The sequence below is a fragment of the Salvia splendens genome, chromosome 13, assembly GCF_004379255.2.
Source record: "Salvia splendens isolate huo1 chromosome 13, SspV2, whole genome shotgun sequence".
Classification (NCBI taxonomy): domain Eukaryota; kingdom Viridiplantae; phylum Streptophyta; class Magnoliopsida; order Lamiales; family Lamiaceae; genus Salvia; species Salvia splendens.
The window spans coordinates 3,130,683-3,201,811 of record NC_056044.1 but is presented as its reverse complement, the minus strand read 5'-3'; the positions used below and the strand labels follow the sequence as shown (position 1 = coordinate 3,201,811).

Here is a 71,129-nt window from a genome sequence, read left to right as displayed (position 1 = left end):
ACATCAGGAAGGTGATAGAAAAGTATCAAGTGAAGGATGCAAGGTTAGTCTCCACTCCATTGGCAGGCCATTTCAAACTCAGTAAAGAACAGATGCCAAAGACAGCTGAAGATAGAGAAGAGATGAGCAGGATACCCTATGCAAATATAGTGGGAAGTGTGATGTACTTGATGATATGTACAAGGCCGGATGTGGCTCATGCCATAAGCGTTGCAAGCAGATATATGGCTGATCCAGGTAGGGATCACTGGGCAGCACTAAAGTGGATTCTGAAATACCTGAAAGGGTCTGTCATGGTTGGCTTGAAGTTTGGTGGTGGAGTTTGGTCTGAGGAGAGGGAAGTCCTAGAAGGATTCTGTGACTCGGATTATGCGGCTAACTTAGACAACAGAAAGTCTCAGAGTGGTTACATCTTCACACTATATGGCACAGCAATCAGCTGGAAATCAAATTTGCAGTCTGTGGTTGCACTGTCCACAACCGAAGCTGAGTATATTTCTCTGACTGAGGCTGCAAAGGAAGGAAAATGGTTGCAAGGAATCTTGGAAGATTTAGGAATGAAGCTGGGAGCAGTGAAGATTAACTGTGACAGCAACTCGGCTATATGTTTAGCAAAACATCAAATGTTCCATGAGAGGTCGAAGCATATAGATGTGAGGAGACACTTCATCAGAGATGAGATTCAAAGTGGAAAGATCAATGTGGTGAAAGTTCCTACCGAAGAAAATGCATCAGACATGTTGACAAAGTCTCTGCCAACTTCGAAATTCAAACATTGTTTGAAGTTGGTTGAGATTGTGGAGTGTTGAAGCTTGTAACAAGGATTGAGAAGGGAATCCAGATATTGATGGAGTTTTGCAAGGACAAGGTGGAGATTTGTGAAAGTGTGTCCATGCAAACTACTGGAGCTCGGCTTCTGAGCTCGGAAATGAAGCTCGGCTTTGAGTCCGGTTGTGATCGAGTGGTGGAGCCTCGGCAGCTCCGAGAAGAGATCAAGAAATAAAGCTCGGCTTTGAGCTAGCCGAGAAAGGCAGTTCGGTTGATAACCGAGAAAGGCAGTTCGGTTGATAGCCGAGAAATGCAGTTCGGTTGCTAACCAAGAATGGCAGTTCGGTTTTAGCCGAGCAGCGGTTATAACTAACTTTGGGAAATAGAGTTAGTTGGATTTTATTTCTTGATTGCATCTTGTATAAATAGCTCGATAGAGCTCAGTAGTGAGAGACGCAGAACACAGATTACACACACAATTAGAAGAGAATTCTTGCACTAGCTAGCGTTTGCTTAGAGTGATAGATTGTGAGTGTGAAGTTCTTGTATTGAGAGTTCCATCAATAAGATTCCGGTCATCTTCTCCGTGGACGTAGGTGGATTATCACCGAACCACGTTATATCGTTTGCGTGCTTTATTTCCTCGTTCGTGCGTGTGTGAGATCGGCGGTATCACGACCCAACACCTTTATATGATTAGTCTGAAGAACTCAACCAAATACCGTTTAGAGTTAGAATTAGATTCACGTGTCAAATTAAAAATCCGTTAGCTATCCAATGATTATTGATTATGGATTAATGATTAATGTTTGACTATTATATAACGGAATAAACTATTACGAGAATTGGATTGGTAGCGCCGAGCGCGGTAAAATCGCAGCAAGTACAAAACATTAAAAAAAAATTTAGTAATCCGTTATAACACAAACCCTACAATATCTGGATTTGCTTAATTATTTTTATCTGTCTTTACTCATATTTACTTCTCCTTTTCCTATTAGGTTAGCAGATAATATTAATTAAAGCACTATAAGTACTTAATACAGCCTTCACAAAATCACAACTATCATTAGTTTCAATACTTGCGTAAAAAAAATCCTCTCTTCTCCCATCGAAATAATTTAACTTACATGGATTGGAACCGAGATTCCATCTCCGCCATCATGAGCTGCGCCGGAAGCAACATGGAGGCGGAGCCGGAGTGGAGCTGGGCCGAGGAAAAGACCTTCGAGAACGCACTGGTGACGTTCTCGGAGCATTCACCGGACCGGTGGGAAAATATCGCGAGACTGTTGCCTGAAAAATCGCTGGACGATATATTAATTCATTACGAGATATTGGTGGCGGACGTCGCGGCTATAGAAGCCGGCAATGTCGAAGTTCCGGACTATCCTGAGTCTCCGGAAGCTGGTCCGAGCCGGTCGAACCGCAGCCTATGCGAGCGGAAGAAAGGCGAGTCTTGGTCAGTCGAAGAACACAGGTATGTTAAGATATCCACTTTCCATATTTAGACCTCGTTGCCTTGATTAAATATTTAATTATTTATTTATCTATTTTATTATAGTTAATAAATTAACCTAAAATCTCGTGTCATTCTGATTATTTGGTTGTCAGGTGTTTTCTGCAAGGGGTTGAGATGTTCGGGAAGAGCGACTGGAGGAACATTTGTAGGCATTTTGTGAAGGGGCGGTCGCCGGCTCAAGTGTCGAGCCATGCTCAGAAGTTCGTAAACCGTCAAACGGCGAAGAAGAAGAAGAAGAAGGATGGAATGAGAGCTAGCATTCACGATCTCACCACTGTAGCCGAGTGTGATGCTATACTACAAGGAAGATTGAAGTTGAACGATGCTGCTAATTTTGTTAACGATGCCTATGCTAGATCTTCATCAAGCTTGAATATCATTTCCGATTTTTATCCTTTCTCTCAAGGAAGATCGAGCGATTTTTCTCCTGCTGCTGCTACTGTAATGGCTGTACCTGATGTTTATGCCAGACCTTCACCAAGCTTCATCAATTTCGATGATTCTCCTTTCTTTCAAGGAAGATCGAACGATTTTGCTGCGACTGCTGCTACTATTGCTGATGCTTATGCTAGACCTTCACCAAGCTTCATCAATTTCGATGATTCTAATTTCTCTCAAGGAAGATTTAACGATTTTTCTACTGCTGCTACTGTTGCTGCTGATGCTTCTGCTACACCTTCACCAAGCTCCATCAGTGCTTCTCCTTTCTCTCAAGGAAGGTCGAACGATGCTGCTATTGCTACTGCTAATGTTGTTAATGATGCCGATGTTTATCCTTTCTTCTCTCAAGGAAGATCGAACGCTTTTTCTACTGCTGCTGCTACTGCAATGGCTGTACCTGATGTTTATGCTAGACCTTCACCAAACTTTGTCCCTTTCGATGATTCTCCTTTCTTTCAAGGAATATCGAACGATTTTTCGACTGCTGCTACTACTGCAATGGCTGTACCTGATGTTTATGCTAGACCTTCACCAAACTTTGTCCCTTTCGATGATTCTCCTTTCTTTCAAGGAATATCGAACGATTTTTCGACTGCTGCTACTACTGCAATGGCTGTACCTGATGTTTATGCTAGACCTTCACCAAACTTTGTCCCTTTCGATGATTCTCCTTTCTTTCAAGGAATATCGAACGATTTTTCGACTGCTGCTACTACTGCAATGGCTGTACCTGATGTTTATGCTAGACCCTCACCAAACTTTGTCCCTTTCGATGATTCTCCTTTCTTTCAAGGAAGATGGAACGATGATGCTACTTCTATTGCTGATGCTTATGCTAGACCTTCACCGAGCATGAACGCTTTCGATGATTCTGCTTTCTCTCGAGGAAGATCGAACGATGCTGCTTATAATGCCACTGCTGTTGCTGATGCTTATGCTAGAGCTTCAGTACCAAGCTTGATCATTTTCGATGATGCTGATTCCTCTCAAGGAAGAGGACAAGGATCTTCACCATTCGATTTTAAATGATTCTGTATTTCTATGCTATTTAGGGTTTAGCTAGATTCTTGCTCCAATACTTTCTTATTTTTCTTGTGTGTCTTTATTTTATGTAGTCTTATTATGTAGGAGTAACTATTGTTTGTCTATATATTGTTTTATGTATCGCTTATTCTTCATAAATTATTATTCAATATTCAATTTTACATATCTAATTTTCAGACTCACGTAGTCTATTATTTGTCCAGGGATTTTACATTCGATATTACATATCCATTAATCAAAGCTTGTTGCTAGAGTTCACAGTCGGCACTACATGTCCACCGTAATGTCATTTTTAGGATAAAATAAATATTTTTTGCCAAATCATATTCTCATGGTCATATTCAAGACCAAAGTAGACTTTCATCTATTAAATTCTATTTGCATAGGAAAAACTAACACAATTCAATTTTTAATACACCAAATGAAAGAACTTGTGAAAGGAAAAAAATCTCAAATTAAAATAGTTACAAAACAAAAAAGAAACATAAAAAATATACCCAAAGAGGAAGAATTAGTTATTGCGGTTATGACTGTATGATTGGCTATTCGAGTAAGCGTTAAAACTCTGCGGTTTTTAGCTCAGAATTCATGGTGAAATCCGTCATCGGAGATATCGCCTCACTCGCTCCGCCGTCCCGTCTCAGGTATCCAATTTCGTTGACTTTATGCCAACCAAATCATGATTATACCTCTTAGTTATTACTGAATTGAAGCTCGATTCAAAATCGTTTATAGTTTCATAACGCATTCGCGATTAGAACCAATTCTCCAGATTGGGCTTGTGATCGGGAAACTAAATTCGAAGCTGGACAGTGGATTCGTGTATGGTTTGGTGCCCACGCCGCGTAATGATGCTGGAGAGCAGCCATGTTCGGTTGTTGACGGCGCTGGAGATGTCAGCAAAAGTAAGAAGAAGGTTTCGTCCAAAGCCAAGTCTCAGTCTGAGTCCTCGTCTCTCTTCATTGATCACGACTGGGTTTTCGAGCACGCGCGCCAGGTTCAATTTGTGATTTGAAATCTTAGATTTACCCTTCTGCTGCTCATATTTGTCTGCCTTGTGAAATTGTTTATCTCGTTATGTGTCGATGAAGTTAGTATTGGACTATTGGTGGATTATAAGTTAGAATTTGGCTGTGCATCATAATTGATTTACTGGATTTGGACTAGTTCTGTGTGAAATCAGTGAAGTGTATATATATTAGAATTGTTAGAAGTACATGTTCAACTGGTTCTTTAATCTGCCTCACTGCCCCACCTGAAATCAATGAAGTGTATATATATTAGTATTCTTTTTTTGGTGCACAATTGATGTGTGTCTCTTTCTTAGTGACTTATGAACTATTTTGGCTATGCTGTATTAACTGCTATCTCATAATCCACTCTTTTTACATGGACTGTGTGGATTCTTTCATGCTTCAGTGTTGCTTTACTTTGACACCTATTTGCTTCCTCATGCAGTTTTGTTTCCATTTAGGTCTCAAGAATGCTATTGGGTGGCATGAAGGTGGTAGGAATCCACATATGGGTCAGTGAAAGCCTATTCAAGAACTCAACGATCACACTGTGCCAGGTTCTCATCTTCTTATTTGATACTAGCATAGTGAGTCTGCAATTCTATTAACTGTTCTCTATGGGTTCTTATCACTTTTAATTTTCTGATTGGGATATAACTATGTTTCATAGTGATGGTTTGCACCTTGTTTAGGTCAAACGATTTTCAAAATTTTAACTGGTAGCCTTTTCATTTATTTTGATGGGGCAGTGAAGGAGCACACACCAATACACCATGATATATGTGAAAAATATAGAGCACGTTGTCTAGCAGGACGTGGGTGAAGTATTAAATACTACTCTGGATGCACTTTGGGGAAAGTAAAGTTTGCATTAGACAGCATGGGGTCATTAAGTTATTCATCTTCTAGCTATGCAAAAACTGTGTACATCTGCAATTCATTAATGAAATTTCTACAGACTGTAATAGGAGTTGAACAAGCAGCCTCTACAATGATGGATGATGTAAATGAAAGACTGCTACTCCATATTGTTACAGCCCTTTGAGGTACCCCCATGACCAGTCTCTTCTCTCTGATGTAAAGCCCTGGACTCCCAATACATATTAAATACCTGACACTTTAACATTTCAGGTGGACATGCCGAAATTGCTCTCTGTCAGCAAATATTACCTCGGGCAGTCTTTGGCCTTGTGATTTCAAAACAGGAAAAATATTAGGTTCCCTCCAAGCATTCAGATGCATGTACAAATTTGATTTAAGGTGATCTTTTGTTTGCTTCACCTTTTTATCTAAACCTGTTGTGTTTGGCTTGTGAATTACTTTCCTGTTACACTCCATTCAAAGTCACTGAGCCCTTTCTCCTATTAAAATTTAATGGATGATGAAGTCGGGGGGCTTTTTTAGTCTGATCTTATCTGGCTAATTGTGTGGTTTTGTGTATGTGGACATAAGGAAATTGACAACATCCCATCACTGCTTCGTATCTTCTATTGAGCTTTTCCACCCAATGCTTGTTATATGGGGAATAGAATTGTGATTCAATATTTAAAACAAAACTCATATATAGACTTTTAGGGGGTGTTTACCTTTCATGATTGATAAGGTAGATGATTGTCTAATTTATCACCAGTACTAGGATTTCTCCAATCCTACCTTTTCAATGGGAAGAGAATCAAGAAAAATTAGCTCAAATGATAGGAGTAATCACCGGCCTTGAATGCCCCAAAACTCCATTCCTTCAATGTAAACAAGGGTCTAACTAATACTATTTCTATCTATCTAGGCTAATCGTCAAAAGTAAATGCCCCCTTACTAAATTGACTGAAGTATTTCCTGTACCAGCTTTAGTTACATGAGATTACAGCTTCTGTGAGTATTTCTCCAGTACTTGTACCATGACATGAAAATAGTGATCTGAAGTCTGAACCATAAGGTTCCCTAATGTGTCTCTATGATCAAGCCATATGAGTTTGAGCTAAAGATGCTTCCTCGAAATATTAAACAGTACCCTGACTTTAGAGCATTTAGATAAATTGTCATCAAGTGTAAAAATATTTTTGAGGAATTATACGGAATTAATAGAAAAGGAAAGCGATATAGTATAAAAATAGATACTAATAATTAAACTTTGACTGTTGCTGTAATATGAACTCTAGTTGCAGGCTATTAACAATCTTCCAAGATCCTCTATTTTAATGTTACTTTGGAAACTGGTTTCCCTCTGCTGTCTCTCCTATTTTTCTTTTTTTTTTTTAAATTTGGTCCAGTTTTCTGCTTCCTTGCCATATAACATGTTCTCTGAAAGATTGAAGTAAGTTTACCTATTGGCTGATGTGGTTAACTGCTGCACTGTCACCATGCTTAATATTTTTGTTTATGTGTTAGTAGTATTTATTTACATGTCTTTAGCTTGTTCCTCTTAGGTTGCCGATACCTCGTGATGATGGATCAGACATTAAAATATTTTCTGATGCCCTTCGTAATGAAATAATAGTTTGTGCCAAGGAACTTAAAGGTGTGAAGACTTTGATTGATGGAAAATTGGTAAGACCACTGAAACTTGTCAATTTACATAGTGATGATAACAGATAGTTGCAATGCTGTGATGCAACACCAGCTATAATATCACAGATTTAATATGAAGTCCTTAGGAAATTGAACTTGGTAATTTCACATCCAGTGTCTTTGTTGGACCATACCTAGAGGTTAGAGACAAGTGCGATCTGTTAAGTTCAAGTGCCATCTCTTAGCAGTTTTATTGAGAATGGGATTAGGTTAATCCTCGGCACTCTCTCTCTCTCTCTCTACAGGGCTTGATCGAACAACTTGTTTTTTATGGGCTGTGCAGTTGTAGTTTATTATCCTTTGGGTTGTTCAATATTTTATTTGCCACTTAATGTGTCTGTTTATGCTGTTATTTTATTGTCTGGAAATAAGAATTCAAGAAACAGATGTCAAATTCTTTCTTCCTGCCCTTTTTATTACCTAGGTGGCAGGTGATGATCTAAGTTTAACAGATGGTTTTCATGAAGTTGAATTTCTTCTCCCTTTCATGCAAGATAAATACTTAGAAGGTGTGATTTAGCTCTCTACCTATGTGTTGAACTTTGCATTTGTCTTCATGATGATTCTCCTTGTTAATAAATCTTCTTTTCCCGTGAAGCTTGTAACCAAAAAGAGGTTCTTGGTGTTCTTCTACTTAGAGGCTCGGTGTGTTCTCTGTCATAATTGAATTCAAAGGAGCCTGTTTCACAAGCTTTGGTTGATAAAAAGGTGACTTTCATCTCTTTGTACACATTAAATTTTTTGTTCAAGTATTATTTATGTGCAACCCCACCAACATTAATAATGGATTATTAATGTCATTTTCTTGAAGTTTCCATAATTTTTCCACCATACTTATCTGACTCCATAAGTTTCATTGGAGGATATCAAATATCAATGTTACTGCACTGATAAATTTTAGGATGATGCCATTGACTTAAAAGTGTATTTGGAGTTTGGAACCAAAAAAAGTAAAAGTTGGGGTAATTTCTTTTGTTAAGTTTTAGAACACTAACTATACAAAGGTCTGTAGCTCATTAGCAAAAAGTGTTTATTCCTATCTGCTTTTTGTTACCTTATTCTTTTGATGTCTCATCATTCTTTATCATATTCAATCATTTTATGATTAGGAAGACATCATCAGGAGCTTGCTGAGTAGACTTGATATAATGTGTGATGAGGCTGAAAGAGACGTTGAATCAGTGACTGGTGGTGATCAAGGAACAAACAGCCTCTCATCTGAGGAATACATAGCAAACTTTGACCTTCAAGCTCAAAGGTATTGTGGTTTCTACCTCATTAAAGATGTTTTCTCTTGTTTTTTTGCTCCCATGGATGAAGCCTTTATTTGCACTGAACAAGTTTTCCGTCATTTATTTCTAACTAGAAGCTTGTTTTCATGCTTCACACCAATGCAAAAAGATTAAAAGAAACTTCCAGATTGCTTTTGTATTGGATGGCTGGTTTTGTGCTAAATAATTATATAAGCCAAAATAATCAGTGTCATGCTTCAGGGCATGATACTGAAATGCAGAGCCAACTTTCCCTTTTTATTTGGCTGATGCCAATAAGTACTTGTTAAAGTCATCATTCTTCGTTAAATGTTGATTTCGTGACATAAAATCAACGAAACTATAGGGTGCCAGAAACCTTATAAAATTAATTGAATGATACCTGCCGTGTATCTGGGTTGGCAAGCAACATTTGGACCCTGCAACTGACGGGAACTTTTGGATGTCTGTCTGGCAGAAAACAGTGCAACCTTTCGTTTCCTCGAAGAGTGTTTGTTCCATGGCTGGATGGCGCATACATATGTGATTATATTCAGTCAAAGGAGACATTGGAGGTATGCTACTCATCTCATGCATAGAAAATAAGATATGCTGCTGACTTACATGAGCAGATGACTGTGAGCCGTGAGGAGATATGTGAGTGATTCAACAATTGAAGAAAGAGAACAGAAAAAATACGAAGCTAAAAAAGTATCAAATCAATAATGTGGGCATGTTCCCATCTGCAGTAATTTCTACTGTCAAGAGAGTTCTAGGAAGTACATGACTTGTAGAATATTGTTTCAGCTTTTAAAGTAAGAACTGTGATGTGTTTTTGTTGTCCGTCCCTCGCCTTAATCCCTGGGAGAAAAATATTGTAAGTTTTGAAGAAACTAATTTTAGTTTCAATACCATCTATCTCTCAGATTCTCAAAGACCAGAGTGTCGAGTTGATGTCAGTGGAATGCACAACAGACTCTTCTGAAATTCTGGAGCCTGAATCAGAAGCCCCTGCTGTAACAGCTTCAACTGGCAAAACCTTTTGGAACGTCACAACTGACCATTCATCACCAGTCGGCCCGCATACATCAGTCTCAAAGACGAGGAAAACTGGCAACGGAAGACCAGCCAAGACAGCCGATTTCGTTGTATTGTTTGCTATCTTTTTCCTGCTAGTCGCTATTGTAGTATTTAGTATTACAGGGAAGATGTAGTTTTCAGTCACAGGTCAAAACTCTTGGCAATGAATTGAGAAAGGAGACTAGTATCATATGTTTTGTATTACTTCCTTTATAACTACTGTCAGATGAAATATTTTGGGGAATTTCAGAGAAAATGTTTTTTCGTAGCTCAATAATTTTCTCAGAATTAACAATTTGCTTCCAGTTTTTAGTTTGAACTTAATCTGAGTTTTGATCTTCTTGGTTGTTTACCAATTGCCATCCAATTAAAATTTTCTATTGACTGGTTTTAAAAATTTTAGTTTGGCTAAAATGTAGGATGTATACATGTTCTCAATAAATATTTATCGGTATTAATTCGTATACATAATGATTGGGAAAGGGTTGATTTTATCCCATTATTTAAAAATGATTTACATATTGACTTAGTCAATATTCTCTACAAATTTAGTCAATTAATAAACTCATTACATAATCACATTGGATTTTAAATCCATATAAAATTGGATGAAATCGATTTACATGTTTATCAAACTACTTTTACTCCATCCATCCCACAAAGATCGTCTCATTTTTCCATTTTCATTTATCCCACAACATTTGTCCCATTCACTTTTTATCATTGAGTGAATTGCACCAAATAACCCTAGCTTTTACGCTTATTACACTAGTGACCATTAACAAAAAAAAAAGCATTAGAGGGGCCTAACAAAACATACAATCACAAACAAGATTTTTTCGGACAATAATTAGAATTTATTAATCAAATATAATGATTTTATGTTTAGAAATTTATAATATTACGAAAATTTGTAAGAGAAAACCTTTTATTTAAGGCTCGATTTTAATTAATGCCATTTATATGGAGTGAGTTTCCATTTATCGAATCAAGTCACTAATTGTTTATTATTTCTAAAAATTAGTTATATAGAATTAAATTTCATCAAACTCGATGCCACTCAAACTTCACCCACCACTCCTTTCTCAACTCCTTTCTCATCATCAGGTTCTCTCTTCTCCAAATTCCTAAATTAACTTTTCATCTACTTTTGCTTGAAGCTCAATTAGAAGAAAAAAAGCTGCTAAGGAAAAAATGGTAAGTCGCTGAGGGGAGGTCCGGGAGGAAAAGATGGCACGCTGCCGGAGGCTGGGGATGAAGCAGATGAGAATAAATATTAATTCACAAAAACTCATCATACAAAATCTGCACCAAATATAATCACGTATAACTTGACAAAACTCTACAGGTATGCAGAGTAGGTGTGCAGGTTTGACAGTCATCAAACTAAATTGCCCTTCAAGCCATTTGGACATTTTCGTCCAAAAAAATTGCTAAAAAACCTCGTTTGTGATTATATATTTTGTTAGGCCCATCTGGTGCTATTTTTTTGTCAGGGGTCACTGGTGTAACAAGTGCAAAAGTTAGAGTTATTTGGTGCAGTTCACTCTTTACCATTTTTGGTCAGTGGCGGATCTATAAATTTTAGATTGGGGGTACGATTAATAATTATATAAATTATTTTTTTTCTATTATATATTCAATCGATTTTTTTTATTATATAAATTATTTTTTTTCTATTATCTCAATTATTTATTTTCAAGTGAGTCAAATTATTATTTAGTATAAAAAAGAATTTTTTATGATTTATTATTCGGAAATTTTCACTATATAAAATAGAGATTATTATTATTATTATTATTATTATTATATAATAATAGAGAATTTATTTTAATAGCTCAGAAAGACTTTTTAAAAATTTTAAAACAGAATGTATCATATTTACTAGTAGTATAAATAATAAAATATGATCATAAGTAAAAAACATAAATAATTATGATTACAACCTATAATATATCCATACGTAGTAAAACTGAAACAAATGAAAAGACAAATAATATATTAGAAACATAAAATAATGGATTACTTAATGATTTTAGCCAAATATACAAACCAAAATATATGTAGAATGGCCAAAATCGCGCTTAAGGGGAATCAAACCCAGGTCTGGCGCTGGGAATGGGAGCACGTTACCACTAGGCTATCCACAATTTTGGGGATACAATTGTACCCCTTGTACTTAATTGGATCCGCCACTGTTTTTGGTAGTGGACCTCATAATCCACTAACTCATTCATACTCATATTTTATTATAAAACTAATATATAAAAGTATGACTCACATTTCACTAACTTTTTCAACTCACTTTTCATTACAGTTCTTAAAATCCGTATTCGATCAAAGTGAGACAATTTTTGTGGGACGGAAGGAGTAGTACTGAATTGCAATCAAGAAAAGGACACACAAAATAAATTTATCGAGAACTGATTAAAAAATTTAATGCTCTTACTACTAAAAAGAAACAACACGTATAGCAAATCATGAAATCATAATTAACAATTAAGCTTTTAAGTTAGTAATACTAGTAGTACACAACTGCACTTAATGAAATGAATGCATATAAAATAAATACACGCAGCAAGAGGAAAAAATGAGAGGGATTTAATCAACATCAAACGCCGCCGTTTTATGCACTATTTATGTTAAGATTAGAGGAAATTTTCCCAATAACGCCCCAAAATAGGGTCAAACATATTTTACTGATTCAATAAGAATATTACTACGTAGTATATATGTTTTTTTTACAATTATTAATCTGTGTTTTTTTACAATTATTAATCCATATAATGTGTATCATAATAATTAATTTCAATGAATATGTGTGTACGAATTGTTTTTAGATAAATAGATAGCGTAATCATCATACAAATTAAATCAAATAAACTGAATTGAAATTAAATACGTTAATAAAAGAAAAAGAATATAAAATCCATAAAATCCAGCCAAAAAAAACAAGCGTACGGGAATTTTATATTTAGAATTCAATATTTGTATAAGGAAAGTATATTTGAAATAAAAATTTCCTTATGGAAAGTGGTTTAATTTTGGTAAGTACATAACTCCTCTCTCTATATATGGAGCACATTGAGATCCTTAATCAAATTACGATATGGAATTGGAAAAAGTGATGTTCTCCTCCGGCAGAAAACCACCGCTGCATCCCGGTCCACGGTGGTGGGACCGGCGTTGGATCGCCAAACAACTTCGCTCTAATAAGTCTCACAATATAATTAAGTCCACATTTTTAGTGTTTTTAAAGTTGGTCAAGTTTGATTACAAGTTGAAGATGGTAGACTTGTCCTATGACTTATCTCGTTCGATTAGTATTAGAAAAGCTTCGTCCCGACACAACTCGTACGCCCGGGAAGAGACTCAAGAGACGGCCATGCCTTTGTTTTGATCACGGCCCCTTGCCGGTTGATATTGCTGCTAAGAAGAAACTCAAGCGATCACCACCCGTTTTTGGGATTCATTGTGATGACCCGATGGAGATTGATATTGCTGATCATACGCCATCGGCCTCGAACGAGAAACTCGAGAGACCGTTTGTTGATCATGATGTTGATGCTTTACCGTTCAAGAAACTCAAGATCAGTTAGAATGAATGTCAACATCTTACTCACAATCTGTATTGCTATATTTTTGTTGTAATCATGCACAATGTGTATTAATTTGCCCTTAAATAAGTACATAAATTGTTACCGGACTACTTCTTGTGTTTGATAATTTATTTTCAAACCAAAAACAACTTAGAAGTATATATTTGATAGATTGTCTTCGATTCAAAATTGTTTTTGTTTATGAGCAATATGATTTGTTTAAAAAATCATTGTGACCATTAATTGGCACAATTTATTAAAGCTTATAAAACTGTACTCCATATAAAGAATTTGAGATCATATCTTTGATACGTAATGTAAGATGGTTTGTTAAATTCATCTGAATTTCTCAACCCGACTTATATGAACAAATAAATAATGTAGATATATATTATTATAATTAAATTTTACAAGAATAAAAATCTAAAATTAGTAATTAAATTAGGTTAAAGTTATGCGATGAAATAGAATCGAAACAGATTTGAATTAATAATATACTCCATATATTTGAGTTTACTAATTGTTTTCAGTAAAATAGATAGTGTAATTATCAAACAAATTAAATCAAAATCAAATCAAATCAAATCAAATCGAATACCTTACTAGTTATAAAATCGAACTCCAGGATTCTTTTCCTCTCCAAATTTTATTCAAATCAATATTGGCTTATCGCTTATGAAAGCGTCTCTCTATAACACCAAAAATTAAAATTTATATAAGGGAAATATATTGATAATTGTAGAAATCAATATTGCCTTATTGAAAGTGGTTTAACTTTGGAAAGCCCTACAACTCCTCTCTCTATAAATACATAGCCAAGCCAAGCCAAGCCATGCCATGCCATGCCATCATCTCTTGAGAATGGAATCGGAAATCAAATTCTCTGCGAGAAAACCACCGCTGCATCCCGGTCCACGGTGGTCAGACGATCGGCAATGGATCGCCGATCAACTCCACCACGAGGCTCAACAAATAAAATCCATATCTAAGGCGTTTGTAACGGTTGTCAAGATTGAGCACAAGCTGCCGCAAGAGTGGTCCTACGACCATGAGTGCGTTCTCGATATGGCTCGATTCGTGCTCACCAAGTTTCGTTCTACGCCATCCGTTAAACGAGACCGATATGATTCTTCTTTACTACCAAAGGAGACTAAATCTCCTTACTATTTCACCTATGCCGTTTCTAAAATCTTCGCACTAATGGTTCAGTCTGCCTGCAAAGTCAAGAATGCGTGGTGGACTTATGATTTTAGCAATGATCTCGTTCGATTGGTGAAAACCAAGCTTCAGGAGACAACACCCCCCAAGAAGAAACGCAAGAGACTGCGGCCTGTTTTTGGCCCGAAGCGGATTAATGCTGCACCCGCCAAGAAGAAACGCAAGAGACCGAACGTTTGCGTTGATCATGGCCCGATGCCGGGTGATGATGATGATGATGCTGTAGTGTTGAAGAAACTAAAGATTAGTTGATGTTGATCATAGAATGCCAGGTCCTTAATTGTATTTTTGTTGTCACAATCCTTAAATAGATAGATAATATGTACCTGACTGAGTACATCTTGTGTTTGCCAATTATCAAACTATGAGACAAAATCGACTGTTTAGCTTATAATGATTTGCATGTGCAAAATAGTGATTCTCTGCTGAAGTTTGTCTAAACCATAAAAAGAAATAGTGGTGGTAGAGTTTAAATAACTTGAGCTACTTAAATTTGAATCCCTACTGAAAAGAATCCCCAATAACTTAACCATGTTCAGGAAGATTCACAACCAAATTTCTTGTCAATCCAAAGCAGCCATCAGTTTTTCTCAACGGCGTCTTCGCTAGGAGCATCCGTCCCGTCTGGAATTTTTCCTGGGAAATTAGTTTTCGAGGAACTTGACGCGGCCATACTGCAACATGGAAAATAAGAGTGAGAATATTAAACCATAGGGAAGAAGAAATCCATATTGCAGGTATATTAATCTTCTGTACTTACTAATACCTTCTATCCACAAACACCATTGATCGAAGTTCACAATTGTTGAATCTGCACAAGTAAATCAGTTTTGTCTTCTTTGATCAGTTTCATATATCAAACTTCAGCTTTTGATGCATATTGAAACAACATAACAAGAGGTTGGCAAAAGACAATGCAACAGAACTTACTGCGTTAGCTTTATTTGATATTAATATGAGATTTTATGATTGGACACCCCAAAATTGAATATTGGACCATACTATCATACATGGATATTCAATGCCAGTCACCAGAAGATGTGCATTGATTAAGAAACAAAATAACGAAAAAAGAAAGACTTACGGTCTGCAGATCTCTTCCTTCACAGGAGGCTGGCAGTCATCTCCATATGCAGAAAGGGTATGGATTAAGAATCCACTGTGAGTAACAATAGCTATCTCAGACTCCTCCCGCGTCCACAACCTGCATCACGTTCGAGAATTAGTCATATATCGTTTCTCATTCTTTTAGAAACTTAATAAACTAGTCCTGGAAAGTTGATTGAGAATCAAAAAGTTTACCAGTTCAAGAATTTCTGGCCTCTCTCAGCCACTTCTTCATTAGCTTCTCGAACATCTACAGTCCAGAGAGTGTCGTCATCAGTTTCTATCTGAAGATAATCAGAAGGTAAATAATAAGTGACAATATGATATGTACGAAAACATGGGATAATTAACTCTTTTCTGGCTCATTTGACGAAGAAGGAAGAAGACAAGGACAATTTACTTGCCAGTGAAAAATCAATAGCAGGAAAGAGAGGCTTATACTCAGTTATGTTCTTTCTCTTGTCACACCAGTGAACTCCCTGCAGCAGTTCAATACAAACAGAAAGATTAATGTGGTGTGTTCATCATGAACCATAGAATGGCTCCGTTTCCTTCACTTGCATTTAAAAAAAATTCCTAAGATACAGACTTCTTAACGACCAGTAATAAATAAATACCAGTATGACGAACCACAATTGTAAGTGAGGAAGACAATGGCTGACCTAAATAGTGCACTAGATTAATAAAGAGTAAGAAATCTTCTAGCACCCATCAATATAAGATGAAATGTGGGGAGAACTATCTATTTTTTCTCAGAAAATCTCTATGTGCAGCTAAAGACTTACATTATACTTCAAATATACTACTGGTGCTTCAGAAAGACAAATGAAAATATGTAATTTTTCATCCTTTTTCATATAAAAAGGCCTTTTTCCATTAATCTGAGAGGATAGTGATGCAGAATTTTGTCACAAGATAGAAAATCACTCCAAATACTTTCAAAACAGAACACTTCTATTGCTTCTCATAGTGTCGCATGATATGCAATAAGATAAGAAACACTTAAAAACCAAATAACACTTTTACTGGCAGGAGTTGCAGTTATGAACGTCACACTAGATAGCAAGAAAGATACTCCATAAAATAAAACGAGAGCATCATTAAATATCTCCGAGACTTCAAACAATTAAGTGAGTCATTGCATACCATACGCTCTCGACAAAGTTCCATTGCCACACATGGTGGGGCATTGAGACTTGAAATTGCTGGACGATCACTTTCCCCAGCATTTTCTGTCATCAGAGGAGCTGCTTTGATGCCATCATCAAAACCTCCTCCACCAAAAACCCCAACAGCAGTTTGCATAGTCCTGCAGTCAACTTGCAATGTCATTGATAATTCAGATGCTGTAAATAAAGATCGACACTTACTACTCTACTGGTTCTTCACTAATATCCACTCAAAGGTCTTATTTATTTTATATAGAAGAAAAATATTTTTTATAATGCTACACTGACGAAGTACACGATCACAATAAATGACATGTAATAGTATACTTCTGGAACAAACCACTTTCTCCACTGATACAAATTTTTTGATCAGTAAAGTTATTAGTGAAGACCTGATCAAAAGAAACTAGTTAAAATGCCTTCCAGAATACGAAAGCTACTCACTAGAGTTATACTACAATTCTAGACACATATATTCAACAACGAAGTCTTTGATGAAAGTTTCATATTAGTATAAATTATAAGAGACCGGAGAAGAAACAGAACTTCAGCACACTCACCTTAATAAAGGGGAAACAACTACTAATTCAATCTTCTTTGAAATACCTTTGGAATGAACATGCTTCTGCAGATTGTCTACCTGTACAACGGGTATGAAAAAGTCATTTTGGTTGCTTTTCTTTTGATAAGAAAAGAAAACATATCAAAAAATATTGCCAAGACCTTTCCACTTACAGTTACAAGCATATCCATTCTAATTTTCCTACTAAACAAGCATGGAAGTTACATTGAAGAAAGTAGGAACCATTCCAAATTCAGATAACACACAATTAGCATGATATGCCATCTATTATGACCTGTTTCCAGCCAAGAGGGGTAAGTGCTGCATCAAAAAACTCTGGGGACATGTATGCACTGTGGTCCTTTTCTCCAGACACATTGTGGAAACCTTGGGCATGTCTCACCTACATGTAAGAATATGGAGTGAATCCAAATTATGACTCTGTAGTCTCTAAAGTTCAGAATTTATCTTAATGAAAACAGCAAGAGAAATGAATCACCGACCAAATGGATAGTCTTGCAACGGTGCAAAGGATACATGCCTTGGCCCCTTACAGCATCCATATCTACAATGATTAAGAAATTATACATACTACTTACATAATGACAAAAATATGCTTGATGAAACTTAAAAGAAAGGAGTATCACTTTTCACAATAAATCTGTCCTCTGGTTTCCTGAAAAGATTAATATTGAAATGGTATGGCTTGAGCCTCCTTGACTAATTCAAGTAACAACTATTCTTCTCCTCTTACTTGGACACTATTCTTAAACAACCTTACAGTGCATTGCTTAAGAGTCAATAACATTAATGACAACAGAATTAAAGCAACCTTCTCATATGAGCAAATTTTCATCCATCAGATTAGGACTATAAATTCAAAACAATTTCAGATGAATGAATAACCATATTTCAAGAGCAATGACTTCATCAAAGTCATGTTTGGCAGACCATCTATAAAGACTTTATGTAGCTTTAACTGAAGATATGGCATAATCCTTACAAACTAGGAGTCGCCACAGCATAACAGAATCGACAAAGTTGAAAGACGCTATCTTAGCAAGTTACATCCAGTTGTAACTATCAAGAGGAAACTGAGATTCTCAGATAATAGAAGAGAGTTCTGTTCACCGAATAGAGATTTGGAATATGAAAATATCATTGAGAATACATCTACATCTACTTTGCATATATTCCTTCCGGATACTTTTCCTGACGTTCCATTCCATCTACGAGTCTCTCGATACTTTTAGAGACAGAAAATCACATAAAGTTAACCACAAATCTCAAGTTTTTCATCGTCAGCTCAAACAATGCAAGCCACTACCATGCTTCTTCCTGCTAACTTCACATACAAACGCGGAATATTTCCGATCAAAGCATTCGTATATATCAGATTAGCTATGCCGATCTATACAAAAGTTCAATCACGCTTCAAATCCGCAAACGAACCTCAAAATTCTACTCGCACAAAGTAAAACCGCATCACTACTTAGAAATTAAAACTGGATCACATAAAATCAAAATTGAAAACGGAAAGCATAGACATACACATACAAATGGTGTGCGAATGAGAGAGAGATACCGGAGAGAGAAGATGAAGTGATAATTGAAAACAGTGGAGTGTGATTAGGAGCAACGGCGCCTTGTTTTTTGTTTGTATTTATTTATTTTTATTATTTTTCTCAAAGCATGCGTTAGTTACTGCTCTTGTTTATTTGACGTAGGTTGGTTACTTCCTCTCTCGTGTATGGATATGAACATGAGACTTTTATATAGGCAAGTGTTAGGGCTAAATTCGTCATTGTGCTCTCATTTTTTGAACTTTATTCCATCACCATAACCAAAATAGAAGAACATCATTTAAATCTAGAAATGTAATTGTGAAACATTTACTAACAAGTAAAATGTACACCATAACCAAAATAGAAGAACATCATTTAAAGGTAGAAATGTACTAGTGAAACATTTACTAACAAATGAAATGGACATTACTTTCGTTGCAGCAAAACTTGGCGGCCACACATTCCGGCCCGACCTCATGTAAAGGGTTAAATCAGGGTACGTAGTAGCCCGTTAAGGGGAGGTCTTAATCCACTGACTATCAGAAGCCCATCTCTCAAGGCATCACACTTGTACCTGAGAGATAGAAGCAACTACACGACGGCAGTGGAATTTGAACCCAGACTCATTGCAACAAGATCTGCCCCTCCGTTGCCAATTACACTACGTTCATGCGGGCATGGACATTACTTTCGTAGTTACGGACCATGTGACTTAGGGAATTGATTAAAAATCGGGAGGGTTAGGTCATTGATCGATCTGATAATAAGTTAATAACTCAATTTAATAAAGTCTAATATGGATTAGTCTTGTTAAGGAAATTCCCTACACAACTATGAATTCGACCTATTACCTTCAAATCCAAATACGATACAAACTCGTTGACAACGCGATATAATATGGACGAAACGACACGATACAACGAAAATATTGAGTTATGTGTCATTTATCTCTTTATGAGGGCATTAGCAATGGGGCGCCCTATGCACCGCCACATCATCATTTTATTCTCCTACCCTTCCACCTGCAGTGGGGCGCCCTATAGGCCGCCCTAAATGTCGTCCTAAGTATTTTCTTTATTTGAATTAGTAAAACACTACAAAAATTGGAAAAAAAATTCATTTCAATCACACAACATAATCATTTTAATAATTCGAAGAAGTAAATTCTTGTTTCACCGAATTCTACTTTGTAATCATAAATTATCACACCATATTCAATCATAAGTGATGGTGGCATTCTGATGTGAATCATTGAGATGATATAGATAATGGATACTGTGTTTTAAATAGAAAATATTGAGTTATGTGTCATTTGCCAAGGGCGACAAATTCTTAAACGACGAAATATTCCGTCATAAGAATTTTGTGATGTAAATATGATTATGCTTGTTTTTCAATTTGTAAAGCCTGAATATGTTCTCTCTTTCTATGTGGATTGAGAACTGTATGTTCTTATTAAAAATTGAAAAAACCAAGATTACTGAAAAAATAAATATGTTAAACCATGTTCCTCTTTGTAAGAAATGGGTTAAAGAACAATGCCAAATTAATCCCAAAGATGCCGCGAATATTCGGTAAATGAATTTAGATTTAAAGGTCACGCCATGGAGGACTCGAACCTAAGACCTTTACCGCTTGGCCAACTCACACACACTAATATAATTCTATACATAAATAAGACGTTTTACAACTGCCTTGGCCCATGTAAGTTGAGCATACCAAAAAAATTATTTATTTTTTATTTTCCATGGGACAGATACTAAAATGGTTGAGCAGCATTGCAGCAATACAATTAAATAAAGAAAAAAATGAGTAGAATTCAGAATATTTCAAGTTTACAGAAAAAGTTCAAATATATTGCATCAAATAATTGGGCTTAAGTGTCCATGAATTGGTGGATTGATGTATAAATATTGAGTTTTCCATGGGCTTCAGGTAATGGGCCAACAAAAGGTAATTTTATAGAATCTATTGACTTGAGCTTTTATTTTACTCAGTACTCTATAGCCTTGTGTTTTCTAAAACAATTAAAATATTTATAAATTTATTTTATCTTATTAGCCAAAAGCTCCAAATAATATCTAATATAATTAATCAATCATGTTTCTTTCCTAATCTCTGTAATTCTCAATGTTCTTAGTTTGTTCTATCCCAGCATTAGAAAAAACATTTGATATATTCCGTGTTATGAATTGGGCATTTCTTTATAACGTTGCCAAAGCCGAAATTGACAAAAATAATGACATAATGGAATTGATTTATTTGATATTTAATTTGGAGCTATGTGTTAAAATAGTAAACCTGTTAATATTTTGAATATGAGGCATAACATTCATCCATTAGTCGAGCTTGTAATAAATGGTACACAAAAAAATAAGCTCTCATATAATATTGTGACTTAGCTTGTCGAATTGTTAGGTAGATAACAAAAGATATATTCACACATATTGAATCTGCTAGGGATTCATTTCTTCTTCTTCTTCGGTGGCCTTAGTGCTTTGCCTTATGTTATCATTTTACTCAGTTCAGTTTCTGCTTGGTACGAAGCCTCCACGCTCTGATAACAAAGTCTTTAAGCGCTGTGCCCTTTAACTGGACCACCCTTCCTCTTTCGCAACTTCGGGGTCCTCGCCGCCCTTTCTTTGGCATCCCTTAAGAGGGGGAAACTTTTACTCCGAAGATCCTCATCCTCGATACAGTTACCACAAATATCACAAAATTTCTCACCATTATATTCATAAACTTTTTCCCAATGACCTCTCATCTCTTCTGGTTTAGTCAAGCCCTTTGCCTTATCCCAATTATCACAATCACTATGGTTACAATAGAGAGTCTGAATCTTGGCTTTCTTATAGTCGTCTTCACGAGAAGAATACAATCTAGAGCTTAAATAAAAAAAATCATACAACTCCAATAAGAAGTTTGACACGCATAAATCGAGGGCATACAACAGTAATAATGAAAACGTGATATTTAATTGACAAGCATGAATCGAGGGCATACAACAGTAATGATAGAAACGTGATATTTATTGACAAGCATAAATCGAGGGCATACAACGGTAATGATGGAAACGCGTTATTTACCACAATACTGAGAAGCAGCCAACATGCTGCGAAATGGCGCAATGCTCCGACCTGGCGCAATGCACACAAAGTTCCAAGTAGTAAACCTCCAAGCCAAGCCATGGATGGATCAATTAAGTCCGGTGGCGGTAATGGTTAGAGAGGGGTAAATGTTATTTATATAACGCTAACAACATGTGTATGGGCCAGTTGGTCATGGAGATAACTCTCTTCAATTATTCCTGGAGATAACTCTCTTCAAAAAATATTTATTGGAAACCCTAAAATCATAAATACATATCCATTTCATATCGATATACCGTTCAGAACGGTATACCGAAGTTCGGTATGATATACCGAAATTTCGATATGGTAATGGTATAGATATTATCCGTACCGAAATTTCGGTATACCGAAACTTTCGATAGAATTTCATATCGATATTTTTCGATACGATAACAATACAAAATATTCGGTACAATATACCGTATCGACCCAACCCTACATATTTTAGTTCCATCATTAAAATTGTTATCGTATTATAGTATTATCTTTATACATTATTATATATCTTTATAGGGGAGTGTTATATTGATAACTCAACACTTAGTCGTTAACTACAACTAAATAATAGCCATTAGATATTCAAATTAAGGGTCTGGATCATTAGCTCCGGAATGTCAATATGATAAAAAACGTCAATAAGGGTATTGAGGTCAATTTACAACAAATTAGTTGTAACTAACTTTTGAAAAATATCTCATAACTTTATAACGCATATAATTTTCTTGATTTAAATTATTTTTTCGCACAACATATATCAAATTAAAGATAATTTCGTAAGGATTCTAACGAGATCTCACTTGCATATGTTCCGATGTCAAAATTTGAAAAAAAAAATTCAAAAATTTTCAATTTTTTCATACAACAACAAATGTCAACATGATATATAAATATAATACATGTAGAATGTCAATATAAGCAATGTGTTAACATTCTCACAGCATTGTGTTGATATTTTCGAAACACTATATTGACATTTTCATCCAAAACCCTAATTTGGTAGTTTTTTTTTATCCTTTTCGATTAAATTAATAAAAATGAAAATTACACCTGGCAAATTATAGACCACAAGTTTTCTAAAATCATATGGTCTTAAATTAGTTGTAGTTAGCAATTAAATGATGAGGTAGCACTTGGTCACTCCTCTATCTTTATATATAGTATAAGGGGAGTGATCAATTCCTACCTCAACATTTAATTGCTAACTACAACTAATTTAAAACCATAAGATATGTAGAGATCTAGTGGTCTATAAATTATCATGTGTAATTTCGTTTTATTATTATTTAAATTTAAAAAGATTAGAAAACTACCAAAATTCAGATTTTGGATCAAAATGTCAATATAGTGTATTAAACATATCAATACGATTCATTGAAAATGTCAACACAATTTATTATTGACATTTTATATGTATTATATTGACATATTATGATAGGTATATTGACATAAAACTGTTATTTGAAAAATATGAGAATTCAAAAAAAAATTTAATTTTAATATCGGAACATATGCAAGTGAGATCTCATTAGAATCATTATAAAATAATATAAATTGAGAAAGTTATAATCATTTAAAGTTTAGAGATATTTTTTAAAGTTAGTTATAACTAACTTTTTTTGTTAATTGACGCTAAAACCCCTAATTGGTATTTTTTTCTTTCATATTGATATTCATAGTGATATTCATAGATGAATGATCTTATGCATTAATTTAATAATCTAATATATATTATTTAGTTGTAGTTAGTAATTTAAGAATTAGTTAACAATATAACACTAGTACTTGATTACAATGTGAAAGCTTTTCATCGAAAAGTTTCAGTAACGTTTAATTCTGGGAAATTCTTAGGAAAATGGCAAATACTAATTAGTAGTTCGAGTGTGTATTTAATTTAGGTATATTTTGACAATGATTGCTTGTGCAATCAGTGAGGTATAAGATGACAATAATATTATGTTTAATAATGCCTTCATTAAAAAGGTGGAGAGCGATGTGAGAGCACTAACATTTGTTTAGACTTAAGAGTAATGATTTTAATAAATGGATATTTCAATTAAAACCAAGCTATATCCACATTATATTGGTGTTGGCTACTTAATTTCATTGGAGCAAGAATTTATAGTAGTTCTTTGACTTCTATCTCAGATTCTCAAAGATATATATACATAACTTGGATATCGATCTTAAATTTTTTTTATTGTGAAGATACATATTTGATTATCTTTAATGGATTATCTTACTAGTTACTAGGGAGAAGTTATGAAAAAATTTAGCTATTATAGCAGAATGTTCATCGTGTCGACATTGTTTGTTCATCATATAATTTATAAATGCACTCCTTATTATCAAGTTTTTCTGCTATAAAACCAAGCTATATCCACATTATATTGGTGTTGGCTACTTAATTTCATTGGAGCAAGAATTTATAGTAGTTCTTTGACTTCTATCTCAGATTCTCAAAGATATATATACATAACTTGGATATCGATCTTAAATTTTTTTTATTGTGAAGATACATATTTGATTATCTTTAATGGATTATCTTACTAGTTACTAGGGAGAAGTTATGAAAAAATTTAGCTATTATAGCAGAATGTTCATCGTGTCGACATTGTTTGTTCATCATATAATTTATAAATGCACTCCTTATTATCAAGTTTTTCTGCTATAAAACCAAGCTATATCCACATTATATTGGTGTTGGCTACTTAATTTCATTGGAGCAAGAATTTATAGTAGTTCTTTGACTTCTATCTCAGATTCTCAAAGATATATATACATAACTTGGATATCGATCTTAAATTTTTTTTATTGTGAAGATACATATTTGATTATCTTTAATGGATTATCTTACTAGTTACTAGGGAGAAGTTATGAAAAAATTTAGCTATTATAGCAGAATGTTCATCGTGTCGACATTGTTTGTTCATCATATAATTTATAAATGCACTCCTTATTATCAAGTTTTTCTGCTACGTTGAGCCATTTTCTTTACAAGCATTGTTTGAATATGACTTGAAAATATTATTTGAATTGTGGATTTTATTTCGAATATGTTGTGTTGTGAGATCAATATATTTACTAGACGAGACATATTATGAGAACATGTACATTGAGTGATAGCCAATCAAACAATAAACTAGCAACTAATTGAACATTTAAATATAACCATTTATAGTTTAGTAATTATTTTACAAGAACATATAAAACTGAATAAATAACGAATATTCCCATCACTCACTAATCATAAAAATATAAATTTAACTTCGTATTAATAGTTCTTTATTTTTTCAGTTAGTTCATATCGACATATTACCAAATTTAGCATAATGTAACAAGTTGAACAATATCTCATTAGAACTTGATCCGATTTATGTTCATCCACCTTTATTAAACGATCTCAAATAAATTTATATCAAGGTGAAAAACAAGTAGCTTAGCTTTTGGTCATAATCATTTCTCTTTTTTTTATTCTTTTTCTTTTGATAATGACTTATTATTCTCTTTAAATTCTAACCCAACAGATTGAATAGTTACAATCAATAATTTTCCTAAATATTACCTTCCTTTCTCAACATAATTACTACCCTACCAATTTTTATTTTATTTGTGTTGCAAGTTGCAATGAAATGCTACAATACTAATATACTAAATTTTAAGCTGCTAGGTTCCCATATTTTCGTCTCTTATAGTAGTATTACGTTACAACGTCATTAAAATAATGTGTTTTAAGTTATCATAATTAGCTCACAGCCAATATGAGTGTGGCTAAAGTAATGGACTTTCTGATTAATTACGGAACCACAGTATGTATGTGAGTGGGTCCGGGCTCATATTCGTGCTCGTTGGCAAGAGCACGGATGACATTAGATATTAGTGTAGTGAGGGAGTATTATTTTATGGAATAGTAGAATGAAAGAAAAAAAAATTGCTGCTTAGCTAGCCAACAATCTTTTACTCCATATCAGATCCTCCATTTTTTCAAATTATGTATTTTCTCTATTTCATAAAATTTACACAATTTTTAGGAATGGGTTCATAAAAAATTAGTAAGAAAGAGTGCGTGTTTGTATTGTAATTGGAGAAAATTTCCCACTGAAAAAATATTAAATGGATTACTGTAAAATTTGCGGCGGCTTGTGTGCAAAAAGTAAAACAAGAGCACTATTAAATAGTAAGCCATGTGAGTGTAAATATTGTATTTGCATTGAAGATATTCATCACACACTTTACAATATATACAATACTTTCTAAACTAAACAAGGAAAGAGATAAATCAAGGATTGATACAATCCCTTGATAGAAGGCAGAAAATAATACAGAAAATAATACAATTAGAGATTTAAATCAGTGCATTATTTTATGCTATCATCCCCCCTCAAGCAAGACGTCGGATGAGGTCCAACGCGTAGCTTGTCTCTGAAAAATTCAAACAAAGGACGATGGAGAGCTTTCGTGAAAATGTCTGCAACCTGCAAGTCTGATGATACATATCGAGTCTCTAGCTGACCATTGGAAACAAGCTCCCTAACAAAGTGGAAGTCAATATCAATGTGCTTAGCACGTTTATGAGAGCTCGGATTCTGACTGAGAAAGATAGCACTATTGTTATCTGAATAAAGAGTCGGGCAAGAAGACAGCTGGACTTGAAGCTCACGAAGAAGTTGAAGCACACACACCATTTCAGAAGCTGTATTTGCAAGAGCTCGATACTCGGATTCACAGCTAGAGCGAGAGACTGTTGGTTGTTTCTTGGCACTCCAAGATACTAGATTTCCGCCAAGGAAAATAGAATAGCCATATGTAGATCGTCTAGTTTCAACACAACGAGCCCAGTCGGCATCTGAATATGCAACAAGAGAAAACGAAGAGCTACGTGTAAAACTTAAGCCAAAGGCTGGAGTATGTTTTACATAGCGAAGAATTCGTTTTACTGCTTGAAAATGAGCAATGGTAGGGTGTTGAAGATGCGGACTGACAAGATTTACTGCAAAAGATAAATCAGGGCGTGTAATTGTCAGATATTGTAGCGATCCGACTAATGACCGATATAAAGTAGGATCCTCAAATGACTGGCCGTCCTTTGAAAGTTGACAACCTGCAGCCAAGGGTGTAGAGACAGGTTTTGACTCTTCAAGAGATGCTCGTTGAAGGATATCACGAGCATATTTAGCCTGATTCAAGAAAATGCCAGACGAAGTATAAGTGACTTCAAGACCCAAAAAATAACCTAGTTTTCCAAGGTCAGTGATGGCAAATTCTTGATGAAGACGAGAGATGACAGATTTCAAGACATCATAAGAATTTCCTGTCAAAATTATATCATCAACATAAACTAAGAGATATATAGTGGATGAGCCACGATTATAAATGAACAACGAGGGATCAGAACGACTACAGAAAAATCCAATGCGTATGAGAAAGTCACTGAGTCGTTGATACCATGCAAGAGGAGCTTGCTTTAGACCATATATCGCCTTTTTAAGACGGCATACATGATTTGGAAACTGAGGATCAACAAAGCCAGGGGGCTGTTCCATATATACTGGCTTGGATAGAACGCCGTTCAAGAAGGCATTTTGGACATCCAACTGATGTAGAGGCCAATTATTGGAAACAGCAATGGATAACACGACTCGAATTGTAGAAGCTCGAACAACTGGACTGAAAGTATGGCAATAATCAAAACCCGGTAGTTGTGTGAAGCCTTGTGCAACAAGACGAGCTTTATGGCGATCAAGTGAACCATCTGCCTTGAATTTGGTTCGAAAAACCCATTTGGATCCCACAACATTTACATCTTTAGGACGAGGAATAAGATCCCAACTGTCCTTGAGAGCCATGGCAGAAAGTTCCTTCTTTAGAGCTTCAACCCATTCTGGTCTTTTTAAGGCAGACTTGATTCCACGAGGTGTAGTCACTGTAATGAGAGCCTGAAATAAACGAGTACAAGCATAATTTGGTATGTACTTTGGCTTGATGATACCTGCTCGTGCTCGAGTTTGCATAGGATGAGTAGAAGATACTCTTGGCGGAGGAACATGTGGATTTCTATCAATTGGTGGAGGAACATGTGGATTCATCTCAATTGGAGAAACTGGCTCAATGATAGGATTAAGAGACGACTCATCAGAATGTTGATTGTTGATATCGGGCTCTTCTTGGTGGGGTTGTGACTGTGTCTCGTGTGGAATAGCGGACAACTCATGATTGTTGATAGTGGGCTCATCTTGGTTGGTTTGTGACTGTAATCTAGAAAGTAGAGGCGGCTCATCACATAGATTGCAAGAACTTGATTGATGAGACGAATCAGGAATAACATTTGGGAGCTGCAACTTCAATGAACCATCCAATCGCATTGGTTCAGTAAATTCCGAGATAGGAAGAAATTGAGAATTTGACCTGTCAGGGGACTTAGAGAATGGAAAAGATGACTCATCAAATTTAGCATGACGAGATATATAAATGCGGAAAGTAGAAGGATCGTAGCAACGAAACCCTTTGTGCGAGCTACTGTAGCCCAAAAAAAATACAAGCTCTACTTCGTGGCTCAAACTTGTTTGTAGTGTAGTCTCTCAGACACGGATAAACCCTACAGCCAAACGGATGAAAGTGTGCAAAGTTTGGAACAGTTGAGAATAATAACTCAAAGGGTGATTTTCCATCTAACACCTTGGAGGGCAAACGATTTATAACATATACGGCAGTACTAAAAGCTTCCATCCAAAATTTCATAGGAGTAAAGGAATGAAATAACATTGTAAGACCTGTTTCAGTAACGTGCCTATGTTTACGTTCCACTCGTCCATTCTGAGCAGGCGTATATGGAGATGAAAATATATGGTGTATGCCCGACTCTCGGAATAACATCTGCACCTTTTTATTTGTAAACTCTGTGCCCCCATCACTGTGAAAAGTTTTAATACGACTAGACAACTGATTTTCAACAAAAACCTTAAACTGAAGCAACACTTCATAGAAATCAGATTTTTGTCGCAATGGATATAGCCATGTAAATCTGGAATAATCATCCACAAAAATAACATAATAGCGAAAACCAGAATCAGAGTTAACCGGTGCAGGGCCCCATAAATCACAATGCACAATGTCTAAAATAGAAGAAGATCGTTTTTCATCACGAACAAAAGGTAATCGATGACTTTTAGCTTTCTCACAAGCTTCACAAATCATCGGTTTGGGTAACAAAGCAGTAACAGATATGCTCCCAATTTTATGTAAAAAAGAAATTACATCAAATGCAACATGACCAAGCCGAGAGTGCCACAGTTCAAAAGACGCTTTAGGCGTACGAGCTGCAACCAGGGCTGACTTAGTATCATCCAACACGTACAGACCATCCCTACGACTGCCTTGAGCCAGAATGTGTTGATTTTCCCGATGCTGAATTTTGAAGCAATTGTCAGTAAAAACCACATCAATAGGTAAATCAGTAGTTAATTTGGTCACTGAAATCAAGTTTTTAGTGAGTCCGGGAACAACTAACACCTCAGACAGATGAATAGAATTATTTAAATAACAAGTCCCAATATGAGAGATAGGTAATAAGGCACCATTACCGACTACAACTGAATCTGAACCTGTGTAAGGCGTAGATGAGTGGAGTTGTGCCGGAGCAGGAGTCATGTGCGCTGATACACCCGTGTCTAAGTACCAGTCAGATATAGGAGGATCAGAGGCAATATTTGATGCAGAGAAAGCCTCAGCAATGTTGGCCACAGATGTGGCAGTAGCAATCTCACGATTGAATCGATCGGGACAAACGTTGGCATAATGTCCGGTGGTTCTGCATATTTGACAGTGAGGCTGACGCTTTTGGCTAAAACCACCACGACCACTCTTTTTTGGACCGTAACCGCGGCCACGAGACATTTGGGTATTAGAAGACCGAGAGTGTGTGTGGGCGGTGAAAGCAGCTGGGGAAGATATGTTTGGTTCCAGTGTTTGTTGAAACATGTCCCAAGCTTCAGCATTGTTGAGAAGATCTGAAAAGGATGGTAATGGGGACATAGCCATTTGAGTTGCTGAGAAGCTAGAGAATTCAGAGCCAAGTCCTTTCATAAATAGATGGATTTTGTTTGTTTCATCAACGGATCGCCCAATTGCAGATAATTGATCACAAACGAGTTTGAAATCTCGGCCAAATTCAGAGACCGAGCGAGCTCCTTTCTTGATGGACTGAAGTTGTCCTTTTAGACGGAGTTCTCGAGCCTTAGATTGATGGCTAAACGTGTGCTCTAATGCGAGCCAAACAGCGCGAGCGGTGGTGCAGCCGACCACCACAGACATTGCTTCCTCGGACAAGGAAGAGAATATGAGACTGACAAGTCTCTGATCATCAACACGCCAAGATTGGTATGCTGGATTTGGTGTTAAGTTTCCGTCAGCGACAACGTCAGTCGGTGGTGCTGGACGTGATCCATCAACTAGGCTGATAAGCTCTTGACCAATGAGAAGTGGGTAGATTTGGCTTCTCCACAACAAGTAGTTTGTTGATGATAATTTAATAGTAAGCATATGGATTAAAGTACCATATGGCAGTGTATCAGAAGAGGGGTTTGAAGAAGCAGCCATGACGTAAGGCCTATGAATTGAGGGAGAGTAGCAAAGATGGTAGAGCGAGAAGAGATTTGGGTTTCAGTATCCTAGGCTGATACCATGTGAGTGTAAATATTGTATTTGCATTGAAGATATTCATCACACACTTTACAATATATACAATACTTTCTAAACTAAACAAGGAAAGAGATAAATCAAGGATTGATACAATCCCTTGATAGAAGGCAGAAAATAATACAGAAAATAATACAATTAGAGATTTAAATCAGTGCATTATTTTATGCTATCAAGCCACTATCGATTTACTCCCTCCGTCCCATATAATTTGGGACACTTTAACCGGGCACAGGTTTTAATAAATGTAATGAAAAGTGAATTGAAAAAGTTAGTGGAATGTGAGTCCTACTTTTATATATTAGTTTTATAATTAAATGTGAGTAGGAATGAGTTAGTGGAATGTGGGGTCTACCAAAAATGGTAAGAGTGAAGTGGGACAAATTATGTGAGACGACCCAAAATGGAAAACTGAGTCAAATTATGTGGGACGGAGAGAGTATAATAGATGTACTAACTCAATTTCAATTGTTAAAACATTCAATTAATAGAGTTTATATTAGTGACCTAATACTCATTTAACCATAGTTATGTTGTATTCTATTTTTGTCCACGATTTTGAATAATACTACTAGTATTTTAAATCATATGGAGCTTCAAAACAAATACTCCCTCCGTCCACTTTGACCGAGCACGAGTTTTAAAAAATATAATGTAAAGTAAATTGAAAAAGTTAGTGAAATGTGAGTCTTACTTTTATATATTAGTTTTATATAAAATGTGAGTATGAATGAATTAGTGAAATATGAGGTCCATTACAAAAAATGACTAAAAGTGAAATGAGACAAGTTTTGTGGGACAGACGAAAATAGAAAAATGGGACAAACTTTCATGGACAGAGGGAATAGTAAAAAAGTTTCTGCAACGTGCATTCCACTTTTATATTATCTGTTTCATGATACAATATGATGAGTCCACTTACTAGTAGTACAATTTTTGCCACATTAAAATTAAAATTAACGACTAAAAATGTTGTGTAACGACTAAAAATGTTGTATATCAGATAGGAATAATATCTCCCAAACAGCCCCTACGCCTTTTCTCAAAAGCGAAGGACTCACCCGCCGTTTCTTTCTCTCATAAGTGTCCACAGTGGGGGAGCCGCGGCCCGCGGCTCGGTGCGCTGCCCCCCCACTGCAGAGAGCCACATTTTGCGGCTGAGGGCTGAGAGCCACGAGAGAGCCGCAGCCGCGGCCTTTACGAGCTGGGCCGTGTGAGCCGCGACCCTCCACTGTAGCGAGTCACGTTTTGCGGCTGGGCCGCGGAAAATTTTTTTATTTATTTTTTTAATTTCAAAATTTTTTTATAAATCCTACCATATCCATTTCCATTTTTTCCACTCCATTTTACACTTCAACACTACAAACCCTTAATTAAAATCCTACCAAAGATGGAAGGTGGAGATGGTGATTCCCCGGGATATGGAGACTCGGGATACGGCAACTTCCCAAATCAGATGTGGAGTCCACAATCGCCACAATACCGAGTTCAGTCATCCTTCCATCAACAGAGGAACGTGGTTCTCCAACAATCAGGGTTCGGTGACTACCGGCCGAATATGGACGCGATCAACAACCCGTCTCAGCACTTCCAATCCTCCTAATTCCAATACACACAGTCTCTTCTGTCTGAATCTGATAGATTCACATGGGAACAGTTGATGGGTACACCGGAGACCCCGACATCCGGTAGTGTGGAGGTGGAGGCCCCCACCGGCGGTGGCCGAACCGGCGGTGGTGGGGGGCTAGGCGGTGGCCGAGGCCGAAATGGCGGCGGCGGTGGGAGGCGAGGCGGCAGCGACGGGGTAGGCGAGGCGGCGGCGGCAGCGGCCGTGGGGGGCGAAATGGCGGCAACGGAGAGCAGGGGCCCGGCGGCGGCCGCGGCGGAGACAGAGAGCAGGGGCCCGGCGGAAGCGGCAGCCGAGGCGGCGGCGGAGGAGGTGGTGCTCGGTGGGGGGTCCCGTACAACGACAATGAATCCCTTGCTGTTGATCGGGCCTGGGAGGTAGTCACGACGAATCTGGTCATCGGTACGGATCAGACCGACGTTTGCTTCTGGAGGCGTGTGCTGATGGTGTACCATGGCTTCAAACCAGCAGACAGTGCCGAGCGTGATGTAGGCCAGGTCCGGAAGAAGTTCGGCTGGATCAGTAGAGCTGTGAAGAGGTTCAGTAGTATTTACGAGAGACAACTCCAGAATGCCAAAAGCGGCCGCAGCGAAGCCGACGTACGGGCGTTATCGTATCAGTTGTTTAATACTGAAGACTGGCCCAAGTTCACCTACTGGAATGAATATCTGCTTCTCCGAGACTCCCCTCAGTTCAAGGCGATCTGCGACGATGAGATCGGTCCTACTGGGAAGCGGACAAAACTCCGTGCCGACAGCGCCTACAGAGGTGGTAGCGACTCACGTGCATTCGACCTGAATGACGATGTGTTGGAGGAGCCCCGCTCGACAATGTCGAGGCGCCAACGCCCGCAGGGCGAGCAAGCCGCCATCCGGAAAGCTAGGAACGCATCCCAAGTCTCTCCTGAGAGCGCGTCAGCACCGCGCCCAACACCTACCGCGGCGTTGGCTCAAACCCTGGAGGTGCAGATGATGAAGCAACTTGGGGATAACTTGTCCTTGTACGAGAAGTCAACAGACCCTCTCACCAAGAAGATGTGCTACGACCTCATTCTTAGATTGAGGTCGAAGTTGGGGTGGGCCGACGGGTCGGAGACGGGCAGAGCTAGCGGCAGTGGGGGCGGTGGCGGGGGTAACGACGGTGATGTGCCGGATTCCGATGACGCCACCTAGTAGGAAGGGTGGCGTCTTTTTATCTTTTTATGTTGTGTTTTTTAAAAATTTTCGTTGTAGAATTTTCCTCTATCTATAGTACGACGAAAATTTGGTTTTAATTCGTAACTTTATTAAATTTTGTTTATTTTCCAAATTATTAGTCTAATAAAATTTAATATAGTTAAATTAAAAAATATCATTAAAAAAAAGCAAACAAATTAATTTTTTTTTGGAGAGGGCCATATTTCGTGGCCCTTGTTATTTTTGTTAATTTTGTTACTTTTACCATTGCGGAGGGAGAGCCACAAATGATGGCCGGGCCAACTTTGGTGGCCTTCAAGGGCCACCACTGTGGACACTCTAAGGGCAAATTCGTCCCATTAAATTTCAGCTCCTTTACTCCCTCTTTACGCCTTCCCTCCACCACCGCCACCCTCCTCTCTCACCACCGCCCACGGCGGAGGAGCACCCCACCCCCACCATTTCTCCCTCCAACAAAAAAATAAAAAACACATCACCAATCATGCCGACTCTGCCGCCGCCGAGGCCAACTCCAAGCCAAAACACGCCGCTTCTCCCCGGCCCGGCCCCGGCCCGGCCCGCGAGAGTGAAACTGCGGACCCTGCTCCGCGTGGCGTCGGTCTCGTGCGGAATTCAGTTCGGGTGGGCGCTGCAGCTGTCGCTATTGACGCCCTACGTGCAGGAGCTGGGGATACCGCACGCGTGGGCAAGCATCATCTGGCTCTGCGGCCCGATCTCCGGCCTCTTCGTGCAGCCGCTCGTCGGCCAGTTCAGCGACCGCTGCACCAGCCGCTTCGGCCGCCGCCGCCCCTTCATAGTCGCCGGCGCCCTCTCCATCGTCTTCTCCGTCCTCTTCATCGGCTTCGCTGCCGACATCGGCTGGTGGCTCGGAGATCGCGCCGACACCGGCGAGATCAAAATTAGGGCGGTGGCGGCGTTCGTCATCGGTTTCTGGATTCTCGACGTCGCTAATAATATGACTCAGGGCCCCTGCCGCGCTCTCCTCGCTGACCTAACCGGTGAATTTCCATTTCCATTTCTAAATCCAAAATCCCCCTTTTTTCTGTTTTGCTTTGCTTTTGCTTAACGTGCTCTACTTTTATTTGTATTACTACTATTAAGCTTATTGCTTAAGATTGTTGTCGATTCAGTGTAGAGGAAAGATCTAAGATTTGGCTTAGTTGCAGTTACAATCAATGATATTTTAGAAAAGTGGTGAAGTTGAGGAAGATTGAGGGTTTTTGTCTTATTATGGGTGGAATGGAAGGTTGACTTTCTAATTTCTTCTGTGGGGAAGGGTCTGAGGTTCTGTACATTGAAAGTTTGGTTATAGTACTAAAATAGGTCGCTATCGGGTTGATGAAAGCCGTGTATTATGAATTTGGGATGTACTTACAAGGTTAGTTGAAGATGGTGAAGATCATTTCGTATCAAAATTGGATCATGTTGAGTGATTGCAATCAAAATAGGTTTAAGAAACTGAACATCTTTTAATTATTCGAGCATGCCAACTAGTTATGAAATTGCACTATCAGTCTTGACTCTTGTCCTAGCTTGCCAGGGAGCTAGATTTGCCTCGATTTTTTGTCTCATTTCTTCAGCTTTTCTCAAACTTGCTTTTGCTCTTTCAGAGTTTCCTGAGCTTCTTGTGGATCAATGTTAGTACCTTTTCCGCATAATTCATTAGCTAAGTAAATGTAAGAAGCTTGAAGTCGCATTGTTGTTTTTGGTTTTGGTAATTTGATGCCTTGTGAGATTGCCATATTTTTCGTAAAGGCTGATCTTTGATGTTGGTGAAGTTATTTGCTTCCCGTCCTTTTCTTTAGGTGCACCCTTCATTTTCCTTCTAATGTATTGGGTCTGCTGAAATGAGCACAGAGCACCCTAGCTAAATGCATTAAGATTATTGTCAATTCTTCTTTGAGTTTCTGCATCAGTACTCCATGAATTATAATGGACAACCGATAACTGCTCTGCTGACTTCAGAGCAAAGAAAGATTACAACTTCAGAGTAAAGCCAGTTCTCTGGTTGACATTTGGCTAATGGAGAAGGCCAGTAGTCATATAAACAAAATGCTACCCATAGTAATAGGATGGCTATATTTCGGAGAAAAAGACATTCCTGCTTTTAGACCTGTTTATCTTTACGAAGTTTAGCTTCTTCTGTGAGCATCGTCTTTCATTAATTAGTACTTTCTGAATTAGGACGCCCTTCAATTATTAATGGTTTTCTTTTGTTACATTTCATGATAGGAAAGGATCACAGGAGAACTCGAGTAGCAAATGCGTATTTCTCCCTATTTATGGCTATTGGCAATATACTTGGATATGCGGCTGGTTCATTCAGTGGCTGGTTCAAGATATTCCCTTTTACACTCACTTCAGCTTGCAACATCAGCTGTGCTAATCTGAAGGCAGCATTCATTATTGATATTATTTTTATTGTAGTAACTACAGGCATAAGCCTGACAGCAGCTCAAGAACAGCCCTTGAAATCTCTCAATGATTCTACGCAAGAAGGTTCTCACGAGCGTGAAGCTTTACTCTGGGAACTCTTTGGAACATTTAGATATCTCCCTGGTACTGTGTGGGTAATCCTTCTTGTTACTGCTCTAACCTGGATCGGGTGGTTTCCATTTATTCTTTTTGATACGGATTGGATGGGTCGTGAGATATATGGTGGGGAGCCTAATGATGGGAAGAATTACGACCAGGGAGTTAGAATGGGTTCGCTTGGCTTGATGTTGAACTCAGTGGTCCTTGGGATAACATCTGTGTTTATGGAAAAGCTTTGCCGGAGATGGGGTGCTGGATTCATGTGGGGACTTTCAAACGTCCTCATGGCTCTTATATTTGTAGCGATGCTTATCATTGGTGCCATCAGGAGTAATATGGATCTCAACGGTGGTCTTCCTCCAGATGGTATTGTGGTAGCTGCCCTACTAGCTTTTACATTTCTTGGTGCTCCGTTGGCAGTAAGTTACTATGTTCTTTCTGAAGTTTCTGCAATATGTTCCCGAATGCTTATCTACCTTATAATTGATCTCATTTTTCTGAAAATTACTTAGTGAGATTAGTAACACTACTCGACATATGCATCATCTAAGTTCTATCTATTGCTTTACTTGTGGAAATTGGGGCCCGAAATTTTTTTAACCTTAGATATTTGCTATATTAATTTCTGATGTGTAATTTAATTGCAGATGACAAATAGTGTTCCATATGCATTGGTATCTACACGAATTGAAGCACTAGGCCTTGGTCAAGGTTGGTAAATCATGGTCTAGATGACTGGATCTTGCTAGTTGGATGTCACTTTTGAGAAATGATTTCAATGTTGCAGGGTTATCCATGGGTGTTCTGAACATGGCAATTGTAATCCCACAGGTATAGACTGCTCTCGTGTAGTTCAATAATTAATTTTTTTTATTGTCGTGCCTGCTGCTGGCTTCGGTCGAAGTTGAATGTGATCACATTAATAGAGATAACCATACAAAAACAAACATATACTCCTTGAACAAAAAAATTGGTATTGTGATTCTGTTATGTGCTAGTTTTCTTGAACAATGGTTAATCCTTTTACCGTTTCATTCTATGCTTTCGACTATGGAATATCTGTTTCTGTTTAATTTTTTCATGTGGCAATTACAATGAAAAGTGCATGTGACGGGCACACTTGATACTTCTCTATCTGTAGAAACTCACTGGTTACAATTTTGATAACAGATGGTTGTGTCCCTGGGATCCGGTCCATGGGATCAACTCTTTGGTGGCGGCAACGCCCCAGCCATAGCTGTTGGAGCAATCGCTGCATTAACTGGAGGGCTTATAGCCATCTTGGCCATTCCCAGAACAAGAGTTGAAAAACCGAGGATCCACCTCTAGGTATCAGCCACTCTCGAGTTTAGATCATGTTCTGGTTTTGAAGGATTCTGCGGATACGAATGCATGGTTTTGAATTCATACTGTATAGGAGACCAGTCTTACACTTTGTCAGAATCGGATGATCTACCACGGATTCAAGAAATAGCTTCTGCAAAGAATGCCCTTAGGGGTATGTGTGAAGCTTCTGCCGTAGTGAGCACTGAACACTCTTATTTGGGTTTACGTTTCCCACGTTTTGAATTAAGAAGGCACGAAGGGACACTCGTATTAGTGAAGTTTTGTTGTCATGTAACAGATTGATATATTTTATGTCTGCCTCGACCGGTATCAGAACATCATTGTTCTTAGCCTCGACCGATGTAAATAGCAGCAGAGGATTGAACCTGGTGTCGTTGGAGTACAGAACTGAATATAATTGTGAAGAATAAATTTCTTCAGTGATCTCCTTATGTTCATGTCTTTGTTGTTGATGGAGAAGTCGTGTGTTTGATGTTATTAGCATGGCTGCAATTGTAGTGAGTGAATAATGAGGAGTAAAATGTGTGTGATGTATGATCCAGAATTGCAATAAAATATTTATAATTTGTGTAGGGTTTATTGGAATTTATGCAACACTGAAACCGATTTTTGAAACTTATTTGCTGTTTCTTTCTATACAAAATAAATTACCAATTTTCGATTTTTTTTTCTGTTTATTGACGTGGTGAACACAACTATGAAGAGAAGACACCAACATGATTACATGACCTTGGTGGTTCTAACTCTTTCAATCTTACTACAAACTTCATTAATAGAAGAATACAAAAAAATGGTAATTGGAAAATTGTATAAAATGATTGCGAATTGAAAATCACTATTAATCAGAAAATTGTACATAAAATAAAGGCGAATTGAAAATCATTATTAATCATCTTTTGATAAAAAGGAGCACTATTTAAACAAGAGTATTAAACTCACAATATAACACATTAACACAACATAAAATCATGTGCCGAAAACTAATTGTTTCATATTTATTGGGACGTATTAAACATGAAACTAAAAAATCATGTGCTGAAAACCAAATGTTTCATATTGAGACGGATGAAGTATTAAAAAAGAAACAAAAAAATTAAAAAATAAAGGGCCCAACCGGTGACCTATTGATCTGCAGTCAATTGCTCTACCACTGAGCTATGGACCCTGCATGCACAACGCTTCAAATAAATCGAACATAGACGAATATATTCGACCATCGTAATGAAATATGAATAATTAAATAGTTACTTGCATTAGACACATTATAATTTATATCACTCGTGTTCATTTGTTCGTATAATCTAGTGTTGATTAACAGAAATCTAAAACATCTTAAACTTGGATCTTGTTATCAGATGGTCTTGAGATTCTGTAATGAAAGCTGTTGAAAAACTTCCACAGTTGGTACAAGTTTTAAAAAAATTAAAAAGAAAAATAGTTTATTACTAATAATTTAGTGGAGTGTGTGTGGTTCACTTATGTAAAATGGGATTTTAAATCTTGAACGTCCTAAAATATTAAAATACATATGATGAAAATCATACTTTGGTAATTCACCAAGAAAAGCAATGCATATAGTTGTTAACCGGAACTTGTCATCTATTGGCAAGAAAATTAAGTATGACAGTATCTTCTACATACAAAATAATATTGCATAGTGAATTTGTAAGGATTGCCAATATCTTCTACATACAAACAAATGCTCTTGTCCCATTCCCTTCTCCAATAATGGCATGTCCACTTCGATTAGCTCTGTGATTAAGTTAAGAGTTTGAGAAGACTACATGTAGACAACTCTTCCAAAATGGTCACATAACCATTGGAAAGTCATGTTTTGTAGGGGCGAGATCATGAATGTCGGTACAGCAGCTGACCTAGGTCCCGTCTTATGGCATAGACAGCAATATCAGTAGATCACACGACCTTGGTGATTTCTATGGCATGAATGACCGTCCAATTGCAATGTATGCATCCTGCCCTGCGAAAAATGTGTTAAAAAAGAAGAATCAGTATAAATGTTCACCTGGCTCCTCATGTATACTGACGACACAAGTCGCATAATATTTCGATATATGCACCCAACTTATTCACCAATGTTTTTTTTGCTGATCCAATATAAAACACATACCAACAGCTAGGTCCAAATTGATATTTGTTTCATTAAAATCCGAGATTATCAACTTTATTGTAGGCACTTGATAGTGAGGACCGTAGATGATGCCTACAATTAATTACCTGAACATTGTTTGATGAATTTCGTTCTATGTTTCTCCATCATCAGATCCATTGAGTTCGTCGTCATCATCTATATCATCAATTGGAATATCTTCATTACCAAAGGATTCTGCAGTAGTACTGGATTAAATTAGAACTGTTGAAAGCATTTATGATGTCACGAGTCACGACTCATACTCACAGTAGTTTGTCACAGTTGTTTATAAGCAAGTTAAGTAGATTGACGAGAAAATTTAAACTAAGCATCATTTTTAGAAGTTACTTACCTTTCGAAACAAGTGATCCAGAACTTTGAGGTAGCTCCCTTGATTCAGAATAAGCGTCGAGGCAATATTGTAGTCCTAGCAACTCTAAGAAAGCTTCTGTTTGAGGATTCCGACAATGTCCTGCATTAAAAAGAAAATCAAAACATCATATACGAAACCATTCCAATGTACAGAACTCTTCTGATTGGAAATAGTAGAATTTAGCCATTTGAGACATGTTCAATCTTCACACCGTGGTTGTAGAAAATACTCGATTACTTAGTTTTCTCATAAGTAAAGTCATATCAAAGGAAAGCCGAGAAAACTAGGGTTGACATGATGTCAATAGTGTCACTAAAAATAAGATTGCCCTATTTTTGACCTGGTATCTAAATAATTGCGTTGATTATATAATATATTCTGAATCAAAACACACGGCTGAGGTATAGTTAAATGATGCCATGATTGTCACTATCAACTATCAACGTAGTGTTGTTCTAACCAATAATATGAAACTTAATTGAGAGAGAAGAAGTGGCAGCAGGCCTTTCTTGTAGTGGCAACACTCACCAGAGGGGAAATTGCTAGCAACAGACTGATGTGGATTATGGCAAGGTGCAGTTCGAACAAACTCAAAGGGTGTGCTGCCTCGTATTTGCAGCTTATTCTTAACAAACTGACGGCACTCTTCCATGTTGAGTTTTGCATCACTATGGAGTTAAGATGACCAATTTTAAATAAAAAAAATCTGGCTAAAGTATGTTTTTATGAGGAAATCAAAGTACTAACCTAAAATTTGCACGCCTTCTAGTCCTAGGGAAGATTGGGTTGAACTTCTTTGTGATTGCAAGCCATTCTTCATCATAGTGGAGTTCATAAGGCCCTGGCTCTGATTCTATTTCAAAAATCTGTAACATTTAAAGAGTTAGCTGAGCAAATACTTTAATCAATAATTTTCATGAGAAAAAAAGGAACGAGTAACAACCTGCAAAAAGTTTCTTCCAGGGAGGCACTTATCAAGGGCAAGAAATTTTGTTATAGAGCCACCATCGCCATGTTGAACAAGAGCAGGAAATTTGCAGTGTAGATGCGCGGAGAACCAGTAAGAAGGCCTCAATTTAGCCATCAAATCTGCAGCAGCTTGACTTCCCAATGTCCCTTCCGCAATCTGGATAACAAGTCTTAGAAATGATTGTGCAGATAAAGACGATCCTATTCCTAAGTCACTCCTATACAAAGCACACCAATTTGGGAACAGAGAGAATCTTTGAAAATGTTTCCAAAGGACATAATGCATTTTGTAAGTTCTGCCACCACCATCAAAAACATACTTAACTATAGCTATAAGTCGAATCTAAACTGCAGTACAAAAGAAAATCTTCCCTTCATATTCAGAACCCAAGAAGGATCCAGTACAAATTGAGATTTATATTTGACAACATGAGAAAACCTAATGATTGAGGGGGGAAATATTTACATCCAACCTTAGAAATTTAAAGGCATTTACAAGCACTTGCGTAGTACTAGAGAGAGAGGATAGCTACACATGGACAAAGACACAGCTCTCCAGATGCACAGATATGAATCACAAAAGGCAATTTGGAGTGAGTGAGCACAATAGTCTCAGTAGGAGACATTGGAATGTTAAAACATGAATTTCCAACAAGATCTTGATCATATTTCACACTATGTGATGTCTTCATCCAGTATAAATTTTGAAAACTAAAGCATTAACACAAGGCAGAAAAAAACATAACATCTTCACCTTACCTCTTTCTCGAAAAAGGGTTTTTGACGTATAAGTTTTTTCACATTCCCATGGTCAGTAATTCCACAAGGCCAATCATGAGAAAGAAATATATCAATGGGCTCCTGCACTTGCACGAGCTTATGTACGTCATACTCGCGCACATGATATATAGACCTGATGTCTTGTTCATTGTAAGGCAGCTTCTCATAATGTCCTGTTCAGAAGACCAAGTCAGCATGTGTTGTAAACCCCACAAAGGTTATGCAATAAATGAATTTAGGAAATTATAGGCATTAAATAAAAGTTGTCAGGAAATCTCTACAATGTTCTTAATTCTTAAAACAACTTTCCAAAATAGTGCAAATCATGTAACTTTGATTAAATGATAGCACAACAATACTTTTCATAAATAGAAATATATGAACCTTTTCAAAAGATTGCAGACATCACACCACCTACATCATTGAAAAATGATCAGTGATGCAGATGCTATTACCTGAATAGTAGTGATTTGCTTTATAAATTCCAGAAAGTCCACCAATACGAACATTTCCAAACTTGACTACTCCAGCAAATCCAAGAAAGTAGATTTGCGGTGCAGCCCATCCACCATAGTACCTGACACAGCAAATAAATATAGTTGGAATCTACATGAGATTGTGAGAAATGTATTATCTGAACTGGTTGACCTTATACATAAGGATATACAAATTTTAATAACGAACCTAGTTACATGTGGAAGTACAGGAACTGTGCACTAACAAAAGTGGAATGCAAAATTTATGTGAACATGTCAATAGGGACAGAAGTAAATTAACTTAATGGATGGTGATATAAGAAAATACCCCTCACCTCCCCAGCAAACAAAACAAAAGAAAAAAAAAACTGAAGTTTACTCAAAGTAGTCAATCATAAAACATTCACTGGTTTGTTTTCCCCCCTAATGCCCCATTCTCATCATATGAATTATTGTTTTGAATTTTAGCAAGAAACAATTTATGCAAAAATAGTACTCCATCCCAACATGTTTTCAACATAAATAAATCGCATTTATTTTCAGAGTTAACCACCCATGCACATTGCCAATGCATAATCTGTTCCTCTATCAAAATAAATATAAATTGCACTGCTTTAAAGAGCCAACAAGTGGCTAAAAGTAAAATGCGGCATAATCATTGGGATTCAGGAATTATTCTATGGCTTCACCTTTCAGCTGCTTGCTCTAAATTCTTAAATGAGAAATATATGAGAATAAAGTGTTTAACCAAAAATGTCATTCATCAGATCCAATATAACATTCTAATGAAACGAATAAATATAAAACTAGCAACTTATGCTAGCATTTCCAAGATATTAATGCTACCCAATAAATATTTTTACTCACAATTCCCAAAGGTAGTTCGATGCTTCATGATTCCCACCAATGAATATAGTTGGAATGGGTGCAACTTTCTCGCCTGAGTAATACTTCCAGAAAGTTTTCATTGTCCGGTACTTGGGTGGAACATTTAAGCTGTCCAGATCTTTCTCATTCCGAACAGCCTGATAAAACAAAAATCATCTAAACGAATGCACTCTAAGGAAACTTCATTCCTTGCTATAAAACCAAATAACTATAGTACTGTCTAACTTTACAAATTGTGTTCTAATTCTAAACAATAACATGTAGTTGAAATTAACAAGTGAGGAGAGCACTATGTGTGTGTTTCTCAGTTTAAAGAGCAATGTTAGAAGTCATTTCAAATTTTCAGATCAAACATAGGGAAAAAAGTAGAGAAATGTGTAGGATGGTTTCAGAATTTGAAATACATTGACACCCAAAATTATTCATGTCCCTCAAGCAGAAAGAATGAACAAAACTTTCAGTCCTATGCATCAACACCTATTCAATAAAAGTAAGAAAATAGGAGCAAATTTCCCATGCTGGCTGTATCTGAAAAGGTATAGGAATATTCGTAAGAAACTACTTATTTAAATTTAGTTACAAAACAATTCCTAAAAGTGTTGTGCAACATATATGACTGCTACGAGTCTCTAAAGAATAATTCTTAGAAATAATTCCAGGAAGCATCTAGTGTAGTTAATAAACAGAGATCACAGTGAAACAAACTGACTCTGAAGATGCATCAATTTATAGTATCTATGAAACCCTTAAGCTAGCATGTATATGACAGGCAGAAGATTCCCCAACTTGTGTGACAAAAAAATGTAAAGTCTAGTATTGAGTCATGCTCACAGTGCACAAAATTGTCTTAACATGATCGTATTTTACTATTTTTATATCATGATGAGCATCCTGATATTCCTGGATGCACTCAATTTTTATCTGAACTGGAGGCTTCAAGAATCAAGATTCAAAGCTATGATATGAACCTAACATCGTGAATAATAGTATCTGAGACCCATTGACTATCAAGGTTTCCACATTCAATATCCTGCATATTTGATATAGAGTTCATTCCCAATACTAGTAATGGACACTTCAATAAAAAAAACAACCAAATCATAGCACAGCTATAGAAACCCTGGACGATAATACTCATAGTAGTTATAACAGTAACCATATTATTAATCATCGTGCCAATAATTGAAATAACCTGAAAGTCCCCGCAGCAAATGAGAAGATCAATTTTGGTTTTTTCGACTTCTTGCAGGTGTAAAAGAGTAGCATACACATTATCCAAATCTCCGTGCATACATCCTTCTACTGCTATCTTCATCTACAATGATACTGGTCATCAGGAAATAAAAACAACAACAATAACAACAATAAAAATAAGAACAATACGCTACCAGTAACAGTAACAACAGCTTGAGAACCAAGGATTAGAATTTCAAGTGAAAATATTAGATGCTATTGGTTGTATTCATAATTCAATGCTACACTTGAGCTCGGGTAATAAACTAGTTAAGACAAATAAAAATTCAAGAATAACAACTTGTACGGACAAATAATCCAGCAAAGCTTGAACTGATTATTTACCACTGGAACGTGGGGGAGGCCGACGGCCTTGGACGATGGAAGACGTGATTTTGCGGCTGGAGAAGGTGGTGCTACAGCTCTTTGGCGGTTTAATTTTGAGAGAAAATATACATTTCGATTATGTTCTCACGCAGTCCTCGTCAACCCTAAACCCCAAATTTTTGTCATTTCGATTTTACTATTCACTGTATCTTTTTTAAAGGATACGCAGTGGCTGACGTCACCGCGGAATTCCCACCGACATGCGGGAATTCTGTGGCGGACGTCCGCCATTGTGCGTGACATGCACGGATATGGAATTCTGTTGAGGAATTTGCAATTCCGCGGCGTTCCGCGGAATTCTGCGGGGAATTTCGTGCGGACGTCCGCCATTGCGTTGACTCCCACGGACGTCCGCGCGGAATTCCGCAGAATTAAATGTGTTTTTTTAAAGTATTGAAATGTATTTTTTTTAATTTGGTGAAATGTACTTTTCTTTCTGTAATGGAATTTTTCCCTTATTTGTGTCGAAATTTTAATTCCGTTAATTGTTTAATTCCGGAAATTGTTTAATTTGTGAATTTGTGAAATTTTTTTGTTGTGGGAAGTCCGTCGGGAATTCCGCCACTGTGCAGTGGAAAGTCCGTATGACGTGGCAGTGCAGTGGAAAGTTCGTATGACGGGGCAGAAGGTGTTTTGAGGAATTCTGCTGGGAGCTCCGCGCCACTGCTGATGCTCTTACCCAACCAAGTTTGTATTTGAAACATTAAATTTTAAATAACCAAAAAATAAGCAAGTAGTACTAAAATTTTGAAATAAGTTTTGAAAGTATAAAAGAATAAAAGTAAAAAAAAAAAGTTATGAAATTTAAATTACATTTTTATATACTAAATTTATAATGTTAGTAATATTTGAGACGTAATAGTACTTATTAAATAGAATAAATATTAAATGAGAAATAAGATAACGAAAATCATGATTTGCAAAATTAGTTGTGAGAGAGAATGAGTACTATTTTAATATCCATAAAATTTTAAATTAATTAAAAATAATCTAACTATTGCTATAGTATTATGCTTTTAGAGTTTTAGTTGGAAAATAAAAAAATGACAAAAGAATGCAGTGCTTTAAATGAGAAAAGAATGGAGTATTTGTTTTTAAATGCTAACAACCTTAATAGTGTCTACTATGGTATAGCGGACGCCATAGTCCCCGCCGGAGCGATCTCGGGGCGGTTATAGTGGAGGTGACGTCCGCCCCCGGGGCGGATGAGGAGTGTGGGCGCGGTAGGCGGCGGACGGGCATGGGGCGACTCCGGGGCGGACGCGGCAGATAGGCGGGGCTCCTATAGTGGAGCGGTGCCCGACGCGGCGGTAGGCGGCGAATTTTTTTTTAATTCAATTTAATTCACCTATAAATACACCCCATTCCATTCATTATTTTCACATCATTCCAACTCTTCATTCACCTATAAATACACTCCTTTCGTTGTATAATTTTTCCTGTACTTTAATACGATGAAAATTTATACTTTAATTTTAATTTCTTCACGTATAGTTGTTTTCTTCTAATTACGTATAGTCTAATAAATTTATTCATAATTGCTTGAAACATTAAAATAAAAAATTTGTGGCTATTGATGTCCACCATAGTGATGGAAATAAAAATTTGAGATTATGGAAAAAAAAACTAGGGCCATGGACAAAAACTGGGGCGGAGTTATTTGGGTGTCCGCGTGGACACAACATAATGTCATGATTCAAAAAAAAAAAGAGTAATTAAGTGGTGCATGTTATCGTCTCCCACTCTCCCTCCCATTCTTCATTCCCCACACGCAAAATATTTCCACCTGAAAATCAAGTTTCTCTCTCTAACTTCAATTAAAGCTGTTAAATTCCCTCTATTTTTCTTCCCATTTCAGCTCGATTGCGTCTTAGGGTTTCCAATCAGGTCAGTGAACTGTTATTAAGCTGGATTTGATCCTCCATAACTTTCTCATCGCATCGCAGAGTCTCTATCCGACGTTGTTCTGGATGCGATTTGGACGGGATAAATGGCTTCGATTCGGAGAACTCTTTCGCCGTACAACGACCGATCGCACCAGAACGGTCTCAATACTACATTCTCGCCGCAATCTCCGTCGCAGAAGCTGTTTTCCCAAGGCAGGAAAACTCTCTCTCCTATTCGTAGATTTGTCGCCGGAGTCTTCTTCCGGAAGCACCAGCCTCGGAAGAGTTTTCAGTTTTCCTGGAGAAAACCGTTTTTCCGCTGCTTCATGTGCTTCTTCTTAGGGTTTTTGCTCGGCATGGCGCCCTTCAATAGCGATTTTAATGAATTGAGTGGTGATTTCAGGAAGAGTGATTTCTCGTTGGAAATGAAGCCGGAGGTGGTGAGTGTTCAGAGGAGCGCGGGCGATTTAGCTTCTGTTGAGAAGCCGAAGGAGGATGATTTGTTGATCGGTGCTGTTGAATTAGGTGTGGTTGAGAGGGCTGATAAAACTGATATGAAGAAGGTTTTGGATTTTGTGCCTGGGAGACAGTTGATTGTGGTCACTCCAACTTATAGTAGGGCGATTCAGGCGTACTATTTGACTAGGTTAGGACAGGTCTTGAGATTGGTCAAACCGCCAGTGTTGTGGATTGTGGTGGAGCTAAACGAGGCATCGAAGGAGACTGCCGAGATTTTGAGAAGTTTGGGAATTATGTATAGGCATTTGGTTTGTGTGAAAAATACTACAGATGTAAAGGATAGGGGTGTGCACCAGCGGAATACTGCACTTGAACATATAGAGAGGCATAAGCTCGACGGGATGGTGTATTTTGCTGATGATGATAACATCTACTCACTTGAGCTATTTGAAAGCATGAGAGAAATCAGGTTGGATATTAGAAGCTGCATTTTTATCTGCTTTTAACTATGTGGTATTACCAGAAATATCGTTCTTTTTCACTATAGGTGAATCATAGTATAGGAATATGATTTCAGCCTTGCAGGGTAGTGGCCATAGGATTATGAGGGTAATATTCAGACACTATAATACTGTATAAAATATGCACAGGAAGAATCTAAATGGTTGAATTTTAGTTTGGCTATTGGAGAACATTTTTTGTTAAAGTCAATGGTGTGAATGCTTTAGTGATGACTAGGCTATAGCATAATGTAGTTACTCTTCTTTGCTGTGTACATTACTCATTGTTCTGACTGGTGTTTTGCATTGTCATGTATGTTAATATTCTGTGTCTTCAAGGCATAGTATATAAAAGCATAAGGAACTTTATTTAGTTTGCTGTGATCATTGACTCTGTTAATGTGAGTTTGAATGTGTTGGGTCTAGTTGTGTACTGTAAGTAAATATGTTGGTTTACCTTAAGTTTCTTATGCTGTTCTATTTTAGAGCAGATCAGTTTCTAATTTTATGTTTTAAGAATGTGGTTCTTATTCCTCTGATTTGCTGTACGTTTAGTTCAAATGTTATAATTTAATCAACGGCTTCTTCCTAAAGAAATTGTACATGCTCTTTAGAACAGCCAGGTTAGATGGTTTTCAACCAATTTTTATTTTCATTTTTATAGCTTATGGATCTTAGGAAACTTTGGAATGTAGCTTAAGCAGTCACTTTAAGTATTATTTCATTTTTGTGCAGAAATTTTGGGAATGGGGAATAGAGTAGCTTTCTCATATCTCTCCTCTATTTATCTGATATTGTACAACAAGATGTTGAAACCAATGTTCTATATTGTAGTTCTGACCTGGTCAAATTTACTCTCCTTGTGTATCAAGTCTGCAAAACCATAATGAGTTACATAATGATAGATTACATGCCAAGTACAAGTAGGCTCTTTTCAAAGAACTAGACACATTCTGTAAGTGATGAGATTAAGTTTAGGGGCTGGGATAAAATACATATGTGTAGACAGTTTCTACTATAGAAGCTCCTCTATCTATGAGGGATAAAATCTTTTTGTTTCAATTTATATGTAATTGATTGACAGATGAATGTCATTACTTATTATGTTAGTAATGTGTTATTATTGACACTTTGACAGTAACACATTTTCCTGGAAATAGTTATGCATGTTATGTTATCAGGTAATGGAAGGATGGGTTTAACTCAGGTTATCAACATTGCCACTTTACGGAGTATTATGGCTTAGACAGTCTTGTCCCATTCCATTTGGAATTTTATAAGCATTTAAAATAATTGTGATAGGGATAGTTAGGCTCAGAAGTCAAAACAAGCCCTTCCAAATTATGTCAAGTATGAATTTGTACTTCCATACTTTTTCTGTACTAGCTGTTAGTTCCTTTAGCTTCATTTCCAGCTTCATGTTTGTTTTTTCTGTATCATTTAGGCTGAAGATGTTTTTACTAGGTTCTTTATGTGTAAATACTAAATAGAGAAAAAACAATAAGCATATGTTTAATGATAGTTACCCCCATCAAGTGATGGGTTTTTTTTGTACATATCACAATGAGTTTGGTATCTGCGTGAACAGGCATGATGTTCTTGACTGTTTCAAAATGAAAAGCATTGAACTATACCAAATTACAAATCCATAATTTTAGTTTTAAATAATTAAGAAATGAAAGTTTCCCATTGGAATTGAAAACAAATTGGCTATTATTTTATATTGATTTGTCTGTGGGTGGGTAGGTATGTGGCTTTCTGATTCTTTTAAATAAATGAATTATATCTATAAGAAAAGGGCAGTATTTGTCTTTCTTCACTTCGAATATGGAGAAGTATACAGCTCTTTGGTCCAAGGGAAACGTGTGAGTTGAAGACATCATATAAGATCTTTTTTTCTGAGCATGATCAAGTTTTCAATCTCACTACTCTTCACTCAATTTCTCTGCTCTAGCATGAGAATGCTTTCTCTTCATTTCTCATAATTCCTTTGTTGTCTCGGTGCTATTCAGTCGTTTTGGCACTTGGCCTGTTGGCATGCTGGCTCAAAGCAAAAATAAAGCAATATTGGAAGGCCCTGTATGCAATGGAAGTCAAGTAATAGGATGGCACACAAATGAAAAGAGCAAAAGACTCCGCAGATTCCATGTGGATATGTCAGGGTTTGCTTTCAATAGCAGCATATTGTGGGATCCCAAGAGATGGCATCGACCAACTTCAGATCCTATCAGGCAGTTAGACACTGTAAAGGAGGGTTTCCAAGTATGTATCGTTTCATTTATACGTGCTGTCATTTTTTATCATATCCAGTTCAAAGATGAATCAAACTCTAATTGGAAATATTACTGCTTTTCAGGAAACAACTTTCATAGAACAGATTGTGGAAGATGAAAGTCAGATGGAAGGTATTCCTCTAGGTTGTAACAAGATAATGAATTGGCACCTCCATCTAGAAGCACGCGGACTTGCATATCCTAAGGGCTGGGTGCTACCAAAGAATCTTGATGTAGTTATTCCTTCCAAGTGATATAATTTGACCTGATGGGATTACATGTCTCTTCTTTGGTCTGTGAGGTATGCCTTATGTCCTAAGCTTATTTTGCTTTGATGCATGACCATGAGATGTACTTCCTATCCCATGCTTATTTATTTTTTATTTACGAATCCTAAGAATTATTCTGAACTTTTGATGGTAAATATATTGTCTCAGTCAAAAAGTCTGGCGATGCATATGCCTAAGCTGCTAACTGATGCTACTACTCCTCGTGCTGTTCAAATTGATTATTACGGAGTACTATTTTTATGCGATTGTTGTCTTCCACCCTCTAGAACCTAGGGAATTTCCGTGGGTCGTTTTTGCTTGGGGTATAGTAAACGAACCAATCTCACAGATCTTTTATGGATACTAGTAAGGGCATGCATCATATGTACTAGAATTTTTAATGTGTAGTTTATATAATTGTAATGAAAATTTCTGATTGTACAATGCTACTAGGATAATTGTTACTAGACTATGTAACCTCCCAACAAATTATTAAAACCTTCATGATTATGATATATGGCAGTGCTTTATTACTTCAGAAGGGATGTTCAGGCGTATTCTTTTGGTTATCAAGCGTGTATACTCTACTAAAACAAAGTTTGTCAACGCTCTTCTAGAAATACGTATATAAATGGGATAAAATGGGGAAAAAACAGTTTGTAAGAATAAGCTCTTTATACATGTGTATTCATTCAGAATGGCAGAAAATTGGAAGAAAATATATAGTTGATTAGATATAACGTGTTTTACATCTATGCATATAGTTACAGGTACCTCGTTTCTCCTTTATCTTCCTTCAGTAACGTAATTATTGAATTTTGGAATTCTAAAGCTGGTGTCAACCATGACCCTGATAGAAACTCCGTAACTAACAAAGAACATAGAGCACTTGCCAGCATGATGATTTAATTTGGCCTTATGGCATAGTCAGCTGCTTGCTAACACTAGTTTTATGCAGTTGCAGTGCATCGTCATCTGTTGGAGGTGATTGTTGATGAAGCCAAAACCAATTCAGCACGTCCCGCTTTTGAGCAGGAGACTTGTAGAGGAAACAGCAGCAGCCCCTACTTTCATTTATAATTTTTTCATTTCTTTGAGAATTGTTTGCTGAAACAACACTCATTTTTGCGGTATAGTCTGTATACGTGTTAAGAGGGCCCGTCGGGGGGAGGATGCTGTGTCCATCAGGTGTTGTGGGTTTGTATGAAATTTGAGTTGATGATTGCAGTAATCACATGAGGTGACACAGTTTCTTTGTCTATATTGTAGCCCTTTTTATGGTGTTATAATGCTAGTCATCCCAAGTCATTATAGAGGAACTACCATTTTATTTAAAGGAAGAAAACCATTTACATTGATGAAATTACTTATTCTAGATCCTCTGCTTCGGGATATGCTGTTATTGTTATGAATATGATTAAGTATTATTTCCTTTCTCTATGAAATAATGACTCATTTTGATTTTACTGTTTTGGGACGTCTACGTTAGGACAAACATTTCATTAACTTTTTTTACATAATTGAATAATTTCTTAAAACTCACGTGATTATATTTTAGGGGGTGACTCGGTTTTCTGCCAATTGAATTTTTGTTCTTTGTTCTGAACTAGTAAATTTTTTTAATTGGGGTGTTAATATTTCATGAAATATACATAAGTTTTTTATTTTCATTAATATGATTTCTCAAGGCCTATTCCTATCAATTGAGATATGAATGAAACAAGTTCGTTCACCTTATATAAATATGAGTCATAAAATACTTGTCACAAAATTTGCATAAAAATGTAAAGTGAATTTTAGTAGTAATACAATTTACTAAGTACTACTTATGAAGAAAAATATAATGATCCACAATCAACACAGTTATAACTAATAAATTTCAGTTTCCCTAATACCCCTGATTGACATTATTTATACACATTGTTACAATAATCTAGTTGACATCACATAAAAATTGATATTAGCACTTTAAAGTTGTGCTTTACTGTATCATTGAGTGATTTTGGTCGTGACGAAAGTATGACAATTGTTAAATTCGTATATATCCGTATAAATTGCAACATAATTAATTGTAGGAGTATTACACTTGACACGCAATAAAAAAAGATTTCGGAAGGGGCTCAATTCGTAGGTCTTTCAAAATTTAAGATTAAATTCGTTGACCTTTTGAAATATGGGATCGTGGCGTGCGAATTTTTCGGAACATGGGATTTTTGAATTTTCATGTATTTTCACTCATTATTTCTATTATAATATTTACAAATTAACCAACTTACCCCTAATATTTACTGTACAATTTAAAATTTTTTAACTCCAATTTTATAAATTACCACTGCCACCTCCACCCTCATTCTCCTCCTCCCCTTCGTTGCAGTCAAACCGCCGCCGTCGCAGGTCGTCGCTGCCTCCAGCAGGTGTATAATACAGCTGCTGCCCGGTGCCATTCCAGCTCGAGCCGCCTCATTTTTTCCAGTTAAATTCTTAATTCAATTTCATATTCTTTAAGGTTTGATTTAATTTGCAGATTACATGAATGCAAATACATGAAAGAAATTTGGAATTGGATAGTGGGACCTTCACAGTTAGATCAGTTATATTAGCAAATGGTTTATGCAATTGTGAAGGAATTTGGCCTTGGTGGGCGGAGGAATTGAAATGGGCGTTTTCCACCATGAGAGCGTGGGAGGGTTTGGATCTGGAGATGGTCGTTGTGGAAAGGTGGTTGATGGAATAAAATAAATAAAAAATTGTGTTAAAAAATAGTATTAGAGATAATTTGGTTAGTTGTTAAATATAGTAAAAGAAATAATAGTACGAAAAAAGCAGTAAAAATACATAAAAATTCAAAAATCCCTTATTTCAAAAAATTCGCACGTCACGGTCTCATATTTTGAAAAGTTAACAAATTTAATTCCAAATTTCGAAAAACATGCGAATTGAATCCCTTTTCCGAAATCTCGAGAAAAGGTCTAAAATTGATTGGGCAGTTGGAAGTTTTTTCGAAGACAAAACAGCTCAATCAATTCGGGTCGGAAATCCGGGTCAATCATGGAGACTTGGGATCCGACGACAAAATCGACGCTGACGCAGATCCCTCTCCTGTCGGTGAAGGCCGGGCCGCGAGACGGCGCCGCGTGGACGCAGCGGCTGAAGGAGGAGTACAAGGCGCTGATCGCCTACACCGCCATGAACAAATCCAAGGACAACGACTGGTTCCGGATCTCCGCCGCCAACCCGGAGGGCACCCGCTGGACCGGCAAGTGCTGGTACATCCACAATTTGCTCAAATACGAGTTCGATTTGCAGTTCGACATACCCGTCACGTATCCCGCCACCGCCCCTGAACTCGAATTGCCCCAACTCGACGGCAAAACCCAAAAGGTTCCTTTTGTTTTTGATTGTTTCGTTTAGTGCTTATGTGTTTTTGATTGCTTTGTTTAGGGTCCGTTCGTCAGATTGAATTGGAATAAGAATTCTACATAATTGAATTTGAAGGAAATTCAATTCCAAATCCTCTGTTCGTTAAAATCATATTCATATAAAGTGTGTGCGCGTGCTCATTGTGTGTGTGTGCAGTGTGTGTATTGTGTGAAGGTTCAAATTGTGGAATTGGGAGTAATTGAAATTGTAATTCAATCCCAAATCCAAAAATTATGCGGTACCAAACATTGGATTTGGAATTGAAGGCTCCATTTCTAATTCCGCAGAATCAATTCCATGATACCGAACGGAGCCTTAGTTTGTACTTGTTTTGTGCGTGTTTCTATCCCTCTTTGTTGATTTTTTGTGTAGATGTATAGAGGAGGGAAGATATGCCTGACCGTCCATTTCAAGCCGCTGTGGGCCAAAAATTGGTAATTTTTTAATGTGTTTGAGCTTAATTTCATGTTTTAGTCTGAGTTGTTGGATTGAGTTTCTGGTGAATGGTGATGAGTGGGATAAGTATTGATACTGTTTGCAAGGTCTTCTTTTATCTATAGAGAACATGTGTTTTCGATTGAAATTGGGGAAATCTTGATTGGGAGTGCATCGAATGTGGAAGGTTTTTGGTAATGGATTAAACCACTAACAGATGGGGAGCTTCTTATCATCATAGATTTCTCATTTCTGATTATAGATGAATGGATTTTTGGTTTGATGCTTATTGTAAACCTTTTTATATCCACAATATCGTATGTTTCATGATTTAATCGTCTAAACTGAATTCTGATAACAGTTGAACATTGGTTTCTGTAGTGAATGATCAATCCCACCCACGAGTTCAAATACTTATAAACATTACCCTCCGCAGAAAACAATTCTGAGCGATAATACTGAAATTTTTGTTAGTAGTTTTTTAGGAGTTAGTTCTTAGTTCTTTGGTGTTTTCTGTTTTTGGTCTGAGTAGTTGTGGTGTTAATCTTTAGTTTCACGATACAAGTACCATTGATTTTATCATCCCGTGGGTTCAATATAAGAAATTGGTAGGTTATTTCATATACCATATCTGTGAAATGAATCATTTGGTGTATCTGAAACACAAAGTCCTCTTTGGTAAGTAGGCATCCAGATCCTACCTACCTACAGATAGTATTCATAATCATCTTATGCAGTTGATCCCTCTGTGGCTCTGCCCTATAATGAAAGTTATTATTGCCTACTTATGTTAAAAGTGTTTCTGATCAAGTTAACAAGAATAGAACATTTGGGAGAGAAAATACAAATGTGGATATCTAAATAGCAAAATTGGCTCAATAGCCTACATAGGACCCACTAGTTGCCTGTAGCTGATTGTTTTGTTGAAATTTGTGGTATCAAGATAGATATGCATCTCTTATTGGCATTTGTACATAAGAAATGGTGGACTGGTACAATAGCGGACACCACCACGGAAAATGGCTACATTTACTGTAATAATCTTTATTATACTTCCTATTGTGGGAGAGCTACTAAACATCCAAATCTATGTGTGAAAGGTGGTGCCCTCTGCTATTTCTGTGAGAGGATTATAAGCTTGCACATCTCATCTCCGTGACAATGCGTTCCTCTCGTGAGTTAATCCACCATGATCTAAGATGAATTTGACATTTTGGAACCATTCTTTGCCGCTACTTTTATTCCATGAGAAATATTTATAAAACCCAATGAAGACATGCTTCCACTGATATCATGATCAGTTTATGTTTTTGTGGTTTCTATTTAGGAAAGAACATTTTGTTCGCAGACTGAGTGATCATTCTGACTCCAATTTGTTTTGTTCTAATTTCCCAGTCCTAGGTTTGGCATAGCACATGCACTTTGCTTGGGCCTTGCGCCATGGCTTGCTGCGGAGATTCCTATTCTCGTTGATTCTGGAATGGTCAAGCACAAAGATGATACGGCCGCATCCAGTGAGTCTTCCGATGTAAAGGCTGTGTGAGCACTAACTAGTCCATCGGTAACGAATTCTACAGTGTGGTAGTTAACTTTATGAGACTAAAATATCCATATCATGAAATAGATGTGAAGACCTCTTGAAATGGATGTTTTTCACTTTTTCTCTTTATAGTTTATTCCATGCTGAGCTCGAGTTCTTCGTAGTTACTCCCAGATATCTTATCGTGTAGATCGCGTTTAAACAAACTATATACACAATGACAAATAATACTATGTAGCACATGTTACCAAATCTTGAATCCATTTCCTAGCATATAGTATTGTTTTGTTGAGGGTAATGATGATTATAGATGGGTCTTGTTAGCATATACTCGTGCGAAAAAAAATTGATTTATACTATCATATAAAATATGAAGTTTTAAAGTTAAGAGTTAGAATAAGTAAAAACAAAAGTATATCCATGGAAAAAATAGTAACAGAAGTAGCAAAAAATGAGACGATGAAATGCTAAACTATGAAGAGACTTTATTTACACGGTGCTTCTCTAAGAGAAGGATTTACAGAAGAAATGCTAAACTATAAATTAGAAAAAACACATGAATAAACAAAAACTCGAACATTATTAGACATGGACACGGAGTCGCCAACGAGATTATCGCCCTTGAAGCGATGTCGAGGATCAGAGCAAGAAGGGAACAGATTATCCATATTCTTTGCACTTCAAATGACACCATTGCTTACCACCTATGCAGGCAGCTTCGCTTTTTTCAACTGCTTGTTTTGGATCTTGGGCAGCACGAACGAGCTTTGTTTATACATCATTCGGAAATCTCTTGCCAGGTTTTCCGACTTTTTATTTGCTTTGAACAATGCTCAAAAGGAAATCTGTAAATATATGCTCATATTCGGGCATCTTCCCATATCCTGCATGTCGCAACAGACATTTAGATCCCCGATTAGTGTGTTTCTTTTGCATTTCTGAAAACAAGAAGACTCCTTAATCCATCCAAGGGAAAGAAAAACTATTAGCAAGATGAATTGACTTGGGTGTGTTATATACCTGGAAAATAGTTAATGTCTATCACGTAGTAACGGTCTCGAGTTCCATGCTCACGAATCATATCCAAGTTGAACAACCGGAGACCCTATTTCAGAGGCACAAGGATTAGAGCTCAAGTAAGTAGCAGTAACTCGCATAACAGACTCAATTACAAAATGGGCAAGAAGAATACCAGCCGGTGTCGTAGTTCTTTAGCCAGTCTCTCAAGTAACGGTTTTGGAGGGAGCTCTGCAGAGATAAAAGTACTTTTTAACCCCTTGGCATAAATTTTCATAAATTCAACCCAGGCAGAAGATGTTAACAAGAACCACCAAATATTCGAAGGTGGAAAAGGGGAGATAAATGGATTTTTTCACAGATCACATTATACAATCAAATGCTAAGCTCATGCATGAATTGCAAGTCTACCTACCGGCAACATGAGGATCCAAGTCTGCTTCATCAGCAGATGCAGCAGCACAAGATACTCTAGGGAAACGATAAACACCTGCACTCGCTTTCAGCTCACGCTTACTGACATCTGGCAACGAGAAACGTCTGAGCACCTTTATTGCTTCACCAACAATATAAACTTTGAAGAGGACGCCTCCTAAATCACAAGAAAGGAAAATATTCAAGAGACAGTTAACACATTTCTCCATGCTAGCCACTGAACAGGTAAGGGAAACCAGGGGAGCTGTGATTTCATACCGTGATTAATAAATTCCTGCAGGACAAGTGGGGGTTCAAGCTTTTGGAGGGACAACTCGTCATACGCCAGAGATAGTTCATGTGACTTTGCAAATAACGGCTTTGCCACTAAAACATACACAGATTGATTACTATATTTAAACATTAAACATCCATGTAACAGCCAAAGCACAAATATATTTCCATATCAAGGAGACATACCCAGTGGCAGCCTCAACCCAGCCATGTTCACAGAATCAGGAATTGATGATGAATCTTTTTTGATAACCAACTGTTCAGGTACACCTACTTTACCTGCAAGACAAAAGGGAATGAGAGAGAGGTGATTTTTGCAAAAGCTGGACAATCTATCTGTTTGTGGTATCCACAATAATTCTTATACCGAGGAAAGAACGAGCTTAAAATTAAAGAAAAGCCTTATGTAAAAATTGCATGCCCATAAAAGATTACCATAGTGGTCTGACAGATTCAGGTCAGCAACAACCTGGAGCATAGACTGGCGGCTGTACACATGCTGTATGGCATCAGGAGGATCAAGAACTGTGACGTTGGGATGTGTTATCCGATAATCCTTCAAAAAAGAGTAAAAGGTAAGGATGAGAATTGGCCCTAGGATATTTTGTCTTCAAATCCACAGGTATGAGTCCCTCATTTAAATATACACTGAATGACCCATTAGGCTACTTGGGATTTGGGAAAACACATTTTCTTAACATGATTGACACACTGAATGATGAGACCAACCTCAAGTATGGATCGCCATTCTTTTCCAGATAACTGCATGACAAGAATGGAAGTTCAATGTATAGATTAACTATCTCACTTTTAAATATAAAAGAATAAAAGAGTATCAATCAAGACATTGAATAGGGTCGACAAGGCACAGAAAACTCACCTTATGTAACACAATGTCAAAGGGACCTTGATCCGAAAGTGGTTTACTAATGTCAATAGCCACAAATAGAATTCCTTTATTCCTGCACTTTTTTGTAACTGTATTCAATTAGCTAATAGTGGTTCAAGTACTACGCTACGCAATTATAGAGCAAAAACAGAAGCACATGCACATTCCATAAGGGGATTCGTTATCATTGAAATTATTGATAATTTCCATATAAAAGCATAAAAGCGTTATTGTTGTTTCCTTCTCATTCACCTAGCTAGGATAATAGAGAACATGCACTCTACGTTGAATCTCAAATCATCAAGGATGTTGGGGTTTGGAGAGCAACAATTGCTAAATACTTGCAATTTTCTTATGCAAGAAAGGAATGAGTTAGGAGGAAAAAGATACTCATCAATTCCAAAGAAAGCTTTGGATCTATCATAGACCAAGAATAGTTTAAATGTCAAGAGGAAATAGATCATGACGGCTGATAGTAAAAGCTTGAGTAATCATATTGTAATAACAATATGAACATCCACTTAAGTTACTACGCACAGAAGGACAAAATTAACACATTGTAAGACATGGAGGGGTAAAGAAAGTGAATATAATTCATGAGAAACTTATAATATCTGTCACTGAAAGCTAAATAAATTCATTCATTCATGTCAAATCAAGTGTCCATTCCCTTCAAGACAGGAAAAAAGGACAGCTCACGAATAGAGTACTAGAAATTGGAAGAGTACAAAAATCAGTGAAAGGGACAAGGACCATATAATTTCCTCAATAATATCCTATATGTAAACACCAATAGAACATACACCACAAATGAGGATTTGACTTCATTGAGAATATTTCTTCAAAAGTAACATCCCTGTAAAACCATAACCAGGTTCAATTCCTCCATAAATATCACATTAACATAATTTTCCTCCAAAATAGACTCCATAGACGATATAAGAACATTACATAAGTAGAAAATCAAACAGAACCTTATGAACAGAAACAATCCCAAATTTCTCCATAATAAAATCTAAAATTTGAAAAACGAATCAAATTGATCACGTTTCAATTCGATAGAATTTAACACAAACAGTTTCAGCATTAATCAAATAGCAGAGTCGATACCAATCAATCCCCTGAACAGTAATTACACATGTTTTTGTTTTATCTGCAAACAAATCACAAACAAATATCCTCGTTTCCATATTTTCACAAAGAATTCCAAGGTGCAAATCATACATACATACAATTAGATAGATAGAAATACATCGGAACGCAGAGATAAATACAAAATGAATGAGATTATGAGTTACCTAGCTAATCCTTCAAGCTTGGGCTGCAGAAAGCTCTTAATCTTCTTCGTGGTAAGGGCGTAGCCGACGACGACAGCCTTCATCGTCGACGGCGGCGGAGAAAAGCCTCCACCGATCGCAGCCGCCGAATATCTCATCTTCGCCACCATTTTCTCGTCCTCCAGCTCCGTGTCTTTTATGACCTCTTCCTCCTTTTCTTCTGTGCAGTAGGCCAATTCACCACCCATCCTCATCTCCAACACCGATTACCTAAATATAGATATATAATACAGGTATTCAAACGCACACACCGAGATTCAATCCCCTTCCTCCAACAAAGCCAATACAAATAAAATTAATTTCGATTCGCCAAATTCGCCTCGTTCGCGTTGATTTATTTTCTCAATGAGGCTTCTCTACAAATGTAGCAAGTGTCAGATTGTGTGTAGATTGGAAAATACGAGGCTGGAATTGGAGCGAGAGAGCGGAGATTTAGACAATAAACGGGTAGAGAGAGAGAGACGGCGTGTTTGCAGAGAGAGAGAGATGAGCTGTAGAGCGAAAGCGTAGAAGCTGAAATGCAACGCGTGGAGCGATGAAGATGAAGGAAAACCTACGTATATATATACATACAAAATCTGATTTCATGGATCTGTATGTATCTATATATATGTAGTATCTATTGACATGTGTGTGGATTGTTTGTGTGGAGAGAGAGATAGAGAGGCAACTGTAGAACGCGCTGGGCTGCTTTCGTGGAAAACACGCGTTTTGTATATTCGAATTACCCACATTTTCCAAATTATGGTAATGTAACTAATGTTAGCACTATTTATTTTAATTTTTATACTATATTGGTTTTTATTTAATTTTTTTTTCTTTTAATTGAACTTTTATTTTTATATTTATACTAATGATTAAATTAATAACAAATTTTAGGATATTGTAATTAAACTTAATGTATAAGATAATGCAAAAGCATTGAACGTAGATTAAATGAGATCAATGCTAATGAATAATGCTCACATGAATTACGCAATGTAAAAAATTTTCTAGTAATTCAAATGAATTGTACTCCTACTAATATTAATGTGGTGAAAACTAAAAATTGCAATTGACTGATCAAACTATTTGTAAATTTGACGTAGGAGTAATAAATAACGAAGGTCTTTTTTCTTTGGGAATTTTATAACCATTGTTTGCACGATCCCGACCTAGAGTTGTTTTGGTACTTTTATGTGGGTATAATGGTCAAAAAATCAATAATTATTTTCAAATAGTTACCAATCATTCAATTATTATTATTAAAGTCATTATAATTCGGCTCCGACATATTTCAACTTGACGGGTCAATCAAAAAGTCAACAAAGGAAAATTTTATATAGTCGCCCCTTTCAATTTTATTTTTATTCAACGTTGCACAACCAAAAATGTAGAATGACTATGTATCGGATTAATGATAAAGCAATTAATGTCCGAAATAAGGAATTTTATTTAAATTTAGTATGACATGATAGTATAATATAGGCAATCGTATAAAAACGGTAAGTACCTACTAGTATTAAATTTTACATTGAAGAATTCGTAATCATTATCGCTGATGTGTTAGAGCATCACCACTAGCACGGAATTCCCAGCGGAATTCCCCGCATAATTCTCAAAAACACCTCATGCTACGTTATACGGACTTCCCACTGCACTGCCACGTCATAAGGATTTCCCACTGCATAGTGACGGACATCCCCAAGGATTTCCCGAAGGACTTCCCACAATTTTAAAAAAAATAATGCAATAAACGGGAATTCCGCGCGGACGTCCGTGGGAGTCAACGCAATGGCGGACGTCCGTACGCCCGTCGCGGCGGAATTCCGCTTAACGCCGCGGAACTGCGGTGTCCTCGGCGGAATTCCGTATCCGTGCATACCATGCACAATGGCGGACGTCCGCCGCGGAATTCCGACACGCCGGCCGGAATTCTGCCAGGACGGGCGCCATTGCTGATGCTCTTAGCCCAGTAAAGTTTTATCTACTATCAATAAGTTGGGAATTCCAATTATCATATTACTATGTGTGAGTGAGTTCTGATTGTTTTAGTAGTTTTGGTGTACATCCTTTTTATACAATAGTTTCAAAATCTAAAGTGATTTATATCACACTTACAATAATAGTAAACAAAAATGGGACAAACTTAATCATGAAAGTGTCTTATTTTTTGGATGTGGTATAAAATTGATAGATGACGAGCTATCATACAAAATCAACTCATAGTAAAAACAACTAGAAGAAAATAATATATCAAGTGTTATAGAATCTAAAAAACATTATAGAAACGAGAAAATAGAAGCAAACGACCAACGTTATGAAAGCATTTCATATCGAACATTTTTGCTTCTTCCCTTCGTATATACGGAAATTTGAGGTTCAAAGTGCCAAATGAGAAACATGGAGGGAGCATACGTCAATTATCATTATTTGCTTTAGAACGACGCATTTGTTATGTGCAAGGAATGAAATCTTTTTTATTCTTAATTTTCTTTTTATAGGACATTTTCGTTGACATTTGCCATATACTATTATGTTCGCCCATTTTGGAAGGTTCTTTTTTCAGCTGAAATGTATTTGATGTGCCAAAAAGGGATATTTTCCTATTTATTGTTTTTTAATTGTTACTATACTCTTGAAGCTAATTTCTTAAAAGCTAATTATAAGAAAGAATAACTTTTGCGTCCGCGTCCTAGAAAAAAACTAACCTACATTATCAAATATACAATTTAAAACTATAAAATAATAAACATTCAATTTTCCTATATAGGACGGGTGATGATACATCAAATTTAATATTCAAGTTGTAGTTATCTATTGCTAGTAGCCACATCACCATTTTGAAAAGATTGATGATAAAATTTATCAAACATGAATAAAGCAAATTGAAAACCTATCTAGCTCGCCCCTAATCCAATCCTACAAATTTCTTTAATTTTTTAATGGAGTTTAATAGTCGTGATTAGGTTGGGTGATGCATAGTATATTGGCATGTAATGAAAGAAAAATACAAATTATATATGTATATATGTGTGTGTGAGAGAAACAGAGAGACCAAGTGAGGGGAGGGTCTTAGAGTGTCCACAATGGGGCCACCAAAGTTGGCCCGGCCACCAAATGTGGCTCTCTTAGGCTCTCCACAATGGTAAATAACAAGGACCACGAAATGTGGCCCGCTCCAAATAAAAATTAATTTGTTTACTTTTTTTAATAATATTTTTTAATTTAACTACAATAAATTTTATTAGACTATAATTTATGATATTTATAGTTTTAATTAAAATAAAATAATTTGGATTGTAAATAAAAAAAAATTCACAACCTAACAAAAAAAAGTTTAACAAGAACTTCGTTATATTATATTAAAATGAGAAAATTATACAACGAAAATTTTCTAGTTTAAAAACAACAACCCGAAAACCCATATCACTCTGCAGCGCTCCTTCTACGGTTCCAAACCTCTTCAACCAAATAGATTGAATTAAAAGAGATTGGGAAGAGTGGTGTTTGAATTGGGGTAGAAAAATGGAGGAAAAATGGTGTGTGATTATAAAAAAAAGAAGCAAAAAAAATAATTTTCGGTGGCTGGGCCACGAAATGCGGCCCGCTGCAGTGGTGGGCGCGGAACACACGGTTGAGCCGTGTGAAGGCCGCGGCTCCCTCTCGGCTCTCGGCTCCCAGCCACCGATCATGGCTCTCTGTAGCGGGGGCCGCGCACCCGAGCCACTGCTCTCCCACCGTGGACACTCTTACAATGCAAATATGACTTAATATATACACATATAGTGAAATAGAAGTAGTACTAATTGGTGGATATTATGAATAAGGCTGTGTGTTGAACCTTATCTTTTTAGCATCCTTAGATGTATTTATATTCGTTTTAAGCGAATCGTCTGCTACCAATTTTGTTTTTGGGATATGGTTGTGTTTGTTTATTACGCCCACATTATGGAACTTTCTATCGTATTCCTTTTTCTTTCTTTGTATATGGACATGGAATATTTCTACTTATATGTATATATATACACACTCTCACATTTTCTACTTCTATATATATATGTATAATATAAACTCTCATAAATAAAATTGATATGTCGCTCACCATTTGTGAGCGTAATTACGTCGTAGTCCATTTAAATTTTATGTATATAGTTAGGGTCCTATTAGGTTGAAATTTTTTAACTTAATTAAGATGCATTTTCAGCCACTCATTTACAACATTTTCAAAATGTTAACTGCAAGTAGATTATGTCAACTCAGGGTATTATCGTCGATAGCCTGCACATCACATGTCAATAGCTTGCACATTAAATGTCAACAGCTTATGATTGACATTATATGTGTATAGTTGACATTAATTATATATGTAGTTGACATTATAGGTGTGTAGTTGACATAAATTGTATATGTAGTTGACAAAAAAAAGTTAAAACAAAAAAATTTTAAAATAAAAAAATAAAAAAGTTTAAAAAAAAATTTTTTTTAAAAATTTAAAAAAATTAAAATTAAAAAAAGTATTTATTGAATAAAATGTACCATGAAATTATCATTCTGCCATCTCATAATTAATTAATCTAAAAATATTTTCCACAGGGCAAATTCTGGACCACTCATTTAATAAAAATGAGTGGGTGATAATGCATCTCAATTCTCAATTAGACTGAAAAATCTCAATTGAACACAACCCTATATAGTTATATTTTAATTCCAAATATTGCTAGCCTGTCAATAAATCTCTAAATCATAATCCCTAATATTTATCTCAATGACCTTAAAAACGGCATCCTTTCATTGATGTGTCGAAGTAACCCTTTCGGTGAATATGTAAGCTTTAATTCAGAGAAAATTAAATTCCAGTGAGAAGCTTACATAATGTATTTTTCATTCAAATATATCCGGAGGAGTTTTAACAATAAAATATCGAAATTTTGTGTATTTACGACATCCAAATTACCTTGTCTATTAAAAACGTCCGTTTTAATGACATTTGAATCAGTCATACTAGCGATTCCGTAAACATGTATACGTCAATTTGGAGATAAATTAATTTTGGATAAAAGCCAAAAAGAGTCCAAATTTCTTATTAAAAATAGTTCATAGTATGGAAAAAAAGAAAATATGAACAAGCAAATATTCTGAAATTTATAGATATATCCAAATGCATAGATTGGTCATTTGGTATCGAATATAAAATTGTCGATACGACGACTATCTGCAACTAATCTTATTAGTTGTCGTTATGTAAGAAAAGAATGGTACTACAATATAATTAGTTGATGTCGTTGTAGTGGGCACGATGCATGATAATATCTTAGGAAAATGCTGGTCCATATCTAAGGGAACTTAATTAATTATTTGTGAAAGTTTTGGACCTACACCCCACTCCCATATATACTAGACTTATTTATTTTAGTTCGTATATATTTAGTAGCACTAGTATCTGTATATAAAAGAATTGCCAACTTGACCAAATAACACTGATTTTGTCATGTACAGTTGACCCCATGGTACATTTCATATTTACTGGAAGTCTTTTTTTAAAAAGGATTAACTTAGGTAATTTTATAAGAGATCGTATTTCCAATTTTCTACGTGGACTTATTTCTTATAAGTCTACGCTGTTTTTTATAACCAGAGGGAACATCTTTTTAGGTTCACGAACTTTGCCGAAATATCATTTTAGGCCCGTGAACTTTGAAAATATCATCTTAGGTCCGTCAACTATAACTTAATATCATTTGAGGTATTTTGAAAATTTTTGGACGAAAATGCCCTTAAGGTCTTCAAAAGGCAATTTGAACAATTCTTTCGCCACTCATCTTACGTCAAACACCTAGAGTCCAACAATTTTTTTTACTATTGTTTAATTCAATTACCATCCAAACTGGATTTAAATATAATTAAAATTTGCCCTAAAAAATAGTACATTTTTCAATTATTAGATGACCAATTATATAGGGATAGTGAATCGGGACTTAGATACTTTATTTTATTTTTTTAATCTTAACTGAATTTTAAGAACTTACTATATGTGATTTGTGAATTATATTTAGTTTATTTGTTTTAAAATTGGATAGCTATTAATTTGGATTGTCATTCGGAGTATTATTTATATGAATTTCAGAATGAGATCAATTACCATCCAAATTAAATTTAAATATAAAAATTATTGGACTATAGGTGTTTGATGCAAGATGAGTGACGAAAGAATTGTTCAAATTGCCCTTTGAAGGCCTTAAGGACATTTTCGTCTGAAAAAAGTTCAAAATACCTCAAATGATATTAACTTATAGTTGACGGACCTAAAATGATATTTTCAAAGTTCACGGACCTACGGCAAAGTTCGTGGACCTAAAAAGATGTTCCTTCTTATAACTATAAGCAGCATGCTCAAGTCATGATTTGATGGCGAACTAAAAATTCAAAAGTGCAAGTGAATTAGAGTCACAACAAAAACAGAAACAGAAAAAAAAAAAAAAAGAAAAGCAAAGGTCAGGACTGCCACAAACATCTCACAATCCTTAAAAAACCAAGAATAAACCAAAAGAAAGAAAAAAGATCAATCAAGAAACACACTACTATTGCAATCGATGGCCAAACAGCAAGAACATCAAAAACCAAACAAAATCTCCTAAAAAAAACGACTTAACTATCTTAGGACGAAGGGAATATAAAATATAGGTTTTCATAATATAAATGAGACCGCCATAATAATAATAGTATATCTCAATGATATTCTCTTGAAAATAATTTCAAAAAAACTAATCATATTTGACAAGTCGAATGGCGAGGGAGGTGTTAAAGGGTCATTATCTATTATGCTTTTATGTTTGATTCATACCCATTCATCACCTCAACATGTCATATGTTAATGTCAGCAAGAATGGTTCCTATAATTTTCTCTCTCTTTTCTTTTTGTAGAAATTAGTTTTTACAAATAGAGCAGAACAAGAATCCATTATAGTTAATTCTTCCACAATTATTGCCACCTTACATTTTCACTTGATTTATAGTATGAAATTTTATAATACCACAACACAAACTTCTTTGCTTTGCCACTTTAAGCCTCAATACGATTTGGTTAACCAATAATTTGTCATACTGAATAAATGTATCAAACAGTTCTTTTATAAACTTTTAACTGTTGAAATATCGAAAATCATGCACATAAAGTATATTTATTCATTAAACTCTTATTTATTGATTATATATGTTTGCTCATCATCCTTAGTGCTCACCAAAATTTCAATTCTCAGTATAAAATTTTGAATTCTACCTAACTAATCAGATTTTAATTTGCATAAAGAAACTTATTCCTCTCCTTTATCTCGTTCACCTCTCCTCTAATTTTTTTCTAAACATGTCACTAATTATCTACAAAGCACATACGGCTGAGAATTTAGCATATAATTAATTGCATGTTCATTTGTCTCGAGCAATGTGATAGTAGTATATAATAAAATAATGATATTCAGTGACCTTTTTCTTGACAACAAACGCCATCGAATTTAATTCTTCTTAAAATAAATATTACCAAACAATTAAAAAAAATACTCATACTTTTCCCAACATAGTTTGGTAGATATGTCCCGTGCTTAGGCCATCCGCATCCCTGTCTCAATACTGTCTCTTAACCGTCTCATCCCTTCATTATTCATGGGCCCCACTGCACCTTTTACCTCATCTCTTAACTAAGAGACAACACATGCATTTCTCCATCTCTTAACCATCTCATCCATTAACTATTCATTCAATTTCATTTTTTATTTTTATTTCCAACAAATTCAATTAACAAACACACACTTCATTAAATAAGAAATTTACAATTTAAAATCCTAAAAAATAAAAAAAAACAAATAATTAAAATCTTTAAAAAAATTAAAAAAAACATAATTTAAAATACTAGAAATTAAAAATCGCACACTTAAATTATAAAAAAAGTCAATTTTTTTTTCAGATTAAAAAAAATTAAAATAGTCTAAAATCGACGCCTACTCGCATAGCCGGCGAGTGGGCGTCACGCCCCAACCGCTGCTCGCCACGTAGCCGACGCGCATGGCGAGACAGCCCGCCAACCACCCCTCCCCCAGGCTGCGAGACGCGGCGGAGCACCCGCATCGAGACGCCGATGCGGATGCTCTAAATAATGCATTTCTCCGCACTTTAAATGTGAGGATGATATTTTAATTGGACTAACATTGGTAGTGATTTGGAACTCACGAATCACGATACTATCAAAAATTGAAGTAATTAAATAATCTTGTTAATATATATGCATGTTTCACATGAACTGTATAGTTTATATACTCCTATTTGAAATACTAATCATACGCTGGCATGATAAAATAGTATAACTGTATAAGGATGTAATTAAGTGAGAATTAAATTTTAAATAGGAGTAAAGAGCTAAAACCAATTTTTAATTACTTTCCTTTTTATTTTGGAATATAATGGTTTTAAACTTTAATTATATCACATGATAATCTTTTCTGGTTAATTTCTAACAAAAAGGAATTTAAGTAATTATTGTAATCAAATATCAATATTTTTTTATTTCTTGCCATTGGAACCTTCGATGAGCCTTAATTATATTGGATTATAGTGAAATCACAATCTGTGGCAAAATTCTCAATCGTCACTCAACCAAAATGAATGAAACGTACATACATCAACATTTCCTTCTTTTAAAAAACATTCGACCCAAATATCAATCGCATAAATCCCATTGTATTTTTGCAAAAAAAGAAAAAAATAAAAAATATAAAGGGTAATAGCCGCTTATACCACTACTTAGGATACTTTCTGATTTTTTCCATGAAAAAATTATTCAAAATCCAAAAGATCGTCATTTAATTGACTACTTTTGAAATCCACAGAAAAATCTAAGTCAGTGATATTTACGTAGAATATGAATATATATCGAAATCAAACATATATGCTGAAAATAACATCAAGTAGTTACTATCTTTCAATGCTTCGTTAGTTGTTTTCTACATTTGATACCATTCTCTTTGTGAGGTTGTAAGAATGCCGAATATAAGAATTCAAATGGCAAAAAATCCATGACCCCAAAGGCCAGTCACAAATTGTGGTTGCGTTTCAATTGCAAAAAAAATGATGTTGAAATTTGCAAATTGGTGATAGTTCGTAATCATGACGTATTTGGCTATTTAATTTTCTCAATTAAACTTATTGCGAATATTAGATGAAAGTGTAGAGCAAATTCACGAGAGGCAACTAAAATATAAAAAAGTATGTAAACACCAACCAATCCCCTCTATTCCCATCTAAAACAAAAATAAAGAAAATGTATGCATCCTAATCCATATAAATTTGTCCCTACACTCATATTATGAAATTGAAAATGTTGTATATTCGTCCTTGGTGATACTAATCTAATCAGAGTGGTTATATTTGTAATAAAATAAGATATGAGTCGCTTTTTAATAAAGCAAATATATAGTCATAGTGCTCCACTCAGAACAAGACATGCATGACTTATTTTTCTAAATAGGTAAAAGTCTTAGAAAAAAGTTTGTTAAAAAAATAGATAAGATGCAAAGAATTCCGATGCTTACCTTTACGTCGAGATGCATGTTCCTAATCTATTTATTTGTAGAAAAAAACCTCAATAAAACGTTTTTCCAGTGAAAGAAGAATTTATGTTTAGTCAGTTGCGGATGCAGAAAATAATGTTATAGGAATTTTACTATATTTTTTTATAATTAATATACTATATATTATGTATGAAAAAAATAATAAATCATATAAAAAATCACATTACAACGCACTGTGCAAAATATTTTTAAATATAGTTAATCGATCATCTAACCCATAGAATGAAATACTTCATGTTATAGGTGTGTGTTCATTTTAGTGAAGTGGTGATGATTGAATTCTACGTATTTTCATCGATTAAAAATGCTAGAGGGCGAGTTTATTAAATAGACACCATTGACTTTTATTCCACCTATTACTAGTAGTACACAAAAGATTCATTCTATTTTGCAAGTAAGTTTGTTTGTATTCATTAAAAAAAGTCAATAAATACAATAGGAACAAGTACAAATTAATGCCAACTTAATGAATCTATAAACCAATGAACTTTGTTAAAATCTTTCTTCACTTTTACTCTTTTTCATTAAAGTAATGTTACTACTTACTATTTTGACAAAACTCAACTAGACAAGATTGAATGGCATAAATCTTATCAACTTTTAATAATAGAGTGAGCTACATAAATGATATCTGAACTTGGTTGCACATATATATTTTTTGAATTTTAAAAATATTATGAATTATCTCTGGACTTAGGGGTAATTTCATTCATGGTATTTTTTTTCACTGTTTGGCTTATTTTTTCACCGAAAATATCCCTGACATGGAGGACATTTTTAAAATTTCATAAAATTGGGGTACCTAGAACTAAGTGTGATATTTTCTCTAATATTAGGTATGATATTTTTCTATAGTTTAAATGATATTTTTCACTTCACTTCATACATGATTTTGAGTGTGTAGTTAATTCCCACCAGTCAAATTTAAAAACGACGTGGCAAAATAAAAGCTGCCACAATAGCTCATTGTATCGAAAAGACGTTGTTTCAGATATAAATACTAAAAGGGAAATAAATCAACTCTACCAAATAAGTGAAACAATATTGCTTCTATATCAAAATCCTTTCAAGCTTCTTCCTCTATCTCGAAATTCTTGCATTGGCTGGTGTTATTCTAGCCACCGACATCGACAACCTCCCTGCCTCTGGTAGAGGTCAAGGCCGCCCTATTCAATGCCTCAGTCGACGACCCTCCTTGGCTCCCAGCCTACACACATTAAAGCCTCGGAGAATGCATACCTAAAATTCTATTCGTCCGCCATTAAATGACTCATTTTTCTTTTTTCAATCATCCACCAATAAATGTCCAATTTCACTTTTACCTATTTTTAGCAAGTGAACCCCACATTCTACTAAGTCACTCAACTCCCGTTTGATTATAAAATCATTATATAAAACTAGGACTTACATTCGACTAACTTTATTCTACCTATTTCTCTTTATAAAATTAAATAATTTCTTAAAACCCATTCCGATTGAAAATGAGAAATTTATTAGCGGACGAAGAGAGTACATCATTCCTACTTTTAAAAGGGCCGACTAATAAGTACACAAAAGAGGATTGGCCCAAGTAATAATTTCCATTCCAGTTATAGTAGGATAATTAGCACAAATGGGCCGGGCCGAACCCGAGAAAATGAATTCAATAATTCTCAAATTAACATATACTCCAATGTTTTTACCAAAAAATAAACAAATCTACAAACAATTAATAATATTAAACTCCTGCCTCTCACTCACTCGCGTCTACTGCACCTTCCATTGTTCTCGCCGTGCTCGCCGCCGCCGACTGCAACCAACAGCCCCTCGCCAGCGCCGTCACATTTCCGTCCGTCCGTCTTCAAAAGTCCAGCTCGTGAGCAGTCGCGTTGCCTCAGTAGTCTCCGTCGCTCATCGTCGACAGCCACCGGGCCGCCGTCGCCCTTTGTTTGTTCGAATTAAGGTCAGATCCGAATTCCCCCAATTTTAAAATCCCTAAATCTTAGATCAAATTTGCTTCTGTGTTCAAAGCATGAGTGATCACCTAGCATAAGGGGGCTAACTAATGTGGAATCTTCAAAACACAAAATGGAAAATGCATTTGCGAACAGCTTGCGTTTCAGGTGTTGGGAA

The 71,129-nt window shown here is 36.2% G+C and overlaps 7 protein-coding genes and 1 pseudogene across 14 annotated transcripts in view; 5 read left to right on the top strand and 3 right to left on the bottom strand.

Moving 5' to 3' along the window:
• Positions 1-4,301: 4,301 nt before the first annotated feature.
• LOC121760349 lies at positions 4,302-9,957 on the top strand (annotated as a pseudogene).
• A 4,834-nt stretch (positions 9,958-14,791) lies between these two features.
• LOC121761162 (phosphoglycerate mutase-like protein 1) lies at positions 14,792-19,070 on the bottom strand. Of its 6 annotated transcripts, none has more exons than XM_042156756.1 (10): positions 18,890-19,070; positions 17,842-17,903; positions 17,634-17,741; positions 17,337-17,416; positions 16,754-16,916; positions 16,012-16,086; positions 15,803-15,891; positions 15,585-15,704; positions 15,267-15,311; positions 14,792-15,174 (listed from the first exon to the last, which is right to left on the bottom strand). In XM_042156756.1, the coding sequence occupies exons 1-10, from the start codon at positions 18,891-18,893 to the stop codon at positions 15,081-15,083; spliced, it is 840 nt and encodes a 279-aa protein (XP_042012690.1). In that variant the 5' UTR covers positions 18,894-19,070; the 3' UTR covers positions 14,792-15,080. The 6 variants fall into 6 exon arrangements, with proteins under 6 accessions (XP_042012690.1, XP_042012692.1, XP_042012691.1 ...); XM_042156758.1 differs by having other exon boundaries at positions 18,896-19,070; XM_042156757.1 differs by having other exon boundaries at positions 18,924-19,070.
• Positions 19,071-33,909: 14,839 nt separating this feature from the next.
• Positions 33,910-38,045, top strand: LOC121759936 (sucrose transport protein SUC4-like). Its single transcript, XM_042155517.1, has 5 exons — positions 33,910-34,546; positions 35,781-36,502; positions 36,731-36,794; positions 36,871-36,914; positions 37,254-38,045. The coding sequence occupies exons 1-5, from the start codon at positions 34,030-34,032 to the stop codon at positions 37,410-37,412; spliced, it is 1,506 nt and encodes a 501-aa protein (XP_042011451.1). The 5' UTR covers positions 33,910-34,029; the 3' UTR covers positions 37,413-38,045.
• A 960-nt stretch (positions 38,046-39,005) lies between these two features.
• Positions 39,006-44,796, bottom strand: LOC121761204 (lariat debranching enzyme-like). Its single transcript, XM_042156815.1, has 11 exons — positions 44,644-44,796; positions 44,258-44,380; positions 43,045-43,202; positions 42,157-42,278; positions 41,681-41,874; positions 40,896-41,078; positions 40,700-40,818; positions 40,481-40,620; positions 39,932-40,051; positions 39,666-39,774; positions 39,006-39,408 (listed from the first exon to the last, which is right to left on the bottom strand). The coding sequence occupies exons 2-10, from the start codon at positions 44,378-44,380 to the stop codon at positions 39,692-39,694; spliced, it is 1,242 nt and encodes a 413-aa protein (XP_042012749.1). The 5' UTR covers positions 44,644-44,796; the 3' UTR covers positions 39,006-39,408; positions 39,666-39,691.
• Positions 44,797-46,420: 1,624 nt separating this feature from the next.
• Positions 46,421-51,538, top strand: LOC121760022 (probable beta-1,4-xylosyltransferase IRX9H). 2 transcript variants are annotated; one of them, XM_042155619.1, is made up of 5 exons: positions 46,421-46,572; positions 46,632-47,499; positions 49,543-49,792; positions 49,887-50,104; positions 51,031-51,538. In XM_042155619.1, exons 2-4 carry the CDS (start codon positions 46,676-46,678, stop codon positions 50,055-50,057), a joined length of 1,245 nt encoding a protein of 414 aa, XP_042011553.1. In that variant the 5' UTR covers positions 46,421-46,572; positions 46,632-46,675; the 3' UTR covers positions 50,058-50,104; positions 51,031-51,538. The 2 variants fall into 2 exon arrangements, with proteins under 2 accessions (XP_042011553.1, XP_042011554.1); XM_042155620.1 differs by lacking the exon at positions 51,031-51,538 and adding an exon at positions 50,241-51,009 and having other exon boundaries at positions 46,421-47,499.
• Positions 51,539-53,019: 1,481 nt separating this feature from the next.
• Positions 53,020-55,634, top strand: LOC121761365 (ubiquitin-fold modifier-conjugating enzyme 1). The gene is made up of 3 exons (XM_042157024.1): positions 53,020-53,453; positions 53,865-53,926; positions 55,323-55,634. The coding sequence occupies exons 1-3, from the start codon at positions 53,121-53,123 to the stop codon at positions 55,468-55,470; spliced, it is 543 nt and encodes a 180-aa protein (XP_042012958.1). The 5' UTR covers positions 53,020-53,120; the 3' UTR covers positions 55,471-55,634.
• A 230-nt stretch (positions 55,635-55,864) lies between these two features.
• On the bottom strand, positions 55,865-59,987 carry LOC121760261 (inositol-tetrakisphosphate 1-kinase 3-like). Its single transcript, XM_042155908.1, has 10 exons — positions 59,380-59,987; positions 58,073-58,154; positions 57,922-57,954; positions 57,628-57,748; positions 57,379-57,471; positions 57,178-57,285; positions 56,900-57,076; positions 56,660-56,715; positions 56,488-56,572; positions 55,865-56,351 (listed from the first exon to the last, which is right to left on the bottom strand). Exons 1-10 carry the CDS (start codon positions 59,610-59,612, stop codon positions 56,281-56,283), a joined length of 1,059 nt encoding a protein of 352 aa, XP_042011842.1. The 5' UTR covers positions 59,613-59,987; the 3' UTR covers positions 55,865-56,280.
• Positions 59,988-70,721: 10,734 nt separating this feature from the next.
• Positions 70,722-71,129, top strand: part of LOC121761995 (KH domain-containing protein HEN4-like) — a 5,270-nt gene continuing 4,862 nt past the window's right edge. For both annotated transcript variants that reach the window (XM_042157716.1, XM_042157715.1), the window contains exon 1: positions 70,722-70,959. The gene's annotated coding sequence lies outside the window, so the exon portion shown is untranslated. The remainder of the gene's footprint in view (positions 70,960-71,129) is intronic.

Bases quoted from the DNA above. Each gene is read 5' to 3' on its own strand.
- LOC121761365 (XM_042157024.1), top strand. From the start codon at position 53,121: ATGGAGACTTGGGATCCGACGACAAAATCGACGCTGACGCAGATCCCT. The intron at 53,454-53,864 runs GTTCCTTTTGTT...TTTTTTGTGTAG, and splicing joins TCGACGGCAAAACCCAAAAG to ATGTATAGAGGAGGGAAGAT. The intron at 53,927-55,322 runs GTAATTTTTTAA...CTAATTTCCCAG, and splicing joins CCGCTGTGGGCCAAAAATTG to TCCTAGGTTTGGCATAGCAC.
- LOC121761162 (XM_042156755.1), bottom strand. From the start codon at position 18,363: ATGCTGTGGCGACTCCTAGTTT. The intron at 17,417-17,633 runs GTCATAATAGAT...CCCGTTGTACAG, and splicing joins CCCCTCTTGGCTGGAAACAG to GTAGACAATCTGCAGAAGCA. The intron at 15,892-16,011 runs GCAAGTAAATTG...GATTATCTTCAG, and splicing joins CTGCTATTGATTTTTCACTG to ATAGAAACTGATGACGACAC.
- LOC121760022 (XM_042155619.1), top strand. From the start codon at position 46,676: ATGGCTTCGATTCGGAGAACTCTTTCGCCGTACAACGACCGATCGCAC. The intron at 47,500-49,542 runs GTTGGATATTAG...GGTGCTATTCAG, and splicing joins GAAAGCATGAGAGAAATCAG to TCGTTTTGGCACTTGGCCTG. The intron at 49,793-49,886 runs GTATGTATCGTT...ACTGCTTTTCAG, and splicing joins CTGTAAAGGAGGGTTTCCAA to GAAACAACTTTCATAGAACA.
- LOC121761204 (XM_042156815.1), bottom strand. From the start codon at position 44,380: ATGAAGATAGCAGTAGAAGGATGTATGCACGGAGATTTGGATAATGTG. The intron at 40,819-40,895 runs GTTGTTACTCGT...TAAATGTTACAG, and splicing joins CTGGAAGAAACTTTTTGCAG to ATTTTTGAAATAGAATCAGA. The intron at 40,621-40,699 runs GTTAGTACTTTG...TTAACTCCATAG, and splicing joins AGAAGGCGTGCAAATTTTAG to TGATGCAAAACTCAACATGG.
- LOC121760261 (XM_042155908.1), bottom strand. From the start codon at position 59,612: ATGAGGATGGGTGGTGAATTGGCCTACTGCACAGAAGAAAAGGAGGAA. The intron at 57,286-57,378 runs GTATGTCTCCTT...TGTATGTTTTAG, and splicing joins TGGGTTGAGGCTGCCACTGG to TGGCAAAGCCGTTATTTGCA. The intron at 56,716-56,899 runs GTAGGTAGACTT...TTATCTCTGCAG, and splicing joins CTTGGATCCTCATGTTGCCG to AGCTCCCTCCAAAACCGTTA.
- LOC121759936 (XM_042155517.1), top strand. From the start codon at position 34,030: ATGCCGACTCTGCCGCCGCCGAGGCCAACTCCAAGCCAAAACACGCCG. The intron at 34,547-35,780 runs GTGAATTTCCAT...ATTTCATGATAG, and splicing joins TCTCCTCGCTGACCTAACCG to GAAAGGATCACAGGAGAACT. The intron at 36,795-36,870 runs GTTGGTAAATCA...TCAATGTTGCAG, and splicing joins AGCACTAGGCCTTGGTCAAG to GGTTATCCATGGGTGTTCTG.